Raw genomic sequence first — 72089 nt, forward strand, 5'->3', positions numbered from 1 at the left:
GGGGTTCATTCACAAGCTGTCTGATCGTTTGACTGCTTGTGTTTTTTTTGTCCCATCTGGCTTCTAAATAACTCATTTGGTTCGTGCAATAATATCAATACTAAGCCAAAACTACAAAAATAAGACCCAAGTTGTGATGAACCAGAATCATCCTTTAAAGTCTAAAATCCATCGGGCATAATGCCTCCGTTCAAGAGACGAGATCAAAGACGAGACACAGTTTTGGCTAACAGAGCTGGATGAAGATGGATTCTGTGCAGACGGTTGAGGATTAACACCCGACTGTAATGCCTGAAGAAAAGGCTGGCTGGATAAAAACACACTTAAAAAAAAAAAAAAAAGGCCTTTCACGTCTCCTGAATGCTCATATTGTCTGTAACTGTGTTGGAAGAAGGTGTACAAGGAGGAAGAATCCGAGCCTGACAACAGCTTAAGTTCAGCAATAAAAGAAAACAGTTTGTGGTGACAAGGTGTTGCCTGGAGCCTCGGGGGGGACACCGGTACATCTGTGGCTCTCTCAGCGCTCCCAGGAACAAAAGGACTGGCAGACAGGTGCACCACCCAGGCTTCAACAGGGATTATACAGTGCACCGCCTCTTTTTATGCAGCAGAGCAGCAACTTTTCCATCAAACTCAAGAAATGAAACAAAAAGACACAGCCTGCCTGCACAGGTCAGCAACAGTGGAAATCATTTTGAGATTCAATATTGTTTTGGCAGTTCTTGTCGATGGATGTTGTAGTCTGATAGCATCTGGTTAACAAACATTTCACAATCCGAACGCATTAATTTGCCCGACAAGAGCAAACACACACACACACACACACACACACACATTACACCACCTTCTGCTGATCATGAAACAGGCAACATGTGAAAAAGGGGCGAAAAAAGAAAATACAAGATTAAAAAGTAAAGTGACAGCAAATGCGAGTTAATGAGTAAAACGTTTGTTGTCCCCCATGTGTGACTGTTTTACTGCATCATGATACATTATTATTTATACATGGCGCTTCATTTGACCCACAAGCCACAACACTGTATGTACAGTTTAGAGTGACAGAGACGCTTTAAGATCTACTGATGCTGAACCAAATAATTACTCACATGATCTGTTAGATAATCTTTCACTGTGTTGAGGACACGTGTAACATTAACACCATGTTTGATGACATTATCTCAAGCCATGAGCTCCCCCCCGACTATGCAAACATTTATGCACAAAAGAAAACAAGATTATTTCACTTGTTTGTTTGTTTTCAGGATCTCTGGATGACACATTTTTAAAAAGCAATGAGGGAAATTAGTTGATATTCAGATCTGCATCAAGACACCACCGGCCCTGAATACTAATCCTCGAGGTCTGCCCAGATGGCAGCGCCGTGTCAGGCGGAGGTCAGCCATGTTAGCCGCGTGCTAACCGCTGTTACGGCTAATGGAAGCTATTGTTAAACATCCTCCTTTCTGGGGAGTCATAACCTCATACATGAACGTTAAGTCTCTAAAAATGTCTGGGCTCCTGCGATGAATATAATAAACTCTAAATGAACTTATAAATGAGGCACTGCATGTTTAATTGGTAAATTCAATAATTAATCAAAGAAGATTTCTGCCCCAAATGCAGAGACGCTGCCTCTTGGAGAAAACGTGGATTGGTGCGAGCAGTTAAGGTGCTCTCTGGCTGGATGTGTTATCGTTTCCTCTTTCCCAGTATTTTCTGAAAGCTCTTTTTTTAAAGGACCGTGGCCGAGGATGGGTCAAGGCTGCTCCGCTCAGCAGGTTGGGGGGGGGGGGGGGGGGGGGGATCGGGGGCAGCTGGGAGCGCCTGCAGGAGCAGATAAGACGAGCAGAGCTTCACATTTAAAAGGCCTTCAGAGTTCATCGGCCAAGTGGCAGAGTTTAACCTCCCGTTCACACACACAGACTCAGGAGTGACCCCTCGTTTAGCATCGAGCCGCTCATTTACATCCTCGGCTCTGATAGGTTTACTTCTCCTGTTGCTACACCCACGCAGGACAACAGTTCCCCTCCTGAGCGATGTGTCTTCATGCTACATCTTCTTATTTTTCCCCCCCCAGCAGCGTATTGCATGGAGACGCTGTTGGCTGTGACAATCCCCCCCCCATTTAGTTGGATGTACTTTAATGTAGTTTGAGCTGAAGTAGAAAACAACTGTGCTGCAGTTTCCTGACGGTTAAAGATGAACCTTTCTCAACGTCCACGTGTCGCTGCCGAGGCGGTCAGTCAGTTCACAGTGAATGACTTCCTGTCGCTCCTCCAGTGTTTGAGTCTGTTTGTGTGGACGGACGGTTGGAAGCAGAGAAACAATTTCAATTTTATAAGAAACTAAATACCTAATTGTGAAATTACCACTAAATTTACAAGATTGAAATATTTGACTCTGATAACCATCTGAATGTTTGTGGTTTGAATTACACTCTTTACAGTTTTAAAAATGTTCTGGATGTTTTTTTATTTTTCGTGGGTCACATGATTGACAGAACGTGACCTGATTGGACAGCCGCTTCATCAGCTGTCATCAAACAGTCATCATCAGGTGAGAGTTCAAGGTTGAATTCTTCATTTTGAATTTCATCAATACAACTTTCTTACTTGACTTTTTATTAACACTTTTCTGTGAATTTGTGAACCCAAAAATTAAAATCAAGGTTTTGAAATTGAACATTGTGCAGGAGATGTGGCTCATGAAGATACCTCCTCTATAAAATATCAATTTCAAGTTCTGCAAAACTTATTTTTTAATCATTATTATATATGTGCAAATAAACTAAAGAACCTACAAGAAATTCAAACAACATAAATTCAGATAGTTTGTCAAGTGAAACATTTCACTGTTATAAATTCAGCTCCATGAAATGTAATAATTAGGTATACAGTTGCTTATTTGAATCACTTGCTTCCATATGTTTAGTTTTTCCTCTGCTGCCCACAACCTCAGTCAGTTCCTTGACAACGCTCCACTTCTTCTCTTTATCTTTTACCACCTATAAATATGTTTATTGCACACATTAAACTGTCTACAAAAACAGCTCTTTCAGCTAACCCTTCACCTTGTGCTTCACTCCCGTCATCTTGCATAATAAGTTGCAGCATTAGAGCTCTTAAAAGGCAATTCTGAGTAAGCTAGCTTAATGGATCGGCCTCTTGGCTGGGACGAGGACCTTTCAGCCACACCAGCGTACTAAAATACTGCTGCAGCGCTGCCTGCTAACCTTGAGGTTTAAAGGATGGGTGATGGGTGAGAGCAGCATGTGGTAATTACTGGAAGAACAGAGGGAGAGACGAGGATGAGGAGGAGATGAGGAGAACACATGGCTGGATCATCACGGTGAAATATCGTCACTTCGACCTTGAGATATGAAATCAGTCCGTGGCATTACTGGAGATTATGTCGCACAATGGAGGCAAAGGATGTATCTGAATAGATCTGACTATTATAATAAAGCTAGTTTAATCAGTAACAAGCACCACCAAGACCTTCCTCAGGAAATCAAAACATCGACATACTCGTACGACAAAAACTTGATCTCTAAGCAAGCTAGGTTAGATCCAGTAACTCAAAACACACATCAAGAACGGGTAGAAATCTGTAGATAGTTCCCCCCCCTGGTTTGTGTGTAATCTCTGTGGTCTGCTGGTTGGGCCTACACAGTTTCTCTCATGTCGCAGAAGTTGGGGGAGGGAGGAGGGGGGGGGGCTTCCTCTGAAGTGACAGCAGAGAGGAGGCAGAGGCAGACGGAGCATCAGAGGTGGAGGTTTTAGAAGTGGAATACCTGCTGCTGGCCCTGGACTTTGGGGAAATCCTCTTTCTGCTTGCGGGTCTTGGGCCTCTCTAGGCTGCCTTGTTGAAGGTGTTTGAGTCTGGCTGCGACGGTGGGACCCTTCGTCGGCCCCGGAGAGTTGCTGCTGTTCTGTGGGAGCCAAAAGAAAACACAGATATTAATTATATTAATTTACAAGGAAAACACGCATTCAAGTATGTGGACCCCCAAGTGAGATGTGTAATGTAAAAGGTCAGTGGTGGAATGTAACGAGGTACATTCACACTCAAGTACTGTATTTAAGTACAATTTGGAGGTACTTTACTTGAGTATTTCCATTGTATACTACCTTATACTTCTACTCCACAACAATTCATAAGGAAATATTGTACTTTACAGCACTACATTGATTTGACACTTAAGAGTTTAATTTTACATACAAAAACATATAATATGATGCAGTACTGTATTACTAATCTACCCAGGAGTACACAAAGTATCCAATATTGGCTCCACATTGGCGAACTACAACATTAAAATGCCCTTACGTGAATTAATTAGTGATAAAACTAAAATAATATAATATTCCATAATAATATAACTTGGATGGAGCCATTCTGCATAATGAGTACTTTTAATTTTGATACTTTAAGTACACCTTATATATAATACTGTACTTTTACTTGACATTTTGATTTCACTTTTACTTGTAATGGGGTATGTCTATAACTTGGTATTTCAACTTTTACTTAAGTAAAGGATCTGCGTACTTCTCCCAGTGAGTCAGTCTAGTGTTCAGTTTTGGTTCTGAACCTTTCACGACTTGGTGACCTGGAACGGCTCCACTGAGGGAAATATTGTTGTGATGACCAACATCTAGAACGAGACTTTGTTTTATTCTGCTGACATTAATCACCGCTGGCAACTTTAAACACAGCGCGGTGCCCAGACGCCTTCTGGGAGTAAAGACAGGATCTGAATTTAAAACACCTGCATGTGAGAAAATAAATTCAGAGAAACGTTTCTGTCTGCAGCTCTGAAGCTGAAATCCCCTCCCTCCCCTCCCTCCCCCTCGCTGTCCTTTATTTTGACAGCTACCTGCTTAACGCTGTTGTGCGATAATTCCAACAAAAACAAGACCTCTTTACTCAGCTAAATATGTCACCAGAGCTGTCAAGAAGTGCACTCGCTGCAGTCTGCAAGGAAAGAAAAACCAAATACATCGTCTGCTTCAATCAATGATTCGCTGCACATCACACCATCAATTACAAGGTTGCATGTTTACACTGCTAAAGCTGCAGTTAAGCGAGAGGATCAAACAACAACTCAGGGCAAGTTTCACAAACAAAGATCGCATCATGTTAATGTTTGGAGAAAGGAACTGTTAACAAGGTCAGAAGGAGAAGTTCACTGAAACCACAATGTGATGTTTATCTTTTCTTTCTTCTGCTAACGCTTCATTTGAAATTTGGTGTTATGTGTGTGTTACTGGGAGATACATGTTCTATTTTTCATGTTTGATAAATAGCGGTGTGTTTGCCAAACTAACTATGTATTATAGAGATGTCCAGTATACTGATTTTACTGTATACTGGGATGATGATGACAACAACACTGCCAACATGGTGCCACAGCGTGAACACAGCCCAGCACTCCTGTTTTTATAAGTAGTTTTATTTTGAGCTCCTTTTTAACAGACAGACCGAGACGCAGCTTCCAGATCAGCACCAGGCTCCTCGTCTGTCTCGCTCTGACTACTTGCTATGCTAACGTTAGCTCGTCAGCCTACTGGAGCGCAGCTATATATAATATTTGGGAGGTTAAAAAAAACATAAACAAAAAATCTGACCAATATAAACGGGACATTTTACAGTGGAGTCTGGTGGGCAAGCTATGTTTCTGTTCTGTAAATTCTTGATACCGACATAAACACAGACACATACATATCTGCAACAAGCTAATATCCAGATCCACTTATTATATTTGGCCATTTAAATTATTTTCATTGAACTTTGTGGCATCTAGTGACAGAAACTTTACACACAGACGATGCGTACATCTATCTGTGATTAAACCGGCCCAGTTTTATAACTGTAGAAGCTCCACTCTCTCTACTCTCAAGAGGAGTTGACACTTTTTTAATTAGTAGTTATAAAGGCTTGAGTAAAGTAGAGAGTAAAAAAGGGAAGAGGATGCCAGTAAAGGACAGGCAGTAGAAGAAGCAGCAGTCCACAGGCGTGGCAGACGGAGGGGGCTGTTACCTTTCTGCCCAAGGACCCCAAGGTGCAGGGAGGGGTGGGGGTGGCCTTTGGTAGGGTGCTGAACCTTTTATTACAATCTTTTACAGGCGTTCTCTGAAATATCTTTGATCCGTGGTTGTTGTATGAGAGCAGAGCAGCAGAGACATGTTATCACACCAAAGTCAGCAACATAAACCTACATGATATATAAAATACAACCAGCAGATCCATCGTCTAATCTGTCGTACCTCGAGCTCCGCAATAATCTTCTCTTCGTCGTCTTCGTCTTGAATGGCCGACGCTGCGATCACAGGCGGGGTCGAGGCGGGTCGAGGGGTGTCAGAGGGGGTCCGCCTCAGCTTCACGAGAGTTTTAGGCATGTCACTGTCTTCTTCCATCTGAAAGGGGAAAATAAAGATGGCAAAACCTCTCAAGAATAAACTGTCATAGTTCACAGTTTCATGTTCATCAGCAGGATCCTTCTCTGTTGTCCAAACTCGGATTAATCAATCAGTCATTATTTACTTTATTTACTGTTAAGTATCACAGAGGCCTCGTTGGTTCGTTGTGTTCAATATCCGATCTTCATGCACACAGTAACCACTTCACTCGGCACATGCTGAGTAGTCGATTATCTGTTCCAGGTATTCCCTGGTCCTGTTTTTCTTCACAGTCTTGTAAACTGAATCTCTTTGGGGTTTTGGACATCTGAAGACGTCACTTTGGCCTTTAGGAAATCGTGATGGGAATTTCTCACAACTTTCAGACATTTTATAGAACAAACACATCTTAAAATAACTCATAATAATCATTAGTTGCAGCCCTGATGTCAACAGATGAGCCTGAATCATGTGCTTGCGTCTGCACAGAGAAAAGAGTCAGATAGCTTCACTAAATCTGTATCTAGTTTACCAAAACTGGTTCTACAACAACAACAAAAGATCCAATCAGTGCAGTCCTGTAGGAAACCCTAACAACAAGTGACAGGATTTAAAAACAGGGAAAACACACATTTGTCCTGTAAAAGTTTTTCTCATTTAATGTCAGATAAGTTGAATTATCAAACCCTTCATTCATCTATCACACGGTGTCATATAATGTAGAATCACATCACGCGATAGATGACTAGATTATACTTACTTATACTTCAATACAGGACTTTTACTTGTAAAAGTATTTCTACAGTTTGTTGTTTGAACATATACATGAGTAAAGGACCTGAACACTGGTTCACTGAGTTTCCTCTTTAACAGAATACTTCCCGCTGGTGGATTATTAAGGTTATTAAACACACTTCACAGACCTCAAGCTGAACCAAAAAAAACCTAATCTAATAAGAAACTACTTGACTTCAATCAGAAAGGGCCGAGGTCCGTGAGGAAGGTTTCCAGCACCTTGTTGAATCAATGCCTCGAAGGATTCAGACTGTTCTGGAGACAAAAGTGAATTCGACTCAGCAGGTTTCCCCCGCAGAGAGAGATCAGGGAGGCTTTAGAGCGGCAGCAACTTGTTCTGCCTGACAACCAAACCTAAAACTGCCTGCAGCCGACGGGAATCTCACTCTGTCGAACATGTGAAAGCAGCTTTCTTAATATGTGGGTCAGAATCCGACTTGTCTCACAAAACATGTTTCTGAATCCCTGCATACGAGACCGCTGAGACTGTATTTCAAAGTGGAGCTGCAGATCTCAGACACCTGGAGGCTGAAAGTATCCAGGGCTTAAAATGGCTTCCCATAATATTTAACAGAGATTTGGACAGATTCTCTACAACTTCAGCATTAACAAAACGCTTTCAACCTACAGCAGCACTAAAGAGGTGTGGTTCACCTGCAAAATGTCACTAAAATTACATGCAAAGCTGCTGTTTCCGCTGCATCACCCTGCGACACTGAGTAACACATCGTTAAAGAAACTGCTGACTGTTTGTTTAGTGGCTCCACGGTTCACAAGGGAAAAACCCAGTCAGTGTTTTAATGAACAGGCAAGGGGGGTGTTTCAGACTGGCTGTCATTCCAGAAGCAAACACGGCTTTATCATCATTACTTAGGCAATAATGATTAATAAAAAAATGTCGGGATTGGCCCTGATCTGGAGCCCGTAGAGGGGCTGGGAACATCCATACTTTCACTTTAATTTCGGGGTGAAGATCATCATCATTTATCATCATGTTTAACTGATTAGCTGCTACGTAAGTGGAGTTGAGGGTGTTCATGAGTCTAATCATATTCAGGAGATAATGTTTACATAGAAATAAGCAACCACGTATCTGTATTTTATGATGCACAACAGACTTAAGATAAGGTGCCAGAAAAACCCTCCTCCTCCTCCTCCTCCTCCTCCTCCTCCTCGACCGCCTGCACAGCCCCCCCCTGAAAGTGTCTCACCTTCAGATTCTTGGTGGTGACGATGACGTCTCCAGTGCGGTTGGTGGTGAGGCCGTGTGCTGACGGGAAGCTTCGGCGAGGTGGAGGAGGAGGCGGAGACTTGGACGGTTTCTCTGTACGATACCGGGCCACATTGAGGTCCACTGTAAACGGAGGACAACACTTCAGAACTTCAAACATACCGCAGTTTTTTTTACAAGGTAAATAAACTGAATTTACTGCACAGATGGTCGTAAAAACAGAGACGACTCACCCGACCCTCGATGTGAACCAGCCCCCTCCATGCTGTTCAGCTTCTGGGCAGCCAGCTGCACTTTGCCAGGCTGCTGGTCCCCGCTGGGTGTGGTGGTCGAGGTGGTGGTGGCTGTGGTCCCAGTTGCGGGAGAAGTAACTGTGGTGGAGGTTATTGGGATGGTGATCTGGGGCTTGGGGGGCACTGCCGGCTTGTTGATGTGCCTGGCAGCGAAGTCCAGGTCCGGGATGGCCTTCATCAGCTCAGCCTGGGTCTCTTCCAGCAAGCGATTGATGTCCTGGGCGCTGAACTGGGTCAAGCTGGCACGCTTCTCCTCCCAGTCCCGCTCTGCCGCCTGACACATATACAGATTTAGACAAATGACGAGCTGAAACATGCAGACTGATAAAAACATAACTGAGACACATTCATGAGTCTAATATTACACAGATAAATAATGTTAGAGAGCGCCTGCTGCTGCTGGTGTGTTCAGGGTCTCAATAAGATATTTAAATACCTTTAGATGCACTTTTAAATGTAAATGGATATTTGCCATCTGGCTAATCTGACATGATAATGAGAATAATGTGTTCAGTGTGTGATCGCACGCAGCATCTACAGATGAAGAAAAATACACATAATCAGCAGCTGATTACCAGCCTGACTTCGGCCGACACAGACTTATCAGCAGGGCGGCGGCTCGGGAGGTCATCGAGAACCCGGTTTCTGAAGGTCATTGAAGGCTGGATGTCCTGCTCGGGGCCCGAGGTGTCTGCGTCAGGGGCGGACACGGGCATCCAGTTGGCCAGGCCGGCGCTGGTGCTCAGGTCAGTGAGGCTGAGAGGAGGACTGTTCAGGATGTCCAGGTCAGAGCTGCGACTCGTGTCCTCGGCTCTCTTCTGTGATTGGCTGGAGAGGTCTTCAGGGCTCTTCCACACTCCTTCTGTGACTTGTCTGTACATATAGGAGGGATACAAGAAACTACAATACACACAGGACACAATGAAGGTCCTGGACTGTGTTAGAGAAGCAGACTAGAAACTACAGGAAATAGAAGATAAAATGCACTCAGTTTATCACAAATATGATGCTCTGTCAAATTATTTTAATTATCGATTCATCCGATTATTGTTTTAATCATTTATTAGTATTTGATGCTGCCGTTATGCTATATTTCGGCTATAAATGTGTTAAATGTATCTGCAGGAATCCTTTGTAAGATCTGTTTCGAAAGAATAGAAGCAAGTAACTACCTATTTTTAAACATCTGTATCTATATTTTAGATGAAAGAAACAACAAAACTGCAGAAAAATCTCCCTTATTATTATTTTCATTTAATGTCATTCCATTTATCTTTTCTATAAACTTTTAGCTTCCTGAACAAGCTTGTGTTTACTTTAAATTCATGTTTGAGTGTATGTAGGTAAAAAATGTTTCCATACATGTGAATGTCTTTGTGCAGATATTGTATTTTTTATTGTGATGACTAAATAAATGAATAAAAGCAAAGTAAGGAATCATTTTGGTATCGTGACTTAAACTAGTCCATTTTAAACAACGCCCAGCCACATTATTCAGTGTTTCAGCACAGTAAGTGAGCGTGAGGTTTGGTACAAGCGGTCTTGAATCTTGCAGCAGAAAATCACAATAAAAACGTGTAACGAGAGGAGAAAATGTGGCGTCTGATCTGACTTGGCTCAATAAGAAAGTCAGACAGTCTCTGAGCACACTGAGGAGTGTTTGATATGTGTACCTGCGGAGCGTGCTGAGCGCATCAGTCATTGTGTTGCAGCGCTTCAGCAGGGCGTCCAGGCGGTGAGGCTCCTCTTTCAGGAACTTCACAGCCTCCACCTCCACCCTCAGCACCACTCGCATCTTACTCTGCAGGCTGGGGAACTGGTCTGCATGGGAGGGAGGGAGAAAGGGGGATGAAGAGGGGAGAATGATGGGGAGGGAAAGGCAGAGGGATGAAGAGAGAAAGTGGCATGTCAGAGGGATGTGTGGAGATAATGATGTGTGGAAGAATGGAGGTGGAGAGGGAGGGAGGGAGGATTACAGGAAAGGAAGACAGGATGCTGTTTCTGTCGCAGCGATTTGAAGCCCCTGGATTTTCCTGTCATATCCAGGAGGCTTCAGTGAGGAGGATTCAGTGGAGGTCGGCCAAATGAGAGGGAAGGGCATGCTGGACGTGCAGCAACAAAAACAAAGCCTGCGCTCATCTGTGGGTGTATGTGTGGACGACTCGCAGCCAGCGTCTGAAAGCTGTCCACCTGCCACTCAAACACTGCATCATAGCATCGGTGTAGCATCGGTAGGCGCTAGGTGGACATGCTAACCAGGAGTGGTCAGTCTACACATTATCATAATGAGGCCCCCGAGAGCTTTGGAATTACTCATTAATATTCATGATGGAGAGAGGAAGTACACAGGTCAGAGCAGCAGGACAGGAAGCTAAACCCGAAACTTCATGAATATCAATTAAAGACTTTTCATGAATATTCATCTTTTCTGTATAACATAAATGAACTATGACCCAAAACTACAACAACAGTACTACACTTTTGTTTGCCATTTGAGTGACTGAAGTAATGTCAATAAGTACTTACACCATCATACAGTAGCTTTACACTGTAAGACATGCAGCAAAAAAACTACTTGGATAAAAAAAAGTATACTGACATTTTATATCTGGTCTTAAAAGGTAAAATCCAGTAAAACAAAATAATGCAGATTCTTGGGGGAAATATACTGAAGTATTTGCAGCAAACTAACCAGTAATGTACAGTAAATAAAGAAAGCTAAGACATTTTCTTATTGTCAACAAAACCAACACTGTGCCAGTCCGTCTCTCAATACTTTCCTTCCCCTGTCTGTTTTTAATAGTTTTTGGACAACAATGGAGCTCTATGGCAAAGAGGGAGAAGATATATGTATATACTGCGTGTAAGAAAAAAAAAGGCTCTGTGACTGACAGAGAAAACTACTAAATGGCTGCTTGGAGGGAAGCATATCGAACAAACTGAAGTGTACTCCAGAACAGCTGCACACACACAGGAGCTCATAACAACACTTACTTTTGAGCTCAGTGAGCGTCTCTCCCAGCATCCTCAGCTCTTTGCTTTTCTGCTCCACATCCTGCTCGGTCACCAGGCCGTGGTTGACTGACGAGTTCCTCTGCAGCTCCTCCACTGACTTCTCCAGGTCGCTGTGGACGACCAGGTCACAGCTTCATATCACTCAGTACCACATGTGGTAAATAGTGTGTTTCAGACAAACCAAAAAAGTATTGAGGGTTGATACCGAGCCTTCATCACTGCGTGTGGTCCTACTGTCTGCGTGTGTTCCTCTACACCAGCGCAGCAAAGACAAACTACCCTTCATTTATTGTGCTTGTTGCATAAATCAATGGTGCTCTGAACTCACTGCAGCTGCTGGATGAGCAGCTCCTCCTGGTTGAGGTACTTGAGTCTCTCCTCCTCCACTAGGAGGCGCTGTCTCTGGAGCGGGTCCTCCTGGGTGCGCATGGCGTCCAACATCATGAGGCTCAGCTCCGACTCCGTCTGCCTCAGCAGGGACAAGACCGAGTCCTGGTTCTCCAGCTGGGACACCAAGAGACATGGTTCATTTTACACTGTTTTTACACGACTGTGTGAGCATGCACGCCCAAATATACACCAGGTTATTAGTTTATTAAGTACACCTTGTTGAAAATCCAACAGCCCTGCAATCATTTTTACTTTAATAAATAATAATGTTCAGTTTTGTCAACAATAACAACAACAATAACTTTATTTGTGTGGCACCTTTCATAGATAAGATGCAGTGCTTCACATATTTGTATTACAAAACATTTAAACAGATTAAAAAGGTCACAAACAATAAAATACTAATAAAATATTTCAATAAAATAAAGGAAGTCTGAAGATGTTTCTTGAAGGAGCTCACAGGCTGTTCCACAGTTTCAGTGATAAGAAAAGGCTGCCTCTCTATACTTCTTTGTGTTAACTGTTGGCACGTTTGATGCCGTGGTGTTGGATGGCCTGAAGCAGTGGTTAAGAGTATAAGTATAAAGGTGCTGAACATTTAGAGCCTCTTAAACTAATAATAACATTTTAAAAAATCAATTCTAACAGAGACGGTAACCCGACACAGCAGAGGGTTTGTTACACAGAACCACCTGAGAAGTCGTCCGTGGAAACAGTTCGGGAAAGAGGGCAGGCACGTTCAAAAAAATACCTCGGCAGGTGATTGGACGAACCATCCGTCTGTCACGGGCTAACTTCAACCAATCAGATCAACGAACCATATGACCACATGAGCCAGTAGGGAGAAAAGCAAAAACATGTTTTCTCGCGTGATCTCGCGGATCCAGCTGCCTCGCAAGGTCAGAGAGCCGGCGTAAAAATGCTGAACTGGGTGTGATATGGTCATTTTGGAGGCTTGTGGTGCTCTTCAATTGTATTGCCTCATACAGAGAAGTGTTTCTGTTATTTAGTCTACCCTCGTTGATATAAATGGAGTGGACAAAATATTGTAAACACCTCTCAGAATATATACTATAACTCAACTGAATGGTCTTCAAAATTCAACAAAAACATTATACCCTTCATGGGGGGAGGATTTACAGCAGGACTGTTGTCTTAGCCCGCATTAGTTTACACAAAATTTAAACTGCTGATTTAGACCCTCGTCATTCACACACCTGCATGTTGCGTAGCTGCGACAGTTGTTTACGCAGTGCGTTGGTGTTTTGCTGCAGGCCTTGTAGGTGGAGCTGCATCTGCAGACGGGACACTGTCACAGGCTGGTTGGCCCCCGAGGGTGGAGGTGGCATAAGGGCCAAGGGAGCCGACGGAGTCAAAGCTGCCAAACAAAAAGCAGGATTTAAACTCTGGGAATGTTCTCGTAGCTTAGTTATGGGTTTCTTTGATAGAAGTTGTCCCAAAACACTGTTAGTAAATCGAAGGTTTTAAATGAACTGAAGAACTGAACATGGAGCAGGAGAGAAACCTTTAGCAGCCAAATCCTCAAAGAGCTCAAATGTCCATCCAGTAGGAAAACAATTTGACTGACTGGATACAGAAGATTGGTTTTGGAAACAGCAATTCAGGACAAGTTCTATCTGCTGTAGGGTCAAGGGGGGAGATTACAGTCTTACATAAACTTAACAATGATAAACAGCATGGGACGGCTTCAGGGACAAACAGGGTTGGTAGTGAAAAAAACAGCATTTCCACTAAATCCAAGTATCTCATTATAAAAGTCCCCAGACAACCCAGACGTATGAGTGTTTCCAACTCAGATAATCCTTTGAAATGACAATGAATGCTCTGACAGTAATTAGGGTGTTGAGTCACACGCATCATGCAGAACGACACAAAGGGAAAAGACAATCGATAACTGATTTAAGGAGTTGCATTTTTAGCTGTGAAGTCCTGTGTCTCCACCAGAGCGACACATTTACTGAGCGTAACATCTCCAACACCTCAGTGCCAACACCTCTGCAGACCAGCTGACGACTTCCTGCTTCAGCTGCAGGGTGTGTCCTAGAAACTCCGACCAGGAGATCAGAATCAGAATCAGAATCAGCCTCCGTGGGCGTTTTTTTGACCGTATTTAACCAGAATTCAAGACAGCTTTAGAGCAGCGTCTGACACAGTGGGCAGCAAATGACTTTCTGCTGCCTCACCAGTTCAGATGAAAAACAGGAACGTCCTGGTTTTAACTGCAAGCACACAGATAACAGTGTGAGTCCATTTGATTATTACTGGCTGAAGGAAAATACATACTTTCATCATCCTGGCAGACGGACAGATAAGAATCTGATCTTAACAGGAGGAAGAAGGCTGAAATCACTGACAAGTTAAAAATCTGTGAAGCTTTACTGATTTTATAGTAGAAATTAATGTTCGACAAACAAAACTACTGCAAAGAAAAGTCCATTTTAAGTTGCAACAGATTCAACATGTCCAGGCTTATCTATAATTTGACAAAAGATCAAATATTCCCAATGTTAATGCACAAATCAGATAACAAGAGAACATGAACTTAAAATCGCAAAATCTCTTCAAAGCAGCTCAAACTGAACTCTTTATCAAAAGAAATCAATTAATTTTAGCCTTATTCAGCTTTCAAAACGTGCAGTTTCGTCAGCACTTGTGCAGTTTTACATTTCGTTATTGAAGAGGTCCAACAAACGTTCAAATGCTGAGTGGAAGTTTTGAACATGGGACGCGTTTGGCTTCCAAAAATAACTCAATGAGAACTAAAGACAGAGGAGGAACACCTTGACAAAATAACATGTTTTTGTTTTAGAATTAATGCAACTCAATCTTACTGAAAAAGACAGAAAACAAGTGGAAAGTGAAGGACACCAGCTGAGAGGGAGGTAAGTCCTTCAGGGCGACACACACATACTTTTTGGAAGATCCAAATAAAGTATAAAGAACACAGAGGGGCAGACGGGGGAACAGGAACCAGACACTTCAGGAACACATAGCTACCTTTCTTTTTTTTAGTTCGTCCAGCTAAAACAAGAAGCATGGGCACCAGTTACACAGCAGCAAAAGCCGGCACATACGGTATGAAGAAGCTTGCAGAGTCAGCCATTACGATCACATATGAGGCACTTTAAGAATTATGCAGAGAAAATGAAATAGCAGCAGCTCTGTGAGAGGAAGAAGAGCCAATTGATGTGGCTATCAAACAGGCAGCAGTGGGGAGCGGTGACAGGCAGTGATAGGAAATAGTTTCTCTTTTTTGTTGGGGGGGTAGTGAGCACTTACTGTCAGTTCCTGAGCAGTCACTGGCTGACTCAATCTTCTCCCTGGAAGAGGCAAGTGTTAAAGTACTTACAGCCAGAACACACTATCGACTCAGCTACTGAGAAGCTATTGATATATGGTGGAAAATATATGTGTTGCTAGCAGCTTTATTCAGATTGTACTTCCTGGTGTGTGTGTGTGTGTGTGTGTGTGTGTGTGTGTACAAGAAATACAACTATTCCCTGCATGATCAACAGCAGTGGGCAGTAAATTAAGATACTGGACACGAATTATGATAATGTTCCCACATCACCGACAGATTCTGTGTTGCTAAGTAATTTACATGTCTAGCCAAGTGTTCATGGTATAAACACTTTTACTTTATTTTTTCCAAGTTTTGAGGGCAGTATATGTGGTATAAATGTTGCACTAGGAGTTTTGGACAATCACATAAAAAGTATATATAGCAGCTTTATTCAGATTGTACTTCCTGGTGTGTGTGTGTGTGTGTGTGTGTGTGTGTGTGTGTGTGTGTGTGTGTGTGTGTGTGTGTGTGTGTGTGTGTGTGTGTCTTACGGGCTTTCTGCCTCAGGCGCTCTGCTCAGAACTCTCTGCAGCAGCCCGGTCAGACTCGCTATCTGCTTCTCCATGGCCTCCATACGCTCCCTGGATTCAGCCACCAGAGATACATACAACACTGTATTCTTTTTACATTAAGTATAATGAACACTATAAATCTTCCCCCAGAGCTCCCCCTATGTTCTCCTTTTAAGCCCCATCTGCATGAGGAAGTGTGGCACTGGTATGATTTACATCCCTGCTTCAAGATTAATGGTCGTAATGATTAAACAGTTCATAAATAATCACCAGTTGTGGAAAATTATAGTTTTACTCTGAATTCTACATTGCTTTTAGTCTCACTACAGCTCACAGCTAAATTAGTAGTAACTACGTCACCAAGCGTCCAGCACCACCTATTTAGCGAGGACACATGTAGTTTCTGGTCTGACCGGGGGAAAGGGTCAACAAACTGCTACACAGCAATAAAGTTAGCTAACATTAGTTAGCATTAGCCACAATAAGCTACTGGTCATAACAGACAAAGTAAGAGTGAATTAGCCAGTTTACTTTGATGGATGAATAGTGTGTCTAGCTGCAGCGAATAAATACACAGAATACTACATTGTTACTTCGGTACACGAGTCAAATATAAATAGTTCATATCACAGCGTTGAGGCTGTCCCACCTGGTCTCCGTTTCATTCCCCAACAGAGGTGAGCCGAAGCCTCCGGCGCTCCCTCCCTCCCCTCCAGGACCGGCCATCAAGCAGAGCTGCTCTGAGGTGAGACCTATCCCTGAACCCTGGCCCCGGGCTTTGGGACTGTCCCCGAACACAGAGGAGGTCACAGAGTCCCTTCTCAAACTCTGCCTTCCGGGGGAGCCCCGACCGGGCATGGTGCCCGCATAGGAATCCCTCATGTCGGGTATCTTCTGTGGGGAGGAAGGAGGTGGCACCCGCAGCCCCATGGCCAGCATAGACGCAGCGTAGGCGTCGTTATAAAGCGGTCCTCCTGGTCTATAGAGAGCCCCGCTTTCCATCAGCTCTCCTTGTAAAGCGGCTGCTGAATAGGAGGTGAGTGAACGCATTGATCCAGCACCTCCTCCTCCTCCTCCTCCCCCCCCCTCCTCCTCCTCCTCCTCCTCCTCCTCCTCCTCCACGGCGGTATAAGGAGCCATAAGGGTCTGCTCTGGCAGGTAGAGGGGAGTGAGGACCTCCCGCAAGACTCATCCGACTTGTGTCTGGGCCAAGAGAGTAGGGGTCCGCGTAGATCCCCCCTCCTCCACGTTCGTCTCCCCGCAGCAGCACCATGCTCCTCGATCCATCATCATCCGGCTTCACGTCCCTGCGCTCCAGGATGGCGCTGGAGGAGGCACAGAAGGCCGGCTGGGTGTGATGGGGCTGGTGGAGCTGTGGTTGCTGGTGGGGAGAGGAGTGGTGGGACTGGGAGTGCGGGTGCGGGTGCGGGTGCGGGTGTTGGTGCGGCAGGGAGTGGGTGTGGTGGGGTGGCCCAGCATAGGAAGAAGGCCTGCCCCCACTGTAGAGGAGGCGGGCGCGGGACGGAGAGCCTTGAGGGGAGGCAGAGGAAGATGAATGCTGGGAAGACATGGGGGGGTTACTGAGGCGGCGGTTGGTCGGCGAGTCCTGAGGTGCATAAACCATCTCCCTCTGTGGATAAATAACAGAACAAGAGATACAGAACTGGGCCTTTATCAGGGATCTCAGAGCAGGAAGTCTTGACTGGTCAGAGGAAAAAGACTTGACGATTCCTCTCTATATTCTGTGGGAAGAGAGGCACGATGACAATGAGCTTATTAAAAGATCATTTTAAAACGGAAAGTGGAGCTTTGCAACGATGATGATTTCGGCAGTAATAAATCAAATTTTGATCGCTCTTATAGCTCCTTTTTATCTAGAAAAGCCATTTCCCCCCCCCACCTGTGAGAATCACTTGAGTTAACAGAACGTGTAGTTAAACAGGAAATTGGACAGTTTGATGGGTTAAGTGCCCACAGCCCCACAGAGGGTTTGCAACAGTATTGCTGCGTGGAGATAATTTCACAATACAAGCAAGATGTGGCACTGTTGAACAGTATGAGTGGATATAACACACAGCAGAGTCAAATGATCTACTTTAAACTGACATGATCAGCTAAGCCTAATGTCTAATGCAAATGGATCATTGGTAAATATCATTATTAGAGTTGTGATTCCTCAGTCGGAGGGATTCTGAGACGTTTGGTAAATACGGCCCTGATGAGATTGTAATTGCAGGTTCACTTTACTGTAACATTTTACAACGATTCATAGATGCTGTCTCGAGATTGACAGGAAAGACCCCAAATTGCCCCCTTAAGTGCGTTTTAAGTTGCACTTGATATCTTATTGACGGACTGAGCATGAAGGGATTATCTTTTGGCATCAATCCCAAATGTCAAGAGAGAAAGGCGAAACAAAGCGGAGCAGAGCGGAGAGCAGCAGCATCAGTAGAGTGTAAGTGAAAGCCCCACAAGCCAAGAGTAATAGATACAGCAAAGAAACACAAAAGAAGACAACACAGTAATTGCTTATGACGCACAACGCTATCTCCTGGAGACGATGCAAATTGAAAAACCAATATTTCTACATAATAACCCCGAGGCCTCTTACAACAACACCCTGTGGACATCCTCGCAGCAGCCTAATGTCTAGTGCCATCGTCTTCCATCTTGTATCTTAGCAACAGCCTCGTATCGACAGCATCCTATAACAGCGCTGAAGACATACAGGCGTTTCATTCCACCTCCAAGACCCCCTGAAGTCACGAGACGTCTATCGCAGGTACACCCCCCGAAATGGTTCGTCCCACGTCGACATTCAAAACTGGCCTTTCTCCCGCTGCGGGAAATCTGCCAATCAATCTCGTCCTTAACCACATTGTGTCCTCCAGTCCCAGTCCTGGATGGACTTCAGTAATCCTGGTCATGCTTTTGTGGTCTGCAATCAGGGAATCATTTCGGCTCTGCTGGCTGGGGTTTAATAAGCTCACACACACACACACAGAGTCGTGTTTCCATCACTTCAGAGGACATTACATTGACTTACATTCATTTCCTGGAGACTTAGCCTAACCTTAAACCAAGTCTTCACCCTAATGTCTAATGATTTACGTTACGGGGACTTGCGCTTTGCCCCCAAAAGGAAGGCGAGTCCCCACAATGTGAGCGTGTAAACAGATTTATGTCCCCACAACATAAGTAATACACACTCACACACACACACACACACACACACACGTCCTAGTCTCTCACCTTGGTCATGGCAGTGTACCACACACACACATAAACCTCAAGGTAAGCCTGCTGGTTTGATAAGGCTGTAAAACGCTGGGATAGATTTCAGAGCCGCGGCACAATCCGAAGTTGGCGAGCGATCCCACGAGAGACGAACAGTCACCTCCAAAACATTAGCGGGCAGCTGCGACTCATGCACACTGACGGGCAGAGAAGCAATCGCACACGCAAGCATGTAAACAAAAGACCCCAGGCTGCTTGATTGACGGCAACAAAAACGGCCTGCTGTCGACAACACTCACTTCATCTCCACTGTTTAACATGCAGATTCGATTTTTTTTCAGCGTGCGCTGCATATGTCTGTTTTTCTGTAATGTAATTTATCTAGTTTATAATTTATTTCATTCTATAAAAGCTGCATTCTCTAACACTTTGAATTACTGCTTTCTCATTTCCATAATCGCACTGTAATTAGACGGCAACAAAATGCAAGGTCTTGTGCAGAAAACACTAACTCTGCAAAACTGAATGACATCAGGCGCTCCGTCGATCTGCTGGCAACGGTTTAATTTGCTCCAGCTGTAACCAAATGCACACAGCATTAGTAATCATGCTAATCAGGCTGATGCCACATTCATTTTGCCCGCAGCTGACTGATGAATTAAGATAAATCCTGTTGTGGCTCGTCAATAAGAGAAGGAACAGGAGGGGTGTTACAGGTACTGGAAGATAAAGGAGGAGGAAGAGGTAAAAAAAAAAAGAAAGCACTTCTTAAAGTAATTTAATGGCTTTTACATCTCAAAACGTTGTTGTTACTACCTGCACCCACCTGCTGCTACTGCAATTAGTGGAAGGAGTCAACAGTTTTGATAATCGTTAAGAGGGGTACCTAACCTTTGTTGCACCACGGACTGCTTTTATGTTGACAAACCAACCGGTCTGAAATAAAGGTTAGACTCAAAGTAGGTCAAAGGTCAAAATAGGCATTTTATCTTCCCTCTCGCCTCCAAAGAAACTCTCAGACTGTCTGAAGGTGCTTCGGTTCAGTTGGTTTCCTGTTCACGCCGGCTTTTCACAAAATCGATTTAACGTTGTTTTGCATCATTTCCTGCATTGTTCCTTGCCCTATTCCTGTCTCGGTGCTTCCTCCTGTTTTAATTTGACATGTTTGTGTGTTTTATTGTCGTGTTTAATGGCTAATTTCATATCTGGCCAATAACATTGTTGATCAATGTCCATCGTCCCTGAAAACACAACAAACACAATTAAAATAAATGTCGATTATGAGCATTATTAGACGAAACTAAACCGTCTCGGACCTCTTGTTTAGTTCGCACCAACCGGAGTAAAACAAACCAAACTGGCAAATACAGCAGCATTCTCCACCTACTTCTACTACAACCACCACCACACTCTGCATCCATGACCCAGTCCTCAGATGAACCGGACCACATCTATCATCTCTGATAGTGTTTATGCTACTTTACAGTCAAGTCTGCATCCAGCTTAGTCAGCACTGGTGATGTGAAGGACTGGCACTGATCCAAGAACAGTAGTGCTGGAGTAAGGTCACATGACTCACTCCAACCCTCCCAGGGACTAACTTATGTTTGGACACATTACATAACGCAAACGAGTGTTTGTAAACACAGAAATATTATCAGAGTTACGTGGGAGATGGATACTGGCGTGGGGGTGAATAAATAACAATTTTCAAGGGGAATTACAAAATGTATTATTCGCGGGATGATTTGGTTGGCTGCTATCTTCCACTGCCAGAAAGAGACGAGTGTTTGTCTCGCTCCCTAATCTATGAGTCATAAGCCAGCAGCACAGAGAATGAATTGGTAATGGAGGAAAAGGTGACTGGGACTGAAGCGGGATCAGTTTCTTGGCATCAGTTTACATTTTGGCACCACAATAATACAAAGCTAATATGGATGAAAAGTCAGGGATACTGTACAGCGTCTCAGTCATTCTCTTCTCTCAGGAACTGACTGGACGCAGCTACAACACTGGAAACTCTCAGTGACGCAGAAATCACACAAAGTAAATGTACAAAGACTTACCCGCAGGTCTCCGTTAGCCAGGTGTGGGTTGTGGTGTCCGGGGTAGGTGCCGTAAATGGGCTCTTTGCAGTAAATCTTAATTACGCAGCGGTCCTGAACGTCCCGCGGGTCCTCCAGCTCGTAGAAGACATTACGGGTCTCATCTTTGATCAGCAGAGCTGTGCTGGGAGACCTGAGCATCAATAGCCATCAAAATACTGATTAATAGTCCATGCAAAGCCAATTTCAGCACCAATTACCCGCTAATAATCAGCGATGCACATTCATTTACAGACTAGGAGGGGAACTGGATGATCTTTAACTGCATGAGGAGCCCGTAATGAGAGAATCAACTGGACGCAGTCTTATATTAAATTCATCACAAGTGTAATATTCAGTGAGTTTGGACTTAAGAGAGTCCTGCTGACAACAACAAAGTGAACTGTATGTATCGCCAAGCCGTTTCAGAACACATTATGCACATCATCTATAACTGAAATACTTATTTTTTGACCCAGTTGTCCTGTTGAGGAATACTACAGAGTGTAACATCAGGCCTGAGCTTCAAAGTCAAAATGAAATTAAATTCCAAAGACCATCAATACAGGTTAAAGCTCTTTTCTGTGTTTAATTAAACACAGAAGGAACAAAAGAAGAGGGTGCTGCTGTCCTGAGGTCTCTGACAGACCTGATCACTGACTAACTATTGGGCTAATGAACTGTTAGTGACACTATGGACAGGAAACGCCCGCTCTGAGGCTCAAAGATTAGACGGTTTCCACAAATATGTCCAAAATGCTTTGATGTAGCTGAGGTGTCATATCGTTTTAGTTTATATTTCCTGACACAAACAATGAGGAGAATTCAAACTTCAACATGATCGTTAAGCTTTGAGCCTAAAGAGGAGATTGTATGCACGTCCAGTTGTGGCCTGAAAGAAGCCATTTCACACCTGCTTTGGCTTTATTGATTTGTATCTGTCTGTTTCATCCTTTCCTGATTTCCCTCATGTTTGTAAAACATACTTTTTATTTCTGTGTCTGAAATGGCAATGACTCACTTACTCATCTCGTGACTGATTGATAAAACTTGCAATGTAGCGCTGCAGATGTTGAAAAAACAATCCAGGCCAATCAATGAACATGTAGACAGCTCAATAACTTGAGTACACACATATACTCTCACACACGTGGTCCAGGCGTACCTGAGCATGGCCATGGTGAGCCTCTGGGGGAACATGTGCACAATGAGGGCCCTCAGAGTATCCAGGCTGGTGAGCTCGTGGGTCAGGTGCACCCTGCGAGTCTCCTCCCCAAGCTGGAGGAACAAGATCCCTGCATTTATGGATGGGGAGGAGCAATGAGGGAGATCCACGATGGTTGAAGGGGGGGTAATGAAGTTTAGAGTCAGGGATGAAAACAGAGAGTGGAGGGACAAGTTTCACCTAAAAATAATAGTTTTGTTTGTGCTCACTGAGAGTGTAGAAGAATCAAATACCCATTCTTAGCTTGAACACGCCCCCCTTACACATTCAAACCCACCACCTCCTGCCACTGTGGTTACCCCACCCTCGAGCCTCACTCCGTCTTTCCCTGACCGTCTACGCTAACACGCTTCAGCCGTGTTACTATATAATACATGTCATACAGAATTCACAGAGCCATAGTTACATACATAACCCTCGCTTGCCTTGAACCTCAGGGGCACCGAGGACGAGATCTTTCACAGACTCATTTTAATTAAATCTACCAATGCAATAAAAAGAACTCCAGACTGGGATCTGAATCAATTGATGGTGTAAAAAAGCAACTGTACATATGATTTACTGACTCAAAAAGTGAGTTTAGTGTTAGGTAACTTTTTATTTTGGGCCTCATGTGGCCTGTAATCCACACAGTCTCAATAAAACAAAGAAGTGGTGCAGAGATTGATCTAAACTTAAGAATGACTTACAGTAACCAACATTATTCCTAATGTAGCTTGAAATATTCATTCTCCTCTGAGCCCTGATATGTTATCACACCGGAACAATTCTTAACATGTGCTCTGCTCAGAATTACAGTCAGTCCTTGGTTGCATTTTGTCCCACCTTTTCTAACTCCTGCAAATGCATCAGCAGCCTCCTCCTCATATGCGAGACAGATACTTTAAAGAAGCAGATGATTTTGCTTCTTGCCTAAGCCATTAATCAAAGAAGACAGGTAGCTCAGTAGATCATTTAGAAGATCAGACAGCTCTGTTTATATTCAGCGCAGCGGACCAACGTCTGACTTTGACTCCACACTCGGAGGCTTTTAACAGGTTTACTAGATTCAGTCGACACAAGGAAGTGATTCCCTGTAAGAGGATGCTGTTTTATCAACTCGATTGTTGGAGATCTTGTTTGCTGCTGTTTTTTTTTAAAAAACATCTAAGAAGATGAATAGTTTTCATGCATGGACACGTCCTGGGTGTGATTGGCTCTCATCTTGTCAATCAAAGCCACGGCTGTGAAAAAGACGATGCATTAACTCGAGGAGCCCCCAATTTGAGACGCTGAATGTCATCAGTCGAGTCATTAGCCTTTTGTTTCACAGCGTCATCGTACTCGAACACAAGAAAACAACATGGCAGGCTGACTGCGACAAGCCTTGTTTCAAAATGATCCAACTTCAAAGCTAACTGATGGAAACAGAGACGAGTGATGGAAGAGGAGGACACATCAGCGCGACTGAGGACGCCACCACTTCCTGGACTGCCGTCATGTTAGACGACACTAAAGGCACTAAAGTGTGAATCTTACAGGTAAAACATGGCATGTAGGCTGTTATAAGAGTTTTGTGAGGGGGCAGGTGAGTTAAGCTGCAGTGTCCAGAGGGTCGGCAGAGGTTATGAACAACATAGTTATTCTGATAATTCAAGAGGAGGACTGCGCTGATGAACAAGAACATGTCAGCATGTATAATGTTCACCCTGCTCACTATCCTGATTTAGCAGCTGGTGGGAATGTTATTCGTTTTCCAGGTATTTGGTCATAAACTCGCCCTGAGGGAAACATGAATGTGGCAATCCATCCAATAGATTGACACATTTTTTTAAACCAATGTCAACCCTAAATGTGGCCCTAGATGATAAGTCAGAGGATCAGAAGGATTAAAACTGGGGACCACGAATGTCTGTACAAAACATCAAGGCAATCCTTCTGGGAGTTGTTGTAGAGATATTTCACCAAAATGATCAACCGACCGACACGAGCACGGCTACAAAAACATCAGTAATAATGTTGACATTATAGAAAATATCTACAGGTAGGAAAAAGATGGAACCACCAGCAGGTAACAACATAAATATTCAAACTGGCAACTCATTCGATTAAGCTGAATTCAAAACTACAAACATGGCAGAAATCTCATTAGTAATAATGTTCCTGAGCACCTTTACAATGATCAATCAATACTGATGTCATACATAGTCTAGCTAACTCTTGCTCATCTGTTGTGCAGCACATGAAGGCTTCAAGTGATTTCTACTGCAGCTGATGTAACAGATGGACCTGTAGAGCATCTCATTGATGGCCACCGGTCACAGTGAAGCACAGAGTGTACATCGTTTCTTAAAGACAGTGGTCTGACCTGGCGCCCGCAGCTTGGCCTGGCTGGACGAGCGGGCCAGCGGCAGGCTCTGGCGGAGCCGGTTCATCCGGTTAAAGCCAATGGGGATATCAGGCTCTGACATGGTCTCCAGATTTTCAGCTGACGCAAAGGATACCCTGCTGGCCTGGTCAGCAAGAGCCGGCTGTGTCGGGCTGAGTCGAGTCACACGAGGCGTGCGAGTCTGCAAGAAACCAGATTAAGAAGTTAGGAGAGAAAAGAAAAAACAGGTAGAAAGAAAGAAAGAAAGAAAGAAAGAGAACAAATTATACTGAGACATTTACTTCTGCTGAGACGACAATACAGTAATCAATGAGTTGACAACAAAAAATGTACAACACACAAACAAGATGGCCTCGGGAAATCAATGCAAAGAAACAAACCAGCGACTAAAAAAAGAAAGCTTTTAGCACAGACAAAATAAACACTTCACCTCAGACAAAGCAGCCTTTACATCTTCCTCTACCAACAACAAGGAAGCTGAACACTGAAGATAAAATTAGAGCCTCAGACAGAAGCAGCCCAGGTTAAACAAACCGACTCTAACCAACATCAGAGTCAGGATACGCCAAGACGGCCTCAGAATAGTCCACCTGCATTAATAATGACGGACAAAAACTATTGAACAATGCTTCAATTAAATTTTCAGCAGAGGAGAGTGGAGTTTGTAGAAGCGATGATAAAGAGAAACTGGGCAGCAGCAGCCGAGCGAAATGTTTCTGAAGAAAGATAATGAACGTTATTCTGCGGCTCTGGCCTCGAGCGGACTGAGCAAACATGTGATGTTCTTGACCACAACAAAGCCAAGCTCAATCTCAACAGCCTCTATCTGTAATGCAGATTAACGCTGATATTCCACCTGTCCAATTTTAACCACTGGGGAGCCAAATTGTGAAGGACCTCTCATTACAGCACTAGCAGGAGCTGCTGCAGCAGGTTGGCTTTTAATGAATCCTCACTGACAGACATTTTCCAGCCCAAAGAATACTGTAATGAGCTCCCACAGTGCTATGTGAAGCCAGCTCCGACTGCCTTCTGCATCTGTGGTCTTTGCTTAGTCCATGCAAGCACTGTATGTCTGCTGTTTGATTTCTTGAGGCTGCAACAAGCTGAGAGCATGCAGCCATGGCACTCAGCCACGCTCGTGTACACAGGCATGTAGGAAACACTAACAATCGTGTCAAAAGACGTGAACATGGAGGATAATATGCACTGCAGACACACATGCATGCACACAAACAATCTGTTGCACCAAATGATCTCTTGGGGGTTTTGCTCCTTCTACATTAATAATGTTTTGAGAGTCCTTAAAAACGCTGAAACCCTCCACAAGCACCCACACGCATCTCTCAACACTGAGAACAGCCTGACAGATTATGTGTGCTGCCTCTCATATGTTTGGAGATTTATGGTCTCTGAGAGTGCTTGTCAGCCAGACGCTGCACACCTTCTGCCTTCAACCACACGAATCAAACTACTGAGGAGAAAGGAACGCAGAGAGTGGGAATTATAAAGTTTGTGTTTGGTGAACTGTGAAGGAAAAGGGAGCAGACGGAGGTCAGGACAAGAGCTTATAGGCAAAGGAGGAAAGAAACATGCAGAAAGAAGAGAATCACAAACAGATGAGTCGAGGAGAAGGATGAAGCGACGATTCTCTTAGATTTGCTGCAGAGGACCTTTTCTTCAGGTGAGCTTGGCTAAGAGTGGTAGTATTTTCAACAGTAACGGTCAATAAATCTCCCCCCAGGATCTCTCGCTGGACCTCCTCCCCCTCTTCACACTCCTCTGGCGATCACTCATAAGACGGCTGCTGCACTTGTCATATCTAAGTGACTTTGGTTGCTGTTGTAAGTCATTACAGGAGCTGGCTGATAAAAATCACCACAATCACACTTCGTACAATGATTTAATCCACAGATTTCATGGAACACAGTGTGAATATGGGATGTGTCTTCGTGACTTAAGTGCAAATGAAATTGATTTCCACAGCGACGCGGTCTCAAGAGAGCTAGAAATATGAGAAAACGTTGGAGAGGTTTGATGATGTTAAATCAAATATGGAAATAATAACGTTTTAAAGAAAAGAGCTCTTTGCAATGTTGAAATTCTGAAAGTGCTGTTTTCCCTGCTGGAGAATAAAACAGATCTTATGGAGGATTAAAGGATAAAAGCTTCTACACTTAACAGATTATTAGAAGAAATCTTGCTCTTCTCTACTTCATTCATCTTGTGTTTTATTTGACTGATGAAAACTGATTTCTGACTTAAAAACGTGGCATCAAACAGGAAAGAATCATCTCTAAGTCCTGAAGGAAAAGTTACTGCCTGAATACTGAGAGACCCATCAGACTGGAGTAACACGTTATAATATCACTCTCTAATGCCGCGAGATGTTCAGGTCAAGGTAGAGCTTCAACAATTAGCCAATTAATCAATCGACAGAAAATATTTTCATTCAGTTTTTAACTCTAATTAGCTGCATATGTGACATGGTAAAATGGCCAGTGGTCAAAAGGTCAATTCCATATAAAGTAAACATAAAAATGATATTGTAAAGGATGCCTACAAATGCATCAGACAAACAAATTAATCAGATTTCAAACTACCTTTTGAACATAAGTATAGAAGCACAGCAGGTCGAGCTTGGCTAACGCAAAATGGAGAAAACATGACAAAAAAGGAACCATTTTGGATTCAACACTAGAGATAAAGGCTGTTTGCTGACTTTGTAAAATGCAGCTACCTTACAGTGGCGTTAGCTTGTCGCTCAGAGAGGCAGCAGAGGAAAACGTTAACTCTACAAAGTAGTTTAGGACGGAACGCCCTAACGCCTAGAAAATGGATTACTCTATCAGCTTACACCTGTAGAGTCAACATTGATTGTACTTAAACTCAGATGTAATTTAGCAACGTGTTTGACTTGAACATCTGTGTGGAGTAAAAAGGCAACTCAAACAGCCATCAGTCCACAAAACGGACAAAATGTGCATAAAACATCAGTCTCCTCTGAGGACATGCAGTCAGAAAATGTCTATTTATATTTCCTTGCATGAGGGATTCCATGAATTTCATGAGGGCAGAACAGTCACATGGTTTTCTGCAGCTTGAAATTGAATCGTAATCACTGAAGGAAGACAATGAAAAGAGGTGTATAATTTCACTTGTTACGCCTTCCTGTCTGACTGTGATCCATTCAACAAAAGACCTGTCAAGTTTCCATTAATGAGCTTTTATGTAGAAAACGTTCCTGAGTCCATTTGTCACTGTTATATTGTTCTGCCAAAACTCCTTTTCTGTGGTTTGTTAGGAGCTCCTGCAGCATGATTTCATGTTTCATTTTTATGAATGTTTGTTTCACTACATCTCTTCAACATTCTGACAAATTCCAGGATTTAAAACATCCTGAAATGAACATTTTCATGTCGTCACCACAGACTTCAGTTCAGATTTAAGCCGACACGTTTTATTTTGTGTCATTTGATATAATAATTGAAATTAACATGAGATTTTACTCGACTAGTTATTTATGTTTTTTCCATAACATTTAACAAACAGCTGGCTGCACATCAGCCTCTTCCTGCCACAAACACAGTGAACGCTTTATAATCCAGTCAGGCGACCTGCTGCAGAACTGTTGATAATCACAACAACAACAACAACAACAACAACAACAACCTTGAGCCAACAACGCTGCCCGTCGGTTTTGATGGGACACTGAGGAAAACCTGTTTGTGAGGACATTATGACTTTACTGTCTCAGGTTTAGCTGTTAACATCTGGCAGCTGCTGGAGGACGGACACATCATGTGGAGGCTGCGGAGTCTGAAATGAGGAGTGGAGGCAATAAAACCAGAATACAAACACAATTAAAGTCTGAAATGACTAATTAGTCCATTAATAAAAAATGTATCCGCGACCGATTTGATCATCGAGGAATCATTAAGTAATCAAACATCTGTATCTGCTTCTCTAACTGGGTTTTTCTTTGTCTGTATTTTATGACATTTTACAAACTGATGAATTCCGCAGCTGAAAAAACACACCGAACATTGTTTGATCAGCCTGATAGTTGATATTTGGTATTATGGGTTAAAAATAGGAACTAAACTGATCATGTTTTACAAGTTTGCTACAGAAAATGACACATTACTTCTGTAAAACATAGTTAAATACAACTACTTTTCATCTGCTCCACAGTGTACACCCACACAAACCCTCCAAATCCCATTTAAGTCTATTTGGCTTTCTGTTATTGGATTCTTACACAGTAACAGTTTGTTCATGAGAGGTTTATCTGAAGGTTTGACCTCTCTGGGGTCGAACTGACCCCAAATATCAGTAACAGGATAACATACTGCACGTCTCTTGTCATTGAATGACTTTTATAAAAGGAATAAATTGAATGTGTACAGGTTAATGAATAGCGCATCTAACTTTACAGAGAGGGTGTAGATTAACAGTAGAACCATCTTCCATTATGACCTTACCTCTACTTCCAGCATTGTGTTAAAAACAGCTTCATCATCATCATCAGCTCCTCTCCTCCACACAGATGTTTACAGGCGTGTGTTTATATTCATCCACAGCTCTTTCTATTGCTGTTAGACCTTAAACCTGACGAGTCCTTTGCCGAGTGTCATAACTCCACCTTTAGAGCACCGACTGGCGGGTCAGACCAGATTTCCCACCAGCTAATACACAGGGTCTTGATTGATGAGGCAGCTGTGCACAGCTGTAACATGCCCCCCCACGCACAGCTGCCACACCCCCGAACTCTGAGATTTCATGGGTATTACTGTTGCATACCGTGGCATTCCTTTCCGGTGAGACTTCCCCAACAGTCAACAGACGAACTGTGCTGGTGAGATTCTGTGTCTCGTCAGACGAACCTGCATTTACAAAAGCAGCGCTCACAGAATGAGGCGACAGGCCGCACATCACAACACAACAGCCTGGGGGAGGAGAGGCAGGTGAAGGAGGAGAGGAGCTGCCCCATATAGCCACAGTCCTGTTCCATTCCCACGGAGCAGCTCCACAGGAGCAGCTGGGGTTAATTGCCTTGCTCAAGGGCACTTGTTTTTAAGTGGGAGGAGGGAACCTCTTGTTCACTTCCCTGCCCAGATATTCCCTGCTGAACTAGTGAGTCTGGGCTGATCAGAGGTTTTATACACTTTGTGCAGTGACTGGAGTCTGGGTTTGACCTTGACATCTCCAGACAGGATGTGAGTGACCCGAGTGACCTCCTGATTTTTACTGTTTGTAAAATAAACTCCCCAGTGAGCCACACACGTCTCCAGCTTACGCACAGCTTTCATTCTGTTTTGTCTCTATATTACTTCAGATATTCAGCCTACAGTAAAAGATAATTGCCTTTTCATCCTGTTATTGCTTTCCACCAAGTTCAGCCTTATTAATGCGCAGCCTGCTAAGCAAACCTTGCAGTCTTGGCAGATGGCAGTGAAGTGTCAATAAGTGATTCTGGCCACGTGCCTCAGCACTGTGCCAGTCGGCAAGCCAGTCGGGGAACACTGCAGCAGTCTCCTAAGCCTTTCAGCGGTGGAAAACACTCCCGCTATTCTCTGGGTCAGATTGGGGAATAGCGTTTTTCCACCGAGCATCATATCAACAGCCAAACAGCACGAGGGCAACAAAAGCATTTGTCTGAATGGGTTAGCGTTGAGCTAGCTCTCTGGGACAAATGTGGCAGGGGTAGTCTGGGGATGCCTCTCTGTATAGAGAATGCCCCGGTCACGTTCTGTGTACGAGACATGAGAAACACAGATGAACGCCTTGCAAAGAGTCCGGGCTCCCTTTAAAAACAACAACCTGCTAATGTTTGCAGATGACTCTTTTCATTATCGTAACATCTTGTTTAGGATTGCTTGTTTAGCATGATGCTAATGCACATGATCCCAAAAAAAACGCAAACAGATTTGTCAACAGGTATGCAGTGATAGTGCTCCTAAGTTGGTGTTTTTCCAGTGAGCATGAATTTTTGGTAACAACCGATGACTTTAAAGGTCATTTAAATTTAAAGGCGATATTCAGTATTTTTGTTATCGTCAACAAATCCCACGAGAAGACCAAAATCGTCGTTTCTGTCCCTCTTTCTGACTTCCGTATCCTGTCTGTGGCACTCAGCCCCAAGGCCACTGGCTCCTACATATATCTTTAAAAAAGATCACGAAATATTATATATATATTAAAAAGGCAAAAGTAACTATCCTAAATACTTGTGGGAGACAAGTATCAGCTGCTGATTAGTTGCTCTAGCAAGTATTTTCAGTATCAGGACGTATGTGTGATTGACTTAAGCAAATTAAAGTGTCCGTGTTCATCAGGAACATGTCACTCAGCTCAACAGTGTGGTTCAGCGACCTTGTTATCCAGCCAGCCCCTTCCTTCTACAGTATAATGCTGGAGGAACATAGTGAGTGTGCAGGAGCTGCAGGTGTTGAGATAACATGATTGCCAAAGTTAGCGAGATACGCTAACTACCTTCCTCATTCCAAGTGGAGGAACAACAAGCTGTAAAGGGACAGACAGCTTAAAATGCCAATGGTAGAGAGCGACGTGGACTAGTTAAAAAATAAAAAACGTTCATAAGATATTTGATATTACGGAAGATGACAAAGAGGTCTCCTAGCAACGCCGTCTCTAAGCTGTCACTCCACCGTTGTCATGGGTAACACCCACCCAAGAGGCTCTAGACTCTGTCCAAAAGCCTTTGAAAGATAATAAAATATTATATAATGTTATTTACATTTTCCTCACACAAAAATAGAGGCGAGTTCAAATGTCTGTGTTTCTTTTAGATTCGCGGGAATTTGTCCATGAAAATGTATCCACCGCTGACGAGTCACCTTTCTGAATTTTGGCTGAGCAGAGTGAACTCTTGTCCTGGCTGTCGTATTGTAATATGTATGGTAATGAGGTGCAGTATAGTATTATGGTATGGTATTACAGAGCGCTCTGAGGACGCAGGAATGATATTTTTTTTAATGAACTATTTCCTCTGCTTTGTCTCTTTGGTTGCTTTAACAAGCAGAAAAGAATAATCCCACATGTTATAGGCTTCATGATAATTCCCTCGGAAATGAAGATGGCTGATGAATAATTGGAACAGTGGTGACAGTTTCAACAGGATCCTCTTTCCCTGCATGAGCACACAGTGTGGTACATTCCTCCAAATTCAACACTGAGGAGAAGAGAGAAGACAATAGGCTGTGATTAGTTTGGCCACTCCAGACAGAAAGACAAGAGCACAAGAGACGCAAAATGGAGCATTAATATTTGTATAAGTGAGGCTGAGAGCAATGAAAAGGAGAGAATTATGCAGCACTCTGCTCCATTGTGTTTCTGACAGTGTCAGTGGCAGCAGCAGCAGCAGCAGTCGCAGGCTGGTGTTCGAGTCCATGTTCACCCCTACAGACAAGCTGCCAATCCCCTCTGCCTGCTCTGTTTGAGGATGAGGGGGAGTCTTCAAATGTGCGTATAATATCTGCACACCATAATCACAGTTCCCATGACCACTGCAGATCCACGCGTGCATGGAAATGTGTGTGCTTGCTCTTAACGTAACATAATTGTTAGCTAATCTGTGGTGTGTTTTTGCAGTGGGAGTATCAGCCATGCTTGTGTGTGCATTTAGTGAGCTGGCAAACCAATGAGACATCAAAGGGGAGCAGTGGGGGACTATTAAACATATATACACCCTCACACACATGAGCACAGCAGTGCACTGCTGCAGGGGTTTCTATTGCATCAGAAGAGGAGGCGAGACTCCCCCGACTCCCTGAGAGGAAGAGGAGCGATAACCAATCCTGTATGAGCTGCAGACCAGCAACAAATAGGGGGAGATGGAAGGGAAAAAAAAGCCAGCATGTGTGTTTGTCAGCAGCTTAACAGACGAGGGGGAATGTACCAAGTGAGCTGCTGCTGTACATGACGAAGACGAAGATACGACACGAATCATAACATGGAGAGATTTTAAATGCAACAGATATACTGTCGTATTATATGATCTGTCACATCATGTTGAGTCAGTGTGAAAGGATAAAGCTGGTCTTATTCTAAACCTGTCAATACTCCCCGACTACAAACGATACACAAATATACAATTTCATTTATTATTTAAAGTCTCAGAGATTTCCTAAAACAGCTGCTCACTGTAGTTTTTATAAAACGTCACTCAAACAGGAGGAAGTAGTGCATTTGTTGGGGACTATTTTCAGCTGCTTAATCCACATTTTGCTTGTTGAAACTGGTTTTAAACCACTTTTCAAAACCTACTCATATAAAAACAATTTAAATATTTTTTGTACATTTAATGTACTTTATTAATTCAAAAGCATGGATTTTTATTGTTTTATTTGTGTTGTTTTATCCGATGTTTTCTACACTTTTACTGGAGTTGATTTGTGAAGCATGTTATAAGCTTGTTAAGAGAAGTGCTATATATAAACTACAGCGTGTGTGTGTGTTCATGGTATATCAGGCTTTGACACACTCACAATACTTGTTTACATTCACTGTTGTTTTTGGTCTTTTCATGGGATTTATTGAAAAATACAGAATATCAGCCTCACATTTCAAGAGAACGGACTGTAAAATATCTGTAAAATATTTATGTTTCGTTTGCTTCTAAAACACCAGATTTTCTATTGTTCCATTTCAGAAAATCCTTCTGCAGAGTTTATATTCGCTGGATCAGCGATAGGTATGCAAAGAGCCTTTCACAATATCAAGTCATTTTATGGTTAAGATGCTGTAAGCTGCAGTAAGTGCTTAGGTTAGCATATGCATAGCAGTACAATCTCCCTCAGGCGACACTGAAGTGAGGGTCAAAAGGGTTTGTTCAATGAGCATAATGTATTCACTCCGAGGTGGAACTAATAACGCATTATAGCCTTTTGCTCTTTACAGAGTCTGGAGTTACTTTGCACAGAATCACAGCCATGTTTTATTTTCTCTCCAACAAACCAGTTCAAATGCGTCCTTTGTTGCATTTTTTCTATTTTGTTAGCTTTGAAATTTAAAGGGTTGATTCTCCTGAATAACAAAAACACATTTTCTTTCTTTCCTCTGGTGTTATCCAGCTCGTTTTGATATTATTTGCTCAATTGTTGAGATACTTTACCCCAATACAATGGAGGTTTATGTGTGATGCTCACAGTGTCAAAAAACTTCAGCAGCAACATGTCTTTCCACAGACAGTCTCAATAATCCACAGAACAGACTGTCAACCATTTATCTGGAGACTATTTCTAAAAAGTAGTTCCAACGAAATCTCAAAATCCGAGAAGAACGAGGACATTACATCTAAATATTTCTGCATGGCTGGAAACCACTAAGGGTTAGTTTTCCTTTTTTATAATTTGGGTGAACTGACCCTTTAAGCATAATCACATGAACACACAGGACAACAAACGCACAGCAAACATAGGGTCATATATACATAAGTAATTGGTAGGACTACATTCTCACTTTTAACAATCCACTCCAGATATGGATCATCGTTTTCACATAAAGGGAGTCAAGTTCCTCAGTTTGGACTTGAAGCCAGATGGTAGAGCTACAGCAGCAGCTACAAACTAACAGGAGAGCGAGCATGAAGCTGGCAGTGACTGATCACTGACCACTAATGGCTCCACTTTCAGATTAACTTGTGCATTTCACATTTCACACTATTTACATCCCAGCCTTGCCAGTGCTTGGAAAAATGTCTGCCTCCGACTGAAAATGAGGTTTCATTTCGATGGTAGCATTCAATGTGGGAACACTTTCAGAGGCAACCGAGTGGTGCAGAAATCCTGGAGGCAAACCATGTGTTTGTAACAGCGTGGGCTTAAATTTGGCTCATGATTTTTGCTTCATGCCAACTAATCCCATCTCTCATATTTTCTGTCACTAGGTAAAGTTAACGCTGTAATACAGTACAGATTACATTACTGTTACCTTAAGAAATAAGAGGGCTTGAATAATCTCTCACCACCGACACACACAGCACTTTCACAGATGTCTCCATTACTACACCTGGGACTGCTCTCCTTCAGCTAATCAAATAATAACCCAGCTGTAACTGCCTCGAGGGCTGAGAGCAGTCAAACTTGCAAGAGAGGCACATTAAGTGCAACTTTACACTTATTCTGTGCTGGACTTGTAATAAAAAGTGCATGCAGCACAGCAGGCACATGCAGCATTGGGGGGAATGAATCGATGTCTTAAGTTATCACAAATCATCCTCAGGGCGGTTATTGAGATATTTCACTCAAAACCACAAATGTCAACCACATGGTGGCGCTTAAGGACACCAATCATTATGATTCATCCTCTGGGGGCCATGAATGTCTGCGCAGAATGTTGCGCCAATCAATCAAGTATATTTTGTGATATTTCACAGGATAAGTGAAAATTTGATCTGCTGGTGGTGCTAAAGGAAAAGTCAGGGGGTCACCAAAGTCATTAGGCGTCATGAATGCCTGCACAACATTTCATGGAAACTCAATGGTGAGATGTGACTGACTGACCGGCAGGCTGGCCGGCCGAGCATGGCCAAAAACCTTTTACATACATTTACATATTATGCCAATTTAAGCCATTTTTCTGTTGATGTCTGGTCCCACCCACAAAGCTCTGATTGGCTTAGTATTGTTTTTACAACCTGAGGAAACAGCAGTCAATGAGCACAGTACAAGACCTATTTGAATCACTGTAAACATCACAGGTGTGGGCATCCATCCACAGGTCTGGAAACAGGCTATGATGGGCTCAGTTTGGTGGCTTTATAGACGGAGAAATTTGGAAGCAGGAGCAGAAATCTGAGCTCAAACCAGCTGCTTTCCGGCAAAACTAGACCACACATTGTACTTCACACAGCCTCCTCTTGCAGGAAAATTGGCCCATTTTGTTTGATAATTACAATACCAATGCCATGACTAGCTACAATCATTAGAATAGTGGCTGTACCCAGTTATAAGTGACAAAAATCAAACATGCATGTCCCAATTCAAACACAGCACTTATGAGACTGAGGGAGGGTTTTTTCCTGCCTGCCACCAACAAATCTCCATTTCTAGACCAGAATTCAGTCCACTTGCTGACACAGAAATGCCACAGCATGCAGTACAAGAGAGAGTTAAAAGAGTTAAACACAAAAGTGTGTGCCAACATGTGACCAACACTAAATGCAATGGAGAGAAGGCAAGCAGGCATGCAAAGACGCAATGGAAAGTTATCCTATTAGAGACAAATCCACACAGAGGGACAGATTTACGCTGAAACACAAACACAATATTGGCACTGACCTTGAAGCTCCAGTAGTTTGGTTGTTGCTAGGGGGGAAAGAAAAACAAAGAGCAAAGGAGACAGAAAAGGGACAGGGAGGGTGAAAGAGGGGGAGAAGGATTGAGTGTGAGACATTTTCTCATGTGTTAAGCTGCAAAACACTAAACTACAAAAGACCCAAGCAGAAGAAACGTCTGCTTAGAACCAGAACTGAGAGGAGACGCTTCGTCACTCAGTTCCCATGTAAAGATATGCAAGTGATACCACAAAGTGTGACTAATAAAGTTGAAGAGGTTTGATGGTACATTATCTTCATGCAGTGAGTGCGGTACGCCCCAAAATGTCTTCACCACTTTGCTTAAAATGACCACAAACTGTGGCAAAGCTTGAGCAAATCAATCAATAAAAAGACAATTTTTTGTACATTAGTGTTGGTGAGAAAATGATGGGCTAATTATTGTGATGATAGCCAGATTCATTTACGTTGTCCTTCATTGCCATCATAATAGGACTTTAATTGCTTGTAATTGCTTCTCAGCAATTAATCAAATGTTTACAGTGACTTCACACACACTAATGATGTGGGCCCTGGGAGCTCCTAAATTCTAGCCTCACTCTCCGTGGATGCAGAGTTGGCTGGCGTGGACCCAGGAGCAGGATTAAAGCAGTGCACCGACACTGGATTAAGAAGCTGCCATTTTCACTTCATCTGGGAAGAAGCCAACAGTCGAGTCGACGTCCTTCTGATTCTTTAAGATGCAGCGGCTGAAGCTGTTTGTGTGACCTTCGGTTGATGCCCAATAATCAATATGTTCATCCGCTAATGTACACTTTCAACATACACTATCCATGTACTTGTGCACTTCTGTTCTGGGGCTGGTTTTCATGTTTGTTTCTAAGCAACGGCCCTTCCCCTCAATACACCAATCACAGCTAAGTATAAACTCTGACAACTTCGGACAACCCCGCTCATCTTTCTGCTCTAATTCCTCGCTTGCCGAGTGCCAACACATTAAAGAATTAGGAAAACAACAAGACCAGCAATGTGTTGGTCCGTCTCTCAATATTTTCGGACTCCTCCACCATGTCTGCAGCTCTCAAGTCCATTTGTTCCAACTGAAGACGTATATCTGCAGCAGAAAGCTGATCCGGCTCCACTGAGATGATGGAGCTTCTCCTTTTTCCGCTGCGAATGCTTTTGCATAAATTATTCGCCCAGTTATGTAGTTATCTGCATCAATTATCAATTATCTGCTCATAAATTCTTGTGTTGTGAATAAACCCTGAAGCAGCACCCTGAAGCACTTTTGACACATTCTCTAATTTCCGGAAACTATCAATTATTGCCTGATGCTTATGATCGGTCAATGAAGGGAAATCTTTTTCTTTTCGTTTATTTTTGTGGGCATCGTTGCCTTCATCGGACAGCCTGAGTGAAGAGGCTGACAGGAAACGGGGACCTCAACCCCATCCAACACCTTCGTGATGAACTGGATCACGGACTGTGAACCAGACCTTATCACCCAACATCAGTGCTGGGCCACACTAATGCTCTTGAAAGGGAGCAAATCCCTGCAGCAGGTTCAACATCTGGTGGAGCGACTGAAACCAGAGGAGCGATTCTTTCATTTCCCCCTGAATGAAAGATATCTTGTGTAAAACCTAATAGAGCAACACTACTTCCTGAACCATTTCCACTCATTATCTTGGACAGATGAGTGTTAAATGTTTTGAATCAGAAACGGGTCTAAACACAAGGTCTTTGCATTCTTCAATTAAGAGTCTTTTTTAAAGTCCTGACACATAAGAGAAAGAAAAAGGTAGAAAAGAGACAGAGACAGACTGGATGGCTGCACTCCAGGAGAAGTGACCTTGTGTGACCTAGTCAAGGCTGCTTTATACTGGTATCAGATATTTAACACATTTAGAGAATTGTGAAACTTTGGCAGAGATATCCAATGATTTAGTTTATTTTCTAAAAAGTAAAAGCTCAGTTTAGTCATCAGCTTCAATTAAGCGGCAGTCTTGAGTCCATTTGGTTGAGCAGCAGGAACAGACTGAAGAAGAGCAAAGCTAAACTACAAAACTAGCTCGCTATTGACTAACAATAATATCCTTCTTTACAGAGAAAAGTCTGTATTTATTCAACCTCAAAAGAAGAGAAGCAACAGTGATCTTAAAACCCATCAATTAATCACACACGATGGCACAGAATTAGCTTCTGGGCGAGAATGTGATGTTTGGAGCTGGCTGCTCTTATTAGTGCCAAGATGTCTGCTTCTCTCCACAATAAAGTTTGACTCAAATGTTTTCAGAGACGTCATTAAAAGGAACAAACAAGGAAGCACCACCATGTTGCAGCAGAGAACTAAGAAGCGTCAGTCGCTCATGTTTTGACAGATGAGTTTAAGTTGTCTAACTACTTTGTCTGTAGTTGTACTTGTACTCGTCCCCCATATTCAAACATACTCATCACATTTACAGGGGATCATTCAACTTCAGCTAAACGACATTTAAAATATGAAACTCAACATGTTGAGAGAATAAATCTGTCGTGTTTGGTATTTGTGAGCCACCTTTTCATTCTCAGCGCCTCTCCCGTTGTCTACAAATCTACAAATGACAAAACAAACGATTTGCAACAATTTCAGTTCAAGTGAGAGTGTGCAGATCTGACGCTGCTGCATCACTGCATTCATTCAAATACTGACTTGCACTTCTGAGTAACTTAATGTTGTCTGAGAGTCTAAATTCCATTACATACGCTGCGAGAGCTTTGGAGAAGACAAATTCCCTTAATAATCAAACGAAGGTGTAGGTGGAACTTATTTTATGTTTGAGCAGCTGCTCTGGGAGCTGCCTGGATTCTGGAGAATATTTTCTGAAATCTCAGCTGCAACTTCTTGAGTGAAGAAAGGCACATAGAAGAAACGGGGTTTGGGAAAGAAAGACCAACAGGCCTGTGGGCTGCTGTGACCCAGATTTCAGAGCTCTGTGCGGTTCGTAGGCCTCTGCCCGAGCCCAGTGACCAAAACAGCCCGGTCATACCTGATCTGATGCCACCCAGACTCAGTCAGCTGCAGCTGCACTGCAACCAAACAAAACAATTAAGCTTCTGTTTTCCAATTTAATCAACATTTAAAGTCTGCAAGGCCAGATTCTGCATCCCAAATGATCCTTTTTTAGCTTTTCTGTCCCTAATTCCTCCTTTTTTCAAATGTTGCAGGATAGTCGGGTTGACATTTAGTAAACATTTCCATTTCAGTTTCGTGAATCTATTGGACATATATCAGACATTTAAGTTTCCAGAAGGTCTATGACCCACTGTCTCCATGTTTTCCTATAATCTGTATGAACTTAAAACATGTCCACATGGATGAACTTGAACAAGCATAAAGGAAGAATCTCTTTACGCTCTTTATAAATTAAATTAAGATAAAAAATTAAGCGTTCAGCCTCAAAAGTGCAGTTCAGTCATTATTACCAAAGAAAAGTTTTATATCATTTTACTACATTAACAGCGTCTATCAGACCATCGTGCTACATTAACTAGAATATTCAGCCATACTTCAACTCACACTTTTCTTTTACATTTCTTTGTGGGAGGTTTTGTTACTTCTGACTGCAGAAACGACACGGCCTTCGTATACGAGGTGGCATACCTGCACCGTGTGACTGCTCTCCAGTCAGCAAAGAGCACTGAAGCTGAACTCCAGGAAAACAAAAGGACTGATTATCTGCTCTGAACAGGACTAAACGGTCATTATCAAAACTGTCAACAGCGTAAAATACGGTATAATGGCAAACTTTGCTTCTCCACGTTAATGTTGATACGTTTTTTAAGAAATGTTTTTATTGTTTCTGCTCAAACAACTTCATACATCTGATGTGAGCCAGAAAATTCTACTAGAAGTCTATAAATCTCAGGATTACTGCATGCATGGTACAGTAACCTGAACAATAAACACGGGAGCACCCTGGTGAGGGTCGTCAATGTGGCCATTAAAGCGATCAGAAGGCTCCTGGGGAACAGAGGAAGACTCTGTATCCTTCACATCTGCTGTGGTAGGTGATGCAGGACGCCTCTGGCTACAAAGAACATTTATAAGACATTAAAAAGTCATTTATCCCAGAGAGAAACTGGCTTGCTCAATTCTGAGAGACTCCATTTTAATGCTTTCTTCTGGAGATTCTGGATGTTTGCAGAACTAACATGCATCAAGACTAATGAATGAACATCTTGTCCTACCTTCACATGAAATTAATAACTCTTCTTGGCAGACTGATCATTTGCCTTCACGTAATCAAACATGCAATCAATAAACCCCTACTTTACTTTCTATCTCTGCAAAAGAATAATAAAGCTGTCAGGGATAATATCTCCAGATACAACCTCTGTAACCTCCAGCCGACTTGTTTCCAACTTTGACGCACTTTCATGCGGCGGCTTCATAATTACGAGTTGGCAACTGGGAAATAGGTGTTAATATTATCACCCTTCTCGCAGGTGCTTGTCAGAATAATTGTGACAGAAACAAACAGCTGATAATTGTCAAGTCAAGCACCCATTGTGTTGTAATCCCTAACATATCTTTACCACTCACACAGAGCTGCGTGCCGTGTAATCACCCACTCGCTCCGTTTATTCACCTTAAATTGGAAAGGCAAAAATCTACCGCCAAGTCACTCCACAAATAATTTAATGCACCAACAAGCGGACATTTTTTGGAACATAAAACCTGTCTCATCTCACACAAACAGGCCCCCTATGCACCGTGATTCAGTGATTACTGCCTGCAATATTTCTCAATCACTTGAGCTGAAATCCCAAGACGCTCATACGCACAGAGACAGACAGAGCTTAGAGAGACGACGGGGGGGAGAGACAGAAGAGGAAAAGAGAAAACGGCAAGAGAGGGATGAGCAGAGAGACATGCGAGCCTGACCTGCATGCCAAGTAGCCATTTTTGTACCCACCCTCTTTTTTTCCCCCCTCACTCACAGTCCGCCTTGCTTCCTCTCCAGCCCAAACACACACACACACACACACACACACACACAACAACACATGTGCACTCACTCGTACACTAATGCACACATTTCTTTTGTTTTTCTTCTCCAGCACACACGCATTCACATAACATACATGAACACACATCACTGCGGCAGCACAGACACACCTGGCCAACACCTGCCTGCCTCAGAACAAGTGGACCCTCCCCTAAAAACACACACACACACACACACACACACACACACACACTTACTCACACACTCACACCGAACAGACAGGGAGGAGAAGATGAGTTGTGTGCTCGTCAGGTCTACCTGTCTTTACATTTACTACGCACACACATGCATTAAGAAGATGCAGACACACACACACACACCTGCACATCACTCCATCATCATTCATGCAACAACAGAAGCGTCACACAGCGTCATCGCAGCACCACAGAGGAACGCTGAAATGTCTCAGCTGAGGATGCTAGGACGGGGTTAGAGAGAGTTACCGTTGCTGCTACTTAATGAGCACGTCGGCCGCCTGGTGCATCCTCCCGCTCCACACGCCTCCCTCTTCCTCCTCCCCCCTCTCCATTTTTTTTTCACTGCAGCTCTGTGTCTTTCCCGCGCCCTGAGGATCCGCCAGAGTCCCCCTCGCTGGTACCCGTAGTAGCGCCTAAGAGGCAGTTAGCATCTCTTCCTGTCCCTCCTCCTCCTCCTCCTCCTGTCCTGTGCTCTCTCTCTCTGTCTTCCTCTGTCTGTCACTCTCTCTCGCCCCTCGTCCCTGCTGACAAACGATGAAAAAATAAAAACCCTCCCTCCTTCCTTCACTGTCTCTCCTCCTGTCGCTCGTTCTCTCTCCTGCTGCTGTTGCCTCTCACTCAGTACAGCGTGTGCCTCCCTCCAAAGCCCAGGCATTGCCAACCATATGATATCACTCAGTTGCCTTATATGGGAAACGGTGGGTTGCCATGACGACAGCAGACTCCACCTGTTTCTCCATCTCTCCCTCACACTCTCTCTCTCTCTCTCTCTCTCTCTCTCTCTCTCTGTGTCTCAGTCCTTTTCATCAGGAGATAGATGGTGTGGTTTCGGTAAATAGACATAGCACATGAAAGAGCAAAGAGTGGGTGGAGAGGAAGGAGGAGCTGGACGAGTGAGACAGGAGCAGACGGAGACATGATGGACAGGAGCTGACAGAGGTTTGTAGGGAGGAATAAGACGGGATAGAGAGAGTAGTTCCAACATTCAGGGAAACACACTTCTTTGCTTTTCTTACTGAGAGTGAGGTGAGAAGTTTGATATCAAACTCACGTCTGTGTGTTCAGGACGTGGTTAGCCTAGCTTAGCATAAGGACTGGAGGCAACTGTTAGCCTGGCGCTATGCTAAGTGAAGAAATACGCCTATTAACACCACTACAGCTCATTAATTAACAGGTTGTGTCTCATTTGTTTAACGTCATTCATTTTATTTAAATGTGATAACAAAACACTGCTGCACCTTTATAGCAAATGTTTATACAACAAACACAAACATTACATCTTAGTTAAACCAACAGCAGGGGGCGTTACTAGTCAGCTAGTAGCCATACAGCTGATCAGCTAATGCAAGCGCGACTTCAGCGCTCTCTCTGAACTAACGAACTAACCAGTCAACCATCAGAGGTTAAAACCAAAACCTCACAACACGACACTGGAGATATTACACAGGAAATGATTCCAACACGTGACTCGTTTTGACGTTTCTTTTCATGTACAATTCAAACAGATGAGATACAACTTCCAGGTGTTCCTTCACTTTCCTTAGTTCCTGCCGCTTTCCCCTGCCTCCAGTCTTTATGCTAAGCTAGGCTAAACACGACCTGACTCCAGCTGCATAATCAACACACAGACATGAGATCATCTCAGTCTGGAAAAGAGAGCAAATGAGCACATTTCCCCAAATGTTGAACTTTCCCTTTAAGCACTGAAAAGCTGCAGCAGGTGACTCTGTTTTCACCATCTGTCTCAGGTATCGAGTCAGAGCAGGAGACGACGGATGGCAGACGGGTAAGAGATGTGATGAGTTTAACATTTCACATTCTGACATTTTCTCACCGTCTCACTTAAATCCTTTTCTCCATATTCTATTGCCGACTCTTTCAGACGATAACCACTTAAAAAGTGGCCATTACTGACCCAGAAGCTGGTCATAAAAATGCCTCCAGTGTGTGTGTGTGTGTGTGTGTGTGTGTGTGTGTGCGTCTAAAGCCCCAGAGGCCTCTCGCCACATAATGCGCTCGTGTGGGTTTCTGAGCCAACCGATGTGCTGCTATTATCTCGCAGGAAGAAAATGTTCACATGCGGCGAGCACTCAGAGAGCTCGTAGCTCCCCCCAGGTTGCACTCTCCTCTGTCTGTCACTGTATGTATTTGAACGCAGATCCAGATTTCTACACAATAACAATCTTGGAAGATGTATTTTTACGATTCCTTCATCGGAAGACAAGAAAAAAACACTGTTAAGATGAAAAAATCCCAGGTACTCACTATAACTAACTAAATGTCTTTGACATCTGTTGATACGTTTTTGATATTTCCTGCTAACAATAGTTGCTTCCTTTAAAAGCACATTTCTGAAACTGTGCATGTTTTCACCAACTACCTTTATGCAAATCTATTAGCGTGACAGGATTACATCACATTTCACTGCTGCTTCCCACCTAAGATACAATTGTATTTTTAAAATAATTATTGTCATTTTATATTGCAATATTGATGTACATTGTCAAGTCAATTTAAAACATTTTTGAATGGATGAAATAACCACAACAAATCAAAAATCTGACATATTCAGTGACGTTGGTTTGGCCCAAATGTGTTCCTATTTAGATAGAGATAGATATTTTAGAAACTGGTACTGTAATGTGCATTCTAAAAATCTGCTTCCTTCACACTTCGTATGCTATCAGATCTTCTTATTTTCTGACAACTTTGCGACCGGTCCCATCAGACAAGACTTTTTTGCAATATTTCAACTTTTTTTCCCTGTAATTTCTGGCATTTCCACTCTTTATAGGTATACTAAAAATGTGCATATTCTTACGGGTTATATCAAAAATGGAGACAGATGGATGGAAACGTGTGAACATTTATAAAAAATTGGCGTAAAAAGAATTGGATAGAAATATATCTACAGATATTAAAATGTTCCATGAAACAGGTTGATGAAGCTCATCTCTTAATCATGAAACAACCCGACAGAAACACTGGGAATATACCAGTATTAACCGGGCATGATGAGACCAAGTTTGACCCGATACTTTCAGTTTAGGTCCTTTGATATTTTTTCATGGTATTTTCTGTTGGTCTCCACAAAAGGACTGTGAATTGTATTTCCTGACTCTCTGTAAAACGTCTTTGTGCCTAATAAACAATAACATAAGACATGATAAAGGTTTGGTGCGGGAGAGTCCTGCATGTCTACTGGTCCTCAGGGGGATTCTAGGAAATAGCGATAACCTTTTTATCTTTATGGAAATGAGTTAAGTCAATGTTGCTTATTATATGACAAGACCATCACAGATGCAGTTATAACAGCACCCATGTTAGCATGGTGAAACATGAAAGCATTCCTTTGTTATTTTGTTTGTTGATGTCACTTAATTAGGTGTACGACGTGTGCTGTGAAGCTACCTGTCGTCCGGGAGCAGCGGAGCCCTGCGACAGGCTGCCTGGGCTGTTGGAGTACTTGTTTTTCTGGAGGTCCATGAGGGCGTCCCGCTGGCGTTCGATGTCGGCTTTGTGGATGCTGTTCAGGGCCTCCAGACTCTTGGCGGCCACGGAGTTGTGCCGGCGGTCCAGCGAGGAGGACGTGAACCCCCCGTTGGTGTTGTCGGGGAACCGCCGGGCCCCGCGGCCACCACCGGCGGCCAGGGTGTGGTAATCCCGCGGGAACTCGGCATCACCGGCAGAGATCATGGGACCCTTTCTCTTCTCTCGGCCTGCAGAGTGGGGGTGCAGGGGGGGGGGTTTAAAGAGATGAGAGAAGGGGGGGGTTGAAAGTGAAGGAGTGAGCAGTGAGACAACTTTTAATGTTTTAGGTGACGCCATTATATCATATGATGAAATGGTAAAATATTGGCATTTATAAAATGTTTCTGACATTAAAGTTCAGCCAATTTTTGAACCGATATAAACCGATTTCCTACTTTCAGGTAGCCAGTGGTTCATTTTGGGATTAAAATTCATCTGCAGAGACTTAAATCAACACAATGAATGAATCTGAAGCTCAGTTTAGACAAAACAATCAATGCAAAAACATTGAAATAACAAATGTTTTTTAAAAGTGGGGATGCCACATATGACAACACATTTCATTAAAATACCACTGACTAGAAACTAATAGTAAAAAGAGGAAGGATCTATGGGAGAAGGACTTTTTATAAGAGAGGTTTAAAAGAATGACTAAACATTCTCAGTTAATCCAAAATATAATGCATTAAGACAGTTGCTGTTCAACAGTCTTATACCTGCAACAACCTAATTCACATTATTCCTAATCTGACTATAAATTCTAACATGTTGGAGCGTCCTTGAATGCACCTCCAAGCTGTGGAAACAGTTTCTGTGTGCAGCTGCTGCACCCCACAACAAATTAACATAACTAATGAAAGTCAAATCCACAAATGGTCCACTGTGATTGGTTACCCGCATCAGTAGATTTCAAGTCTCAATGAAATAAACAGAAGCGACGGCGGCCTGAAAGCTGGAGAACAGTCACAACAACGTGAAGAACGTGTGTTGTACGGTCAACAGGAAGGAGCAGGGTTAACCACGTGTTGTAGTGCTTTAAATTGCTCATGGTTTGTGCTAATATCACAGCACACCTCAAAGCACACACAGTAGTTAAGAGGTTAGACCTTGAGGCGTGTCAAGTGAGCAGCAGCGAGTGTTAATGTGAGGACTAACAACACACACGTGCTGATTTTGTCCTTTAGCAGCCTGCACAGTATATTAATGTCTAGAAGAAACACTGTTTTCTCTGTTTGTCTCTTGTTTCTCCCTGAACATGAACACACAGTCCTATTGTTCTGATACACAAACACACACACACACACACACACACACACACACACATACACACACACATAACAACACAAACACACCTCTAGCAATACAGCCCTTGTGAAAACAGCTGCAACATCTGTCTATTCCAACAACTGCAACTGTCCTGGGAACCCCGAGGCAAGAAGAAAGCTGTTGCGCAGCAGCGTCCCCTGCTATCATCTGACAGCAGAAGTGTCTCACATTTGTGTCAGAATCAGTCAAGGAGAAGTGACATAAATGGAAATGATGTCTTCTTGTGCGGGGACAGGTTTGGTGCCCTCTTGTGACCAGTGATGCATAAAGCACTGCACACTTGGTGGAGGAGATCAGTTACAGTTAAAGTGTTCCGTTTATAATAAAATAATAATGAACACGTTTAGTTTGTTTATTTTGCAGAAAGAAAGACATAACAATGGACAGTGATGTGCAGAGAGGACACAAGAGGATAAAACAGGCCTTGTTATATACCTCTGCATACTGTATATATTACAAAACAATACTCACTGTGTCAGAAGTACTGTAGGGTGTATACAGAGGACATACATGACATAACGAGATTGTAAAATAGGCTCCATGGTCTGATGTGGTGTTCTCAGGTCGTATTTGCAACTTGAGATATTTATTAGTAGGACGAGTGACCCGATCAGGACCAGCACTTTTGACTTGTACTGTATTCACTAAAGCCAGCAACAGCAACTAGAGATTAAGAGACAAAACCAGAAAAGGAACAAACCGGACAACAAACGTAAAAGGACAATAGTAAATGTAAAGTATGTCCAATGTCTAGAAATGAGAACACATTTAGATGTTTCAGTCAAATGTGCAGCTTCAATCTGATGAGAGGTTTATCTTGAGTTTACATCAGGGACACTTTCCTGACTGTAAACTGTAACCAGAGTGGAACTGATGCATCTTGATACACAAACAGTTTCGCAGAGGCTGCGTACAACAAGCTTCTTACTTGTTCCCGTTTCTGTAGGTTGTTTTTGTTTTTATATACGAAACATAAATGACATAACCTGTAGAGTTAGAGTCTCTGTACATTGTTGATCTGTGCTATAAGTTCCTCTTATTTGCCTGCTGGGGAACAAAAGGTGCACTGAAGCAAGACCTTAAACTTCATTGGCTTGCAGTTCAGAAACTAAGTGACGAAGCTTGACATTCAGTGACAGCAACTGATTCCCCCATGAGGTAGAAGTCGCAGTATACATTATATTTTTACTCTAAACATATCAAAGCCAGCATTCTGCCAGATATATTGAATTATCTAGAGAGAAACTTGAATTGCATGTTATACATAAAAATCATGTTTATTAATTAAAAGCAAGAGCATATGTTTGGTTTCAGACGTGAAGGGGACACAGTGAAATCCTCGACCATGAGTGGAGCATCGTTCTGCCGAGTACACCCTTGATTAAGAGAGTTTCATTGAGCTTAGGTTCTCGTAATGTATAAAAATGCAGCGGCATGAATAACAGTCATTTTCATTCATTCCTGAGAAGCTGAAGTGTTACTCCTCCGGGGATTCAGCCTAACAACAGCAGTATTTGTAGCTGTAAATTGTCTAGAAGGAAGTGCTTGAGTTGGTCCCAGTTGTGAATCCTCCAATAGGAGCGCAGCAGCATGCCGGTGTGTATCCATGGAAAGGGAAAAAAGTGTTATAAAACAGAAGGGGGGGGGAGACAGAGGGAACATCTAGACAAGAGCTTGTCACTTTAATTTATGTGAAGCCTTGAGCAAACCCCCACCATGTGAGGGGGGGGTTGTATGTGGGACAAAGAGATGCTATATTTTACCACAAGAAGCTCTGCTGGTCATCTGCTGCAATACCTGCAGGAATTTACTGCACAGCTCCTCTTAAAAACAACAGTGATGCTGCAAGAACATCTCTCCGACTTTTTAACTGGACTCACGCAGAGCAGTCATGTGATCCAAATGTGTAATTTATATTCACAGATATACATACAATCACAGCTGGGAGTTGCCCAGTACAACCAGTGCTCACTTACTGCCTAATGACGTCCTACTCACTGGTATTTGTTGGCAACTCTATATTAAATGGATCCTCTGTAATTTGGTACCACTAATTGAGACAAAAATATATTCTGAGAAATATATTATATAATATATATATAAAATGGAGACTATACATAAATATATAGTCTACATTTTACCTGTATTTAGTGCCAAATCTCATAATTATTTCCAGGAAACTTTGTAGGAAGTTACTGACAACCCGTAAAACAAAGCGTTACCTGTCCCAGGTGGGTTTTTTTTTTAAATGGGACTCCTTTTCTGACTGGTTTCACAGCTGTGGCTCGAGTGTACAGATGTTTCCTATAAGGACTTTAACGGTTGATTATGATGTATGTACAAAACTTTGCCATCTTCTTTAGATCACAGATTTAAATGGTATCACTTTTCAAAACAATAGACATTTTCAATTTCTCTGTTAGTTTTACTTGCGTGTTTATTTCTCTTTAACTTATTGTATTCATTATGTTCTGGCCTGTAGTGTCTAGTCTAATCTATTGTGTGTATCCGACTAGAGGCAAACACTGTACACATAAAGCCCAGACCAGCACATGTTACTTAAATCATGGCATTACTCATCCATGTGTAAAACCGGCTCCAGCTCTGAACTCTACCATGTCATTATTGCTCCTGGTGGTAGTTAATGGGCTGCCACCTCCTCCCAGCTTGCTCCTGGCACCACCTCTGTTATTATGGTTCTGCTAACAGCTAACAGCTAACAGCTAACAGCACTACAAGTACCGCTGATGAATTGCCCTTTAATTGTCGTATTTTACTCACATTGTTGAATATTTAACTGCGATGTTGTCGCCATCGGGAAGATATTTCCGCTTCACTCACATGCATGTTGGCTCTTTTATACATTAATACTGCGCTGCAAACGTGTAAAAGCCCACAAGGAAGAATATTACCATACTTGTGAGGGCTATCTTGTAATTATATTCACATTTTAACAAGGAAACCTAAACTGAGGCTCAATTAGCTTGACCTTAACGTACCAAAGCCTGTACCAAAATCCTTAATTTTTAAACCTCATTCATTTTACTTGTGCGATTTAATATTTCAAACACAGAATAAAATGTGTGTGTGTCCCTCTCACAGGCGCACACACACACACACACAGACACACACACACACACACACACAATAAAAGGTGTCATGCTGGCCTGTCCACATGATTCATTATTCTGTGTTCATTATAGTTGAGGGGAGACTAAAAACCAAGTGAGTGATTGTCATTGTGCCACTGATACCATATTTCAGCTGTCCAGGACACATTCCAAAAGGCTGCTCAAGGCCACGTCCAAACATTTCTCATTACAAGGCTGTAAGTGTGTGTGAGTGTGAGTGTGTGTGTGTGTGTGTGTGTGTGTGTGTGTGTGTGTGTGTGTGTGTGTGTGTGCTGGTAGTACAACCTTGGCCACTGATGGCCAGGGTCTGACAGAGGCCATTTGTTAGTTTTATGGTTTCATCGGGCTAAGGTCTAATTATTAGTACTCCAAATTATTTTCTCCCTGTTTCTGTTGGAGTACACCAGCTGATGACTGTGTATACACGCTACATGTATGACACTGCACTGTATATATTGTCCTGTCTATAGTGGTGCTTAAATTAACCAGAGACAGAAGCTGCAGTCCAATGTTACAACACATGAACATGGCGAATCAAGAAGCATCTGCTGCAGGGCTGCTAAGATACATTCATGTGAATTTACTGTATTTAGTGCTGAAACAATGTTGATGAATTGATCAATCAATCAACAGCTATTTTTTATAGCCAATTAAAGTCACGTATGAAGAAAAGAATGCAAAACATTTGCAGATTCCAGCTTTATAATGTGAGCATTTTTGGGTTCTGTTGTCCGGACCAAAGCAGTTTGAAGACGTCCTGTTGGGCACCGGGAACTTGTGATGGTTCTCTATTTTCTGACATCTTATTGACAAAATGATTTATCGAGTAACATCCTTTGTTGCATGTCATACCCCCGTCTCTCTCCCTCTGTCTCCTGTCTCTGCCTCTCCACTCAAGCTGTCCAATAAAAGGCAAAACATGCCAAAAAAAAGAATCTTAACAAAATAATAATAATTGTGCTGTTGACTCATAGTAAGCCGTCTTGACAGTGCTGACCTTTACGAGAACAGAGAGTTTAAAATGGAGGAACCTATTGTAGCTTATTAGCTGTGTTACACCATCCACTTTTATTAACGCCTCAGTCAGAGCCGCTCAACAAAAGAGGAACTGGTTGTAGACAGTTATGGTACTGTGGTCGATGGTACAAATATTTGTTTGGAATAAACTGAAATTATTGTACCATTAGCGACAGGATTGTTAGGTTTGGGAGCTTTTTTCCCTTGTAATTAATTTTTTAAATGAAAAAATGTTAAATCCGGAGAAAACGGAGTTAACAGCACCGTGCAGAGAAAACAGCTGGCGTAGATTTTGTGACTAACTAGCGTTAGCATGTTCCCAGCTAGCTAGCACATTAGCGATTAGCTTGCAGTTGTTCACTAACAAGGCCTGTGAGTAGTCACCACGTCACCAAGCCTCTACTACAATTTGTTTTTTAACTCGTATACTGATAAGAGTATCTGTCTCAAAACTGTACATGTCACCCACAACTGCAGCACTCAGTCCTTTGTTAGCGTATTAACACCGTTAATATATTTCAATGACTTCCTCCCTGCCGTCCTCCTTTGACCACTTGTCCCTCGTCTCTCTGCCGTCTTTGCCACTGACTCATTAATATATTCATGTATTCATTTCTTCATAATCTCAATCATACTCAGAGTCCCAGCCGGTGGCATCCTTCCATCAGCTGCTGGTTCACTTCTAACTCGGTCTTTCTCTCTCCATCAGAAATCCTCTATTCATCAGAGACCATTAATTACGAAGGGAGGCACACTGTGGCAGGAATGAGTGAAAGAAAAAAAATGGTGCTCCTCCATCCACAAATTATAATATCCAGCTCTCCAGGGCACTTGAAAATTAAAATAAAACCCAAACAAGATCTGAACGCGAACGCCAAGCAGGCTATATTTGGAACAAGGTCTGCCTTTGCTGAATACAAAATTTCTCCAAACAGGGAGGCATTCAGGATCACAGTGAACCAGCGTGCAGCTATGCTTAAAAGAGGTGATGATTGCCTCGTATTTCTACTTCTACAATCACCTGTAATAAGAACAGACTGTGCCTTCCCTTTAGGTAGCATGTAGCTGTTCTGCTGAGTGGTACAGATTTATAATTGCAGTAATTATTAGCAGTAAAACCAGTAGTATTCCTGCTGAGTATGTACCATGTTGTACACTGATTTAACAACTTCAAGATGTAAAAGCCTCCATCGCTTTCTTTGACCTCCAGTTCAATTTTCACTTCTGAGAGAGCTTCATAATTCATTTACAGCCAGAAGATGAATAAAAAAAAGTTACTGGGTGACTTAAAATACCAGAGTGACTTTTCTAAAATATGTCCCGATACGAGAGCTAGTCCAAAAGCACAACCGCTCGTCACTCAGCTGCAGTGGAAACAGGCCTGAAGGACACTTGACATGTTGTCTCTGTAAAGCCTCGGGCAACGTGGCTCTGACTGATCCTGTGATGGGTACAGATCGAGGGGAGGAGAGAGAGAGAGACAGGTGAGACGTTTGGAAGAAGACAGAGCGAGACCGAAACCTGAATTATGACATTTTAAGAATTCGTCCCGTTGTGTGTCTGCATGCACATGAAGGGTTCTGGAGGTGGACGATACAACTACGTATACCATGAGGCGATACCACTAACAATCGTTGTCGAGTTATCTGCAGATTTTGACTGATCGATCTTTAATCTATAAAATATCAGGAAGTAGTGAAAAATGCCCGTCAGTTTCCTAAAGCTCAAAGCGACGTCATCAAAGATATTTGATTCTACAACACAGAAACATTTTTAATAGAAAAATGACATTAACAAATAATAGTTGCATATTATTCAGACTCTTTCAAGTACTACCACGCCCTGTGTGTGTGTGTGTGTGTGTGTGTGTGTGTGTGTGTGTGTGTGTGTGTGTGTGTGTGTGTGTGTGTGTGTGTGTGTCAGACAAACTGGTTAACCTCCACATAAACATCACTGCACCATGGAGACTTAATGTCCTCTCCTCTGCTGGGAAAGCATGCTCAGTTCATCTCTCTGCCCTCTTGTCTACATCAGCGTCTCTCTTCCTCTCTCCTCCCACGCCTCTACCCCCTCACCCCCCCGCCTTCCTCCCTTTTCTACCCACAAAGCATAATGTGTATACCGACCACCACTTCTTACGATGTCACATCATATGAATTTCAATACAGCGCTAATTATGGCATAAATATTCAACTTGGTAAAAAAGCTACGCCTGGAGCCGACATACATGCAGCATTAGCATGAATCACGAGGGAGTGATTGAGATGACAGAACGGTGTGAAGGCATGCTTGAATGTTTTAGCAAGAAATCTCTGTTCCTATGGGAGTGAACGACTCAATGACGACTCATACACGTTCAACAGTAAAATAACCTTCATCACAGTACTGAGGTTTTATATCATTTTCTACTTTCACATGAGTAAACCAGAGTGTTTGCAGTTTTTAAGGTTTCTAATCTTTGAAAGCTACTAACAACACTAAAGTATAAAGGAGGGAGAACAGAAGAGGCTTTAACTTGGAAGAAATATTCAGTTCAAACCCTGACAGTCTTTGGTAACAGCGTAGCTACACAAGTACAAGAAGAAACAACAGTATACAAGCACGACTTACATCTGAATTTAAGGCTAAAAGAGAGAGCCTTTAAAAGGGTAAATCCACCCAGGCTTAACTTGTTTATTTGCCAATTATCTCTGAACACAAAGCACAGCTGAGGCTTATTATTTCTGCAGGTGTTTCATCATAAACCAAAGTATTGGACACAGTGACATTTTGACCTGATAATGGCGCTCCATGAAAAGTAGGTGACCTCCAAAGGAATTCATCCTCTGCACCAGGTGTCTGTCTGCACCAAACTTCATGGCAATTTTTCAAAAATTAGCGGCGATATTTCAGTGTGGTTGCACTTTGACTGACTCCTCCAGGCAAAAACCTTGAACACCAAAATATAACCAGCTGCAGAACTGTGATGGACGAGCTAACCAAAGTGAACCTAACCTGAAGGGAGGCTCATTGTGGCCTTAGTCTGGACCATTGTGGTGCCCAACAGAATCAACCAACACTGCCTTCCCTGCTCAAAAACATATAAATGAATAGTAAACTTCTATTTATTACTTATTTTTAGGATTTCAACAGTTGAGCAGGGTGAGATTTTGAGAAGGAGAGTTTATCTGGGTTATGTCTACACTTTTAGCGCCGTTTTCCATTAATTATTATTTTTAGCGGCTTTTTATACAGTTAACGTCTAAGAATGTAATTCAGTCGTAGCTGCTAATGTTAACAAGCCTTCACAGATGTCGGCGGAGAGATATCGTCACACACAAGAGGTATATTTCTCTTCTGTGGTGGGAAATAACTGTATTTTATCAAGGCCACAACCACATACTGGCACGTCAGGAGTGGCTCAACGCTACCTACAACACAGGTACCCCTCTGTCTTAAAGCGTCAGACTCCATCTTTGCTGTCCGTTTGCCTTTACCGACTGCCAAAACATCACCAGCCTCTGTGGCAAGGAGAGTCACACTGAGTGGTCAGTCAATCGGTGTCTCAGCAGAAAATACAGAGCTATTTGTTCGTTTTTCAGAGTGTATTTAAATGCTGAGGACTGATGAACATGAAGACTGATGGCTTTAAGCCAGGTACATTTATAGCTCAAATAATCCCACGTGATGCGTCCGTGTGACATTTATCCACCGCTGATGCTGTTACACGGTCAGTAAACATTGACATTTATCTCTGTATCAACATTCGCCTCGCGCGCATGACGACACTTTCTTTTGGGTGTCATCTCTGAAAATGTGAGGCAGCCAGGTCACTCGTCACACTGAGAACAAACCACGCGGCAGATTTTCGAACATCACTGGGAGGAGATCGTACATCTGATGATCCATCTTCAAAGAGAATAATAATTTAGGACAGTCTGGGAAAAAAAAAAGAAAAGGACGTGCCTTCATGATGAGAAGTGGGGACAGCTGAGGCTCAATCTTCTTTCGCTTCACCCTCCACTCTGATCCTCCAACTGTCTCGCACTGGATCTATACTGCATGCTCAGTGAATTTGAGCCCTGCCTGCTACTCTTTTTTTTTTTTAAACTTCACACTCATATCGGCTCATCCTGGTCCAAGTATCAAGCTCCGGGACACTCGGTACATCAATATACCAACACTCAGGATGCGGTCCATCCCTGGTGCCATTAAAGTAGGATGAGAGGCTGCATGATTAGGATGTCAGATGAGGGGGGAGGGGTGTGCAGGTATGCGGCTGAGGTTATCAAGCAGCCACCTTCCATCACAGATGTATGATTGAATTCATCCCCTGATGCCTCTTTTCCTAGTTACACCACTAAATTGCTGCACCTACAGCAACACTCAGGCTCAGCCTTTCCACACCTCAACACAAAACCTGGTCTGAGGCCAGACATCAATTCCACTCAGAGAGGAAGTCCTGATAATTAGAAAGTGATATTTTTGGCTTGTCTGAGCGCAGGACACGTCCTGAAGGTGAGTAATTGGTATCATTGAGTGAACAGTGGGACAGGATGAGTCAGGGATCGAGATCTATTAGTGGCCACTAATCAGTGTCTCACAGTGGGCTCTGGGAGGCAGCCAGCTGGATCACTGCTGGCTCTGCTTTGTGCTGTGTCACAAAGCAAGGGAACAAATACTTGCAGTAATATTTACAGTATTACTGAATGTACTCTAGTATTATTGCAGGCAATCAGAATGCCGACAACAGCCAAGCAGCACAACGGTTAAATGTTTCCATAAAGACTTGTCTTAATGCAGACAATAACTTTATCTGATCGACTGTCACTCTTCTCAGATTGTGGAAATCTCATTTTAAAAGAAAACTCTTCCATTTTAAAATATGCAACACAAAGCATTTGAGCCGCAACTAGGGCAACTCTGAGTCTTTGAAATCTGACAAGCATGATTCATTTATAAAATAAATACTGGGACACAACATCCGCATCTTGGTGTATAAATATCAATGACGGAGCCGAATTACTGCTGTAACAAAGATGAGATGAAATATAGCAATTGTTTTAAGTATTTAGGCAGAGAGGAGAAAATATCCTTCAGGGTCTCTTTTCAGACACAACGTGACTTCTCAACTTAAAAGTGGTCTTTTTGAGAACTGAGTGCACGTGGATTTAGATGACTTAGAATTACACAATTTACTTATGTAATTTGGCATGTGTACATACTCATTTAGGTTCTATTATCTCATACAAACACTTAACATGTAACATATCTGAATTTCCTTTAATCAAAGAAGTCTGAACTTCCCACATAATATACATTATATACCCAAAAACAATTGTGGGAAAAGTGTTGCGGTATTGTCGCCATGTAACTCAGCTGCTGAGAGCACTAATTAATAAACTAATAGTCCAACAATTCACTAGATCAAAATTTGGTTGAGCCTAGATTGGATTACTGGACTGGAACAATTTTAGCAGCAGTTTAAGTTTCAAAGGGAATTCTCTTTCACTCGTTAAGCAGAGTGTCAGAGACGACCACCCAGAGATGCAGCACTCGAGTCCGGTCTTTTTATCATCTTACTCTTACAGTGTGTCTGTGCCATGTGACCACCAAGCGTCCTCATTTTATACATATACAACTTCAGCAATTAATGCAGCATTTAGGCAAATGTTCAGTCTCTCCTGTTCATATTACGTGTGTGTGTGTATATATATATATATATATTTATCCATCTATTTATTTACTTATTTCATTCATTCTAAGTCATCCAGCTGGTAAAAGTTTTAAAAATGTATAATTTATAAGCAGATTGTGTCTTTAGTCAAAATAATACTCTGAAACTGGTCCTTTCCCAGCACACTGGGACTAAAAATATGCTTTGGCTGCAGATGGTGTGCTAGCATGATTTGCACATGAGCCTGTTCCTATTAGCATGTTACATCAATGGTCATAAGTCAGCTGGTATGGGAAAAATGGAGTGGGCAATTAACAAGACTGATGTGCGCTGAGGAAAAGTGAAGCAGGAGGGAAATCCACTCAGCTGAGGAGGCAGTTTCAAAGGACTGTCTGTCTGCCTGTCTCTCTGTATATATGCATATTTCAGAATTTCAAAGCTTAAAGTTGCCTTGCTGATAAAGAAATCCCACCACCATAAGTGCCAACTGCTTATACAAATAATACACAAATCCATAAATAACCATGAGCCCTGATATCCAAAAACTCATTCCGACACTTACCGGGAACATTCCTCTACCTGGCATTTCAAAAAGTCTTTCATCTGTCAGCCCGCACGAAACGCAAGGGAGTCAATTTAAACCTGGGCACCGTGACCCAGCGGATGTGTAATGTCACTCTGTATCCAGCACAACAACCTCCTTAAATCTGCCCCTCTGACAGCAGCAGGGACATGAGGAGAAAACTGCTTCATATATGAACTGTAAAGTCTAAACTGCTCTCACTTTACCATCTCAGACCCTCAGAATGATTCAGTTCAGTGCCTTTTCGGTTCCTTCCAGCATCACTAATAGAGGCAGACTCAGACACACTGCAGTCCACCTCCGTCTCTGCTTGTTATATCTGATCTCCTCCGTACTGTTCATGTCCCTCGTCTCCTCTTAGCCCTTGGCATGTGAGGCTGACAGCTCAGCGGGCTCCGAGCCAGAGCTGATACTACTGTCTGTTGTAGGTCAGCCTCCCTCTGGGGGGGGGGCAAACACACAATCACAATACGGTTAACAGGAGGCCGTGCCCTGGTGGCTCTGCGGGTCATGTTCTTGCAGCACTCTGGGTGTCATATGTCTTCCTCCTTCTCCCTCCCTCACATCTTCCTTGCTGCTCTCCGCGGTATACATGGTGTCATAAAAGAAACTCAAGAGAAACACTGCTGGTTACCAACAGCTGATACAGCAGAGTGTGCAATGCTGCTAAAAGTACACACAATACGTACACTCTTTCGTATCTTTCGCAGCGATTGTTAGGCCGTATGCATAGGCTCTGATTTACGTGGGTGCTTGGGAGCTCAGGTGATTGTAAGCACCCACAGGGAAATCACACTGCGGGGTGACGGTGCCGATTGTGAGCTAAACATGTGTTCATTCCTACATCTTAAGGGATTAGGCTGGTGTTATTCTATATTTCTCTTATTGTCAACAAATCCCCTGGAAAGACCAAAACCAACAATGTGTTAGTCCGTCTGTCAATACTTTATGAGTCCTCACCCGTCTGTGGCTCTCAGCCACAAGAACATTGGTTCCTTCTGGAGATGTAAATCTTTAAAAGCAGCACTAACAAATAGTCTTATTTTTAAAAAAAGGCTCAGTAATTTGCTAAAACAGCTGCACACTGTAGTTTTTAATCAAACGTTACTTAAACAAGAGGAAATAGTGCATTTATTTGGGACTATTTTCAGTGGCGGATTAATACCCATTTGGTGCTGTATATGGTAGCAGGACGGTGTGTGTGTGGGATTGAGTCAAAATAAATAGTGTGTGTGTTCATGGTGATGAAGGAACATGTCACCCACTGCAACAGTGTGGCTCATTGATGTGTTTGTAATAGTTACAATGGAGCTCTATGGAACAGAGGAAGAAGATATATCAGGCTGTGACACACACACACACACACACACACACACACACACACACACACACACACACACACACACACACACACACACACACACACACACACACACACACACACACACACACACACACACACACACACACACACACAAATTACATTCAGTGTTGGTTTTGGTGTTTTCGTGAGATTTGTTGACAATGAGAAAAATATACAATACTGCAGGACTCATCCTGTAACTGTGACAGTCTGCAGGTTGCAGCCATTTCGACCTAATTGAGTGTAGAAAATGCATTTTAAACAAGCGCACAACTTAGTTTGGTGATCCCTTCTTATTTGTATGAGGTGGATGTTTTGACTGAAACAGATTAACCTAAAATGACGTGATAATGTGACGGTCTCGACAGTTTTTAAGCTTCATACAGATTCATACTTCGAGGCGCCCCGAGGGAAAACATTAATTCAGCGCCTGTGACAGTACGTGAGGTCATGCTGTGTTTGTGGTTTATTATGTTGTGAATCTGTGAGAGAGTCTGCACCGCTGGCCCAGCTCCATTAAAGTGATTCTGAATTTAAAAAGATACAGAAAATTCATAACCAGATGAGATGCAGAACATCCACAAATACTAAAGAAACAAGCAATATCCTAAAGAAACAATATGCTGAGTTAACATTTCGTTTCATATAAAAGAACTGATGCAGTGTGGATTGTTTCTTAGCAACTGGAGGGGTTTCTTGCACGTTTATATTTGTCAGTAAAAACAAACAAGTTCCCACTGACGGACATGTCGAGCTTCGATCTAGACTCATAACTTTTTATGGTGAGCTGCCAATCAAAATGTATACAGGTGCCTTCATCATTAAGAGATCGGACAGTTTTGAAAAGACAATCACACAACAGATTTTTGGCCAGACTGTGACAATGACTAGGACTGCGATTTAATTATAACGCAAAGACTTACATAAGAAATATCTAAAACAGAATAATACTGCAGTTGTTTTAAAAGCTCCATCAGAACACTCGATTTTGTTTCTTATCTTGAAGCTATTTGTCAGACAGCCCTGATGCTTTGGTAAGCACTAGATCAAAGAAATCAGAAGGAAAACGTCAGCAATGACTCAGATTAAAGCTTCATACGGAGCTGCTTTGCTTTTTCTCTTCAGGCCAGCACAACTTCATTCCAACATATTCCAGAAAGAGGAAGGCCCCTGCAGTCTCGAGATGTACAAACTGATATGAAACCAGCATCAAAGTGAATTCTGAAGCCCCAGATTCTGAGTCACTAGATCCTCCAGAAAGAAAAAAAAAAAAAAAACACACAGAGTGGTACATCCACTTCAAAAAGCTCGAAAATTGATGGGAGTCAGTGGTGCTGCTCTCACCGGGGTTTGGTGTACAAACAGAAAAAAAAAACTATTCTCTGCACATGTCGGCCACAGACCCAGCTTTGGCCGCACTGTCAAATACAAATTCATTTCACAAGGAGGAATAATCCATATGATGTCCATTTGCATTTCAACCAATTGCAGCAAGTCTCCTGAGCATGTTCAGCACGTCTGATTATTAACACGGCCCTCGAGAGAGAGAAGATATAAAGAGCTGGGGGGGGGGGGGGTAAATGTGCCTTTTAAGCACAGGTTTTGATAAGGAAGTCTGTGTGGACAGTGTCCCACATACTGTTGAATAGGTGCACTTCTGTCCACGTGAAGGTCAGCGCAGGTTAGCAGGCTGCCCGCCGCAGACTTTCTCTGCCCTACATGACAAAACACTGCTCAGTTTGGCTTCTCTCCTCTCTGTCCTTTCATTTCCTCTCCTCTCTGGCTCCTCTCCCTTCTCTGCTATCTCTTTTTGGTTCTCTTGGGGCTATGCAAAGAAGCCGGATAATCCTGGTGCATGCAGCCTGCAAGAGTCTTCTGCAGAGAGTGAGTGGCTGGATCACTACAGCGACAGCCCAAAAAATCTGCTGCTGCATAATGTGGCAGTTTGAGCAGAAATGAATGAATGAATGGATGGATGGAGCGTACCTGGCTCGTGGTCCTGTGCAGGTTGGTGTCCCCCTCTGGCCGAGACTCTACATGGCACTGGTGTGTTTGTGTCTGCACGTGTGTGTGTGTGTGTGTGTGTGTGTGTGTGTGTGTGTGAGTGTGTGTGAAGGAGGGAAGAGAGAGAGCCGAGTGCTGTTGAGGAGACGGGGAGAGTGCACAGTGCAGTGTAGAAGATTGGAGGCAGGGTACTCAGTGTGTGCTAAGACAGAGCCTGTGCATCTCCCTCCCTCCCTCCCTCCCTCTCTAACTCTGCCTCTCTCTCTCTCTGTGAGAGTATAATCCTTTCCACAGTCTACGGGGACGAGCTGCAAATGAACCAGCTCTATCTCTCCCTCTCTCCCTCCACTTCCCTCTTGTTCTGTATCTCAGCTTTGCACATGAGCCCCGAGCAGAATTACCCTCCCCATGCCTCCACCTTGCAGTAGATAAGCCAGAATTGCAGAGAGCACTCTTGCCCTTAATGACTGCTACAACTCTATCACGCCCCCCCCCCCCCCCCCCTTCCCTTTACGACGCCACCACGTCCGCGCTTGTTTGTGTCGCAGTGACTCCTCTGTGTGATTACGCCGCCGCTCCAGCTGTGCTATTTAGACATGCATGTTTATTGTTTATACAAGCACTTAGGACGCGATAATACCTCGCTGTCATTTCGCCGCTGACACAGTGTTTTGAGTCGGGCTTGTTTGTGCAGAGGCTTCAGCTGCATTTGAAGTTTTGTGTACTAATTTCTGGCAACACTTTAAGATGCGCTATGCAAATGTTGCTAGTGACTCAGACTATCCTTTATCCCATCTGGAAATGTCTGGCAACATATTAAAACAGGCAGCATGTTTGAGGAGATTCACTCAGAAAGAACTCAGCTCCCTACAGTTGCATACACTGTGTAATAAACTCTATACTTGTGACATTAATGCTTTCATAATGTGCTTTTTACCTTGTCTATATTCTAATGTTGTTATTCTAATGTTTAGTTCCCCAAATTACAAAAACACAAAGCATGAAGACACCCCTGTTTGTATACTTGTGGTGCACTTCTGGTCTGGGGCTTCTGTAAAGATAAATGGCAAATATGACTGGGTTCCAGCTTCATTTGATCAATAATGTAAATAATTGTAAGCTGCAGCCCTAAACAATGATATTTTAGTTTGTCTCTTTCCTGCTTCAACATGACAATGCTCCCCGACACAAAGCAGCTCCATAAAGAAATGACTTTCCCAGTTTGGTATGGAAGAACCTGACTGGTCTGCTCAGAGTCCTGACATCAAACCCATCAAGCCCATCCAACACCTATGGGATGACCTGGAACTGGACAGACCTGATCACCCAACATCAGTGTTCACATCACCTCACTGATGCTCTTGTGACCGAATCCCTGCAGCAGGTTCAACATCTGGTGGAAAGACTGAAACCAGAAGAGTGGAGGCTGTTAGAGCATCAGATTACCTGAATCAGATGTATCTTAGGGTGTCCACATACTTTTGGCCATGTTGAATATGTCAAAAAATAACTTTTGAAGTTTTCAGTGGAACTACTTCCTACTGAAGAAATGTTCTGCAACGAATCTGTCGACAGTGAGGATTATTCAGAGTAACCAGGACAGAGACATGACTGTCACAAAGGCTGCAACGAACCATTATTTTCATTTTCAGTGAATGTGTCAATTATTTTCTTGATCAATTGTTTATAAAATGTCTTACCATCAGCCCAAGGGGGCATCTTCAAATGGCTCGTTTTGTCTGAATAACAGTCCAGAATCAAAAATAATACCAAAAATATTAAATGTACCATCATGAAAGTGTACAAAAACCAGTGAATATTCACATTTGACAAGCTGGAACCAGTGGTTTATTGGCATTCTTGCTTAAAAAGAGAGAAACAATTAATCGTCCATCAAAGTTGTTGCCTATTAATCGATCAGTCCAGTGACAGAAAATGAAATGACTAATTGTTTTAGCTGTAACTGTCATCTGGTAATGTTGTGAGCAGCACACATGTCCATCGCCCTCCATTGTACCGGAGAGGCGGCAGAAGTTTAAAATGTCTCCAAACTGAACCTTTAGTGTCCTCAGGTATTCTTAGAAACGGACCAGGATGTTGTTTGGTGCTGTTGCCAAACGAGGAGGTCGTGCCAGGTGGAATCGGCCTATGACATCGTCTCATTGCCACTTATGCTCCGGATATACAGTACGCCGCCTATTCATGTCATTCACTTTCACCGCGATTCACTGCTGCAAGAGCAATCAGCGGCATACAGAACAAATTGGTTGTGATGTTAAGATGAGTTCATTTCCTCCAGCTGGGCTTACATATCCACATTGTGACAGCTATATCCATCTGTATGTGTCTGCTTCTGTAACGTGTGTCTGTGCATGTTTAGACCAATTTCCTCTTCCTCCGTGCCCACTCAAATGCTCCCGATTCCTAATTTAGACCGAGTGTTTCTCCCCACCCACACACACACTCGGCCTACAGTGTGTATCCATGATGCTACAGCGCTCCAACACATCAAACCTCTCGCCTCCCCGTGATGGCGGCGGGGAGGAAACACGAGCCGCCAGCCCGGCGGATTATGACCGTGTCAAATTGGCAGAATGTATTAGCGTCACACCGATCACCGTCACATTTACCCCCACTAGTCAATTATCAAGATAGATAGCTCCAACAGATAACAGCCCGCAACGGCAACTGGACCCATTTTCTGCTTAGTGGACGGAGAGGAATGAAGAGAGATGGAGGGGGAAGAGAGAGGAAGGAAAGTAAGCATTAGCGATGTTGTGATAGGAAGAAAATGCTACTTTCAGCACAGCTAAAATCAGATTGAGTAGACTGAGATAGAAGGAGGGGAGAGGCAAAAAAAGAAGAGCCTATATTATTGCAGACTGCCTTTGGATCCAGGCTCGGGGCCCGGGTGGCAGAAATATGGAGGGAGAGGCACACTTGTCATCCCAATGAAATCATTCTCCAAGGCTGCTGAGGAAAGCGAGAGCTGCACAGAGATGAGATCCTACAGCCTGTGTGTGTGTGTGTGTGTGTGTGTGTGTGTGTGTGTGTGTGTGTGTGTGTGTGTGTGTGTGTGTGCGTACGAGACATGAAGCAAGACGAGTGAAAGAGACAGAAAACTACGACCAAAAAGCTGTTTGCTGATTACATCGCGCTTGCTTATGTAGGCATCTTTTCTGTCACGCACTCAGTGTTTGCAGATGCATCTTCCTCTTAAATCTGCTTCCTCTTCTTCCAACACCAGAAACAACACGGGATGACTCATCTTCCATTACAGTGAAATCTGTGTTACGTGTTCAAAATCTTTTGCTTGTAAAGGATTTTTCACTCTCATCCAAAGACACGTGCATTGAGTATTTTTACTGTCTGCCATTTTATTTGAGTGTCCGAGTGTGACATACATGCTCGATATAGTGACCCTCTAAAACTCGAAAAATCAATTTATTGTAATAAATAATTGTTCTTAATTGCTCTAGCTTCTCTAGTCAGACAAAATTATTTGAATTTGACACTGGAAGATTTTTGGGGTGTTGTGATGAGCATTTGTCACAGTTTTCTTACATTTTATGGACCAAACAATTAATTGATTAATCAATTAGTTGCAGCCCTAGTACACTACATCCTGCTAACAATCCCACAATGCAATGTGACGCATTTTATAGATTCAGTCATTTGACACTACACCTGTCAGTGATGACGCAAAATAATAAGCTGTTTCTTTTATAATGAAGCCTTTTTGGGGGTCACGTGACCTTCAATTTCAACTACAGCCGATACGCTAAAATCAATTCAAGTGAGAGACTGCGTACTTTCAGTAGGATCACGGCAACAGAAACAAAGCTACGCCTAATCAATCATGTGACAGACCTTTAAGAACAGTCAACTTTACAAAAAGATGCACAGCAGCTAAACACACTGTGTGCTATTGTTTTGGTATAAAACGGTGGACAGAAAGACTTCTGGAGAGAAAACTTCAAGTGTCGGCAAAGAGAGCAACAACTCAAAAGCAACAACATACTAAATGAGGATAAATGAGGTAACGAGATGTCGGTGGTGTAGCTGCATTTTGTCTACTTAAAGTCTGACAGGCCAAAGAGCAATAATGTTTGTTACCCGTGCTAACAATGATGGGAAATACCACAAACGTGGTTTATTACCTGAAGCATCACCATCTAATAAAGCACGGAGAGAGCACAAGCTCACAGTCTCACACCAGCAGTGAAAGCCTCCTGGAACAAGCCAAGAAACAACAGCAATAAACTGTAGCGTCACTATCTGTTAGAGTTACAGCGTCAGACACACAGATACAAAAGACATAATGCTGAAACAAACTGTCAACAATGAGGGACGTCACTGAAGTAGTAAGAATTTATACTCTCTTCTGTTTATTTTTTGTATAATTTATTGATTTGAATTGATTTTCTGCTCTGAATCTACCAGGGCCGCAACAAACGCATTACTTGTATTATCAGTTCATCTGTTGTTTATTTTCCTGATTCATCAATTACTCTTTGGTCTATAAAATGTCAGAAAATAGTGACAATTTTCCTTAAGAGAAAGGTGACATAATTAAATTTCTTGTTATGTCCGACCAACAGAACAAAACCAAAGATATTTGGTTTATTTTGACATAATGACAAAAAGCAGCAAAGGGGTGCTATTTTTGCTTAAAAATCAAAACAACTTAAACTATCAATCAGTTATATAAATAGTTGCTGATTATTTTTCTGTTGATCGACTTAATAAATCGATTGTTTCACGTCTAGAATCTACTACTGGGGAATATAAAGTGAAGGGAATCAACAGACATATTGAATTGTATGAAAAAAGTTCTTGTGAGAAAACTTATTGCTCAGCCCGAAAACACAAAAACGTCCTCCCCCCTCTCCCCTCATTTCAGATACCCCATTATTCCACTAGACAGAAGCTTTTCATTGGAGTGTGTGATCGGGGTTTCAGTATAATCACCAAATGAGTAGCTTGTTAAGTGTTGTTCGCTGTAATTTAGTCATCAACGCAGTCGGGTGGCGTTTGTTATGTTTGCTTTCAGAGGACACGTGTCAAAGCTGTCACACCGGCTTATGAGATAACAAAGAGCAGGAGGAGATCAGAGCTGTCACACAGCACATGTAGAAATACAACCAGCTCACACACATGACGCCTGCAGGCAGCACAAGCTGAACCTCTCAGGAAGTGGAGGCGGTGCATTTTTATATTTACAGTCAAACCTTGAAATCATAAAATCACTTTCACGATTTTCCTGGTTACTTAATCCAAGTTCAAGTTCACATTTCTGGTGTCTTGTTCATGAAGTCCTGCCCTGTCTTGTGTCAGGACTACAGGTTTTTTAAAGTTAAAAATGTAGTAAATAATGCTCACTGCTTACTGTCAACTGAAGTTAAGGTTGTTGTGGCATCTCTGGTCGGTTACGGAGGAGCACCCAGAGTGTCAGCAGCAGGCCAACAGCCACCAGCCAACAAATACTGAATTCATTCCTTCATTTTAATAAATAATTGGTTATCACATTGATTATATTCGTCCCTCTACCCTAAACTGTCTCTTTCATACAGTTGTGATGCTACATTGGATGTTTTCTCAGCAACAGTAATCAGCTTTAGCTGCTGGACAAACACCACGGTGTTGACAGATACAGTGCATAATGAACAGTTAACAGTTGTCAGGCCGTGGGAGCTGTTTCCTAAATATGATACCTGAATTTAATGCAAACATACATGATTATACATCAGATTGTGCCTGTTTGCCTATTAAACACCATTGTTAAAATGTCAACAACATTATCTAACAAGACTAACAGTCATGCTAACAGCTCTGTGAGGTAAAATGTTTACCATGTCCACCATCTTAGTTTAGTGTGTTAGCATGCTAACATTTGCTAATTAGTACTAAACACAAAGCTGAGGCTGGTGGGAATGTTTAGCAATGGCAATCCATCCAGCAGTTGTCAAGATATTTCACTAAAAGCCAAAACTGCTGGTGGCGCTAGAGGAAAAGTCAGGATTCATCCTCTGGGAACCACACGTCTGTTCCAAAATACAAGTCATCCATAGAGCCATGCAGCTAGCATTCCTGACCATAAGTGTACTCCAGGGTGAGGTCAGTGCACTGTGACATCACTGTTGGGTGTGGTTACAGGTGCAACAAAGCACCAACCACACCCGAGGAGGTGAAACACTGCTATCAGGCTGGTATGAAGTTACTCTTTAACGCTTTGTTACGTTCTCACAAAGTACAATTCTCCATATCTGTCGGGCCTGATCCCAAGTCTAAAAAAAAAAAAAATCATGCATTTCTTTCAGCTCCTGTTGGGGTGTTTTATAGAAAGGTATTGCTCCTGGGTCACAAATATAAATCGTCACATCTAAAGGCAATTTGTATTTGATTCACGTTACAAACTGGAGTCCCCATTCTTGTCATATAATCCTGTAATCTGAGCAAATGAGAGCTGATATCCCCGGTGATGTCTGAGCTGGCTACGCATCCAGCATGCACAATTCATAGTAAATAGGTAATATGTGAAACAATGTGTGGCGCTGTGCCTGTAGCATAAATCAATCTCACACTGATAAACCTGCAGACATGATAAATTTCTCTGAACATAAACAAACAAATAAAACCCACAGAGAGGCACTTCAGCCCCTCTCCTCTGCCTTGTTACCTGTGACAGTGTGCACAGTGGAAGCTGAATCCTCTCTGCTGTTTGTGCCCTGATGTGTGACAGTAATGCTATCTGATAGGCTGTTCTCTACCAGAGATGTCACTGAAATAGCAATCCCTTATCAAGGACAAAACGTTACAGCTGTATGAAAAAGAAATCTGGAGATGAATATCTGTGATTCATTCCACGTTCAGGGAAAGTTGTCAAATTAGACTCTGAATGTATTTCCCACTGCACTAGAAATGCCAGAATATGTGATGGCAGCATGAAGACCTTGAAGTAACCTCCTCACACACACACACACACACACACACACACACACACACACACACTCAAGCACACATTGCAAAATCCAAAACCCCATGACAATTCTTAATGCCTTTCCTATGGTGTCTTAAAAGCTACAACAAAGGCCATCTGAGGTAGAAATCAGGCCATGCTTTTATGCAGCACAACCAGAAATACATCCAGAGACTTCTCCAAAAAGGCTATTGGGAGACTGATGGAGAGATGTAATACCAATCTGTGTGTTTAATATAGCACTCAAATCTACCCACGGCTGTCAGCCTGAGAAGCTGATTGGCTGCTGCAGTCCAACGAGCTGGGAATCAAACGTCAACAAGCACACACACACACACACACACACTCTGGGACCGTGGACCTGCTTCAGAGGAGCCTTTAAAGTGTAACTGTGAAGTCTTGCAGGCGTTCTGTCAAGAGCAACAACAAGAGACACTGAAGTGTTTCATGGGCTTTAACAGAGATCTTCATCCCAGTCCACTAACCTGAGAGAAGAGTCTTCATCTCTGTTCTGTTCATCTAATCACTGTGGAGACTCTGACCTTATAAAGCAAGAAAAGCAGAGGTGTAACTAATAACATTAACAAAGGCTCCACTATATTTAGTAAGCTAGTCCCAGTGAGCCAGCATGTAGGACCCTGGACTGACACAGATAAATAGAATGCAGCCATCTTTAATATTGTTAGTTACACCTGTGTTAGACAAGTAAAGATGTCTGCTGTGAGACAGGTCTATAGGCTGTGCAAATTTAACAAGTCCCTGGTGGGATTTAAAGGGGCACTTCACCAATTTTACATGTCAAAGTCAATTTCCTCGTCGGGGTGTGGAGCGCTCAGCCCGGGAGGACTGCTGTATAATGTTCTTCTGTGACTCGGGAGGAGCTTCGTCAAGTCTGAGAAAATAACTCTAGAGATGTCAGCGGGGTTATCTCAGCTTGGGTTTGGACACAATTGTTTCTAATGAAGAGATGCTGTGTTTTTGGAGCTTTGAGTAGCATTATGGGAAGTGTAGGACCCAGTGTTTTTGCAGTCTAAGGGACTAAAAGCCTTGGAAACAAAAGGCTGAATCACTGGAGTGCTCTTTTAAAATGATCAATACAGCATCCTGAGGTGTACACTATGCACCCATAATGACCCGGGGAAGGATTTACCCCGATACCTTTGTCACGTCTCGCCCTGCTCAGGTAAAGCCGTGTTCAGACAGTCCTTCGTGCAGGAACACACCGCCCACTCATTCATTTGAATCGGGGACCAAGCTGAACGTGGTTCAACCCCAAAGCATTGAGCAAAACGCTGCATTGGCCAATCAAATGCACAAAAGCACTCATTCCTGGTAGATTACTTAGTAAAAGCTGTATTTCTATGGTTTGCCTCGCAACAATCTTAAGGAAAGGTAAAATGATTGCCACCACAATGAGGTTCCAGAGCAGTAATGTCCTTCTTCATTATATTATAAACCACTCTGCAGTGCTCTGCTGTCTGATAAACCTTAAAACTCAAAGATGTGTCACTCCACCCGGACTTCCTGGATCGTATCACTGCTAACTGCAGCAGCACACCACCACCACCAACACAGCACTTTGTATTTTTAACGCAGAGCTGTTTTCAGTCCAAACACCCACTAAAGAATCAGAAAATACTGCCTGCGTCTTAGCATCAAATAACACAACGCTACGTGATGCAGCCGGTGTCTGCTGCATTTTATCTTGTAATTGTATCTGTGATGTTTGATTTCGACCCTCTGTCTCCCTCCCATCCTTTTGTCTAACAAAGTAGAAATGCAATAAAATTCACATTTAAAACAATCAGCGTACAAAGAGGTAAAAAATGATAAACAATACAGAACACACTCACAAATACACAGAACCACCAGGACGCTCTGTCACCCCTGCAGCTCTGGGTCATCTGTTACGGAGATATCGGCCAACGATATGTGTGTGTGTGTGTGTGTCCGCAGATCATTTAAAAGATTATATATAATTGGTGTGATAGATATGTTGTGTAGTGTCTGTAGTTCACTGGTGCAGCGTTTAAATGAGTGCCCACAGTGGCAGACCTGAGGTCATTATCAGCACTTTATGTCCAGAAACTGTCAATTGGAGGAGAAAATGGGAACGGCTGCCACTGAGAAAAATGTGACACAGTAGTTTGCAATTAAGCTGATTTATTACAGAAAAGCAACCACGGTCCCTTCCAGGAGAGGGTTCCTCTCTGCTTATTCCCTCCATTTTTCTTCCACTTCCACACAGCTTGTGGAGGCTGGAGTACAAAAATACTGATGACACAGACCCTGAGAAGAACATAAAAGGCTGCTTCACATTTCTACTTTTCATTTTTCCTCCCAGCCTATTGCATATCATTTGTCTTCATACAGACGGGTTTGCCTTTAAAGACACCTGGTTATTTCTTCAAAAAGAAAAACCTCCTTGGGCAAGCAATACTATATGACAGTCAGCAGCGTCTGTCCTCCAACAACAATAGGCATCTTCTGCTATGAAAATGATCTTCTATTCCGTTTCCTCTGTGTTGTCAGTGTTGGTGTCTAAAGCCTGAATCTGCCAGAGGAAATGTGAGTTTAAGGTAAAAGACGGCGGCACGTTGAAGGAAAAAGAGCAAAACAGAAACTATAGAAACATGAGTCGGAAGACTTTTAAGCCACGTGCGCCCGACTAGGTGTTGGCAGTGTCAGGACAGCACCCGCAGGCCAAAGCAGGTCAAGTCAGTAAACATCTAAAATGCATGGAAAGATGTTTTGAGTGTCCTAAAATAAATGTGGGGAGATTCTACATGCTTTTTACCAGACACGACTTGCAAAAACAGGAGTGCATCATTTTATTATGAATGGAGCCGACAGCGTGATCATGACATCCACCTCACTGGCTAAACATCTTAAACATCTTAAAGCACCTTGCAGACGAGCTTTTGATCAGCTGTCTTCGTTCCAGAGGCCTCGCTGAATAAATTACAACAACATCCGCAGACAGACTGCCAAGATTACCCTGGGTCAGCTTTACAGAGCAGAGCGCGCCAAATTAACGGAGATGTATTGTTAATAACTCTCTGCTGCGATGCGTCATCAACGTTTCATTGCTTTCTGTGAAAGAGAAGGCCAAGGTTGTCTAATTAGACACTAAAAATCTTCTCTTTCTCTGTTGTGCCTCTTCATCCTCAGATCTCTCCTGAGGCTGCAGCAACAGAAGTCCTTTATGACAATATCGTCCAACAATATAAATAACTACAACTATATATCTCATTTTATATCAATAAAACAAGTTTCCGTGCCATCACATTGGAGCAGTATTTGCCAAACGGGCTGCAGGGATGAGCAGTGAGCAGAGTTACTGTCCTCAACTGAAGGAAGTGTCCTTGAAGACAAGAAACTTAATCTGTGCCAGCTCCACAGGTGCTGCTCCCAGCCTGCTCTCCACTCAGAAAGGCAATCGTCCCAAGAAGCAGTTCATCCCCTCCGAACGGGAGAATCTATACGTTATGAAGACATTGTGAGACACTCCACACTGGAGACACGACTCACAGCTGCCAACAGATCAAACGCCAACGGATTTGCTTCTTTTTGTGAAGTTTAATTGAAATTTAACAGTTTGATTGACGTCTGACAGCAAACGCATTAGTTTAGTAATAATAAAGATTATTGTACTTTTCTTATGTACTGTGGAATAGAGTGCTGCAGGAATGAGTCCTGAAACCTGGACATGAGTCAGCATTTTTACACTTGTTCCCTCGTCTCGAAGTCGTGGGTTTCTGGTTAGATGGAGGTCTGTGGTTAACACAAGCTTAAGAGATTTTTTGTTCTACGACATAAAATGCGTCAGTAGATACCCCCACTCGTGAATTTTGAAGGTTTTACGTGTCTTAAAAAAGGCGGCTGCTAACAAGTGGCTAAATGAGACTACAGAGGTTGTCGCGGACGTTAATGTCTTCGTGCCGAACACGGAAAGTCACCTACTCACTAGTCCGCCTTTACAGCCTTGTTGTGTTTAGTAAAGCCTAAAAGTTAAGCTCAGTGGTGGTGACGTTGAAGTAATGCGACCGTAGTGTTGGCTTTTTGTCGAGGGAACCAGGGCGATGCTAACTTCCAGGTTGGCCTACAAAAATACGTCATCCCTGCAGCACTCTGTTGGAACAAAGCTAAAGAAATAATAAAATACTTAATAAAAATTAAGTTGTGTGTTTTGCTATTTTCATACATGTTAATGTATAACTCATCAGGGAACATAAACAAATGTTTAGAAAGGTTTTTTTTTTTTATTTCCATTCTTTTGGCCAAAGGAATCATTAAAAACAATGACTATAATTACTATAATAAGTTGGCCATGACTGAGTGTCATCTGCACAACAGTGGGCCAAAACTGCAAAATCACGTTGGGATTAAAGCAGCCAAATGGAAGAATTTGTACAGAAACAATGAGTAGGTTGTAGTAGGACTTAAGTAGGACTTAAAAGAAGCTATTTTACAATGCTACTTTCATCTATGGTACATTACGATGTCGTCTTTATTTCCTTTTTGACATTTTCTAGATGAAATGATGAATCAATTAAGTGAGAATGGACCCAGGGATAAGGATGAGGTCTAACCTGTCAGCAGTTTAAGTACCTCCATGTATCGGAGAGGGTTCAAGCAGAGTGGAAGACATTAAACTTTTTGATATGAAGTCATTTGTCAGTTAAAGCTTCACCACTTGTACCAAAGTGATGAAGCCTCTGGTGTCGAAAGCTGCAGTCTCAGTGCGAGAAACCAAATTTGTGGAAAATGTTGTTTTGACTCATAAAAGAAGTCAAAGAAAGCAACACGAAGGATGAAACAGCAGCAGAGTCTCTAATGTCAGAGAGCAAAGCAGCTCTGGGGAGAAAAGACATCCCTGAGTCAATATTATAGTCGGCTCACCTTCACCTAGTGGCTCCGTGGCAACCGCATCAATCAGTCCTATGATGTCGGCACCCTCTGCTCTGCAGCTTCCTCCCTCTGCCCTTCATCTCCTCCTCCCTTTCTCTGTCTCTCTTCCATCTCCTTCCAGAT

General features: G+C 42.8%; 1 protein-coding gene across 1 annotated transcript; it reads right to left on the reverse strand.

The window, feature by feature from the left end:
• Positions 1 to 3778: 3778 nt before the first annotated feature.
• On the reverse strand, positions 3779 to 45161 carry srcin1b (SRC kinase signaling inhibitor 1b). The gene is given in 19 exon segments (XM_070927163.1): positions 3779 to 3931; positions 6043 to 6144; positions 6270 to 6419; positions 8408 to 8550; positions 8661 to 8994; positions 9296 to 9620; positions 10394 to 10541; positions 11715 to 11845; positions 12064 to 12239; positions 13343 to 13503; positions 15426 to 15466; positions 15981 to 16070; positions 16651 to 17087; positions 17089 to 17631; positions 21305 to 21476; positions 22488 to 22617; positions 24895 to 25096; positions 36219 to 36245; positions 44877 to 45161. Coding segments are annotated over 19 exon segments (3750 nt in total).
• Between the last annotated feature and the right edge of the window lie 26928 nt (positions 45162 to 72089).

The sequence above is a fragment of the Enoplosus armatus genome, chromosome 20, assembly GCF_043641665.1.
Source record: "Enoplosus armatus isolate fEnoArm2 chromosome 20, fEnoArm2.hap1, whole genome shotgun sequence".
Classification (NCBI taxonomy): domain Eukaryota; kingdom Metazoa; phylum Chordata; class Actinopteri; order Centrarchiformes; family Enoplosidae; genus Enoplosus; species Enoplosus armatus.